The sequence below is a fragment of the Palaemon carinicauda genome, chromosome 30, assembly GCF_036898095.1.
Source record: "Palaemon carinicauda isolate YSFRI2023 chromosome 30, ASM3689809v2, whole genome shotgun sequence".
Classification (NCBI taxonomy): Eukaryota; Metazoa; Arthropoda; class Malacostraca; order Decapoda; family Palaemonidae; genus Palaemon; species Palaemon carinicauda.
This window is the reverse complement of record NC_090754.1, coordinates 91145957-91211338: the sequence shown is the minus strand read 5'-3', so window position 1 is coordinate 91211338 and position 65382 is coordinate 91145957. Positions and strand designations below refer to the sequence as shown.

General features: G+C 38.4%; 1 protein-coding gene, 1 long non-coding RNA gene and 1 pseudogene across 2 annotated transcripts; 1 reads left to right on the top strand and 2 right to left on the bottom strand.

Moving 5' to 3' along the window:
• Positions 1-12806: 12806 nt before the first annotated feature.
• LOC137623864 (uncharacterized) lies at positions 12807-39333 on the bottom strand. The gene is made up of 3 exons (XR_011040657.1): positions 39282-39333; positions 15594-16184; positions 12807-13309 (listed from the first exon to the last, which is right to left on the bottom strand). It is a non-coding gene; the product is annotated as an uncharacterized lncRNA (long non-coding RNA).
• Positions 34095-38127, bottom strand: LOC137623882 (piggyBac transposable element-derived protein 4-like; annotated as a pseudogene).
• A 13826-nt stretch (positions 39334-53159) lies between the features above and the next one.
• Positions 53160-56771, top strand: LOC137623642 (trichohyalin-like). Its single transcript, XM_068354473.1, has one exon. It carries the CDS (start codon positions 53160-53162, stop codon positions 56769-56771), a length of 3612 nt encoding a protein of 1203 aa, XP_068210574.1.
• The last annotated feature ends 8611 nt before the right edge of the window (positions 56772-65382 follow it).

Below are 65382 nucleotides of genomic sequence, written 5' to 3'. Positions count from 1 at the left end.
GTCCAGGCCTATGGTCAAGATCTGTAGGATACCTCTCCATCATTCAGGCAGGCTTAGGGGCCGTAGTCTGGCCCCTCTACAGATCCTACAGCTCCTGCCGAGTCGCCCCGTGCGCGTCGACTTCATGATTCTGACGTGTTCTAACCAGCAGGGGACGCATTTTCACACCTTCACATCTTGCAGTAGAGATACCGGGATGATTGAGATTCTCTCAATACCACCATCGACTCTCTCATTCCAGGCAGAGGAATGTTCTCTCCGACTATCCGAGCAGAGCCTCGTAGAGAGAGTGTACCTGGGGTCTTTGACCTTGAGTAACCAGCAAGTCCTGGTCTTGGGGACCTGATCGCGACAGCTTGGAACCTCAAGCTTCCTCTGTTCTTCCCCCCAGTCTCAGACCCCGAGACTCTGGCAAGATGCATTCCGGTGATGGTGGGACAACTTCGACGCCTGCGTCTTCCCTCCTTTTTGTCTGTGGACAATGGGTCTCAACAAGACCAGGTTGTCTGTCAACCTTTCAATGGGAGAGCTCCACTGGGACTATGCACAGAACGGTTTCTGGACCCTCTGCTTCCCCTGACGGAACTCCCGGGAGAGCTTCTCCCACGGCGCAGACTACTCAAACAACCACACTGCGACATCTCTCCCGAACCGGAGCGTCGCTTCGGCTTCATGCCTGGAGAAACTACGCCTCCTCCTCAAGAAGAGACAACCCGCTACAGTCGCGGTACGGAGGTCGTGTCATCTGCAATAGTCATCCGCAGGGGTCTCCCAGGCAAAGTGAAGAGTCTAAGGTGGTGGGTGCCGTGGGAGATATACCTCTTCCCTTGAAGTCTCTTCTCCAGCAATAACAGTCTTATTGCCTTTCGGCGGGAGGAAACTCCTTTCCGCTCTCGGCAATGAAGCCTGTCGCTCAGCCTTTCCCTGACCTTCAGGCTTAACGGAATAACTTTTTCCTGCCCGCTGGATCTTTCCTCGCTCATGCGAAGCTACGATCGTCCCTGCCCTAGTCGGACGAAGACCTCCAACTTGGAGCATGGCTAGGACTTTTAGTCCTTTAAGAGATCTTCTCAAGACCCTTTACGACAGGCCTCGGATTGTATTCCGCCTTGGGTCTCCTGCTCACTCTGGCCACGGCCAGTGTGTAAGCAATCTTCTTGGTCTCGTACGACTCCGCCCTTTCTAAGGTAGAGGGGAAGGCAACATTCAGGTTCGCTCCTGAGTTGTTGACAAGACTCAGAATCTGGGGGGTCCCGGCCCTTCGGTCCAATTCCTTCAAGATTTCGAGTCTCCATTCTGTATCTGATGTCCCAAGACCTTCTCTTTCTTGCAGTAAAGGAATCGAGAGGTTAGCTTTGGGAACAACTGTAGTTTGTCCTCAGTTGCAGCCGATTTGGGAGCACAAGGAGGACATGGGGGAGAGTCACCAGTATACCTCTTCAGCCCGGACTCAAGGACATTCATCTCGACCTGTCTCCAGATCCTCCCCCGTCACGTCGCCCTACAGCACGATGTTGGATACATCGCAACGTCCCTCGCCTTCGAGTAATACTACTCTGTGACGCAGGTGCTACAAGCTGGAGTCTGGAAGCGTCTAATGACCTTCGCAGCCCGCTTCCTGCAGGGCGTGACCCACAGGAGTCTCGATACGTTTTCTATCGCTCTGTGGTGGCTACACAACAGCTGGTCTAACCTCAGGCTCCTTTTTGGACAGGTAGCAGAAGGTTGAGGGCATTGTTATCAGGTTTTAGTCTGCATGAACGAAAGAAGTAGGTCTGGCCCTTATTTCTTTCTTCATCATCCCCTCTACGGGGAAGCAGCATCCTGGTCTGCATAGCTGACCTCGAACCTCTGCAGGTAAACCATGCTTCCTTGTGTTCCGAGTATTGAGTCAATACTGTCGCGTCCCCCATACCCTGACGAGGTGGTATTGGGAACGTCCTAACCCAGAGTTCCTTCTGGAACTCCAGGTCAACTGCCTAGGACGGGTCACACTTCTTCCCTTCACACACAAGCTTATGTAGGCCACACGGTTCCTTGCGGAGCAAGGAACTTGTGAGGTGCAGGGACTCCTTTTATCGAGTGCGACTCACTCGGATTCTGAGTCCCCGGATAAAGCCAAAGCCAGTATGGCTGGGAACTTTCCACCCTACCTAATGGGTAAGTCACCCAATGTAAATAGCGTGGTTTGTATTTCGGTTACGGAACAAATGACAAATTCGAAGATAATTTGTATTTTTCCTAACCATACAAACCTTAGCTATTTACACATATTTGCCCGCCAGCCCTGTCCCCCAAGACAAGTCCTAAATCTAAGTGAAAGTGAGCATTCATCTGTGTGTGAGGGGGGGAGGGGTAGCTAGCTACCACTCCCCTACCCCCCCCCCTCCCGCTAACTAGCGCGGGGGTAATACACCCTCGTTAAATTCTAATGGCTCGCCATTTCAGCTGTGCTAAAAGGTAAACCCAATGTAAATAGCTAAGGTTTGTATGGTTAGGAAAAATACAAATTATCTTCGAATTTGTCATTTTTAGAGATTTTAATGTCTTGATATTTCATGTACCCAGCATTTCAATTACATACAAATTAGCCACTAAATCTGTATTCGAAACTTGCAACTTTTCGAGTTATGTTAAGCGTTTCAATATTTTCATATCGATGCGAAGTACAGAAAACCTTTACTGATTTGGTTGGAAAGTTTTGAATTTCAGTTGATTGCTCTAAATTAATTAATACATTATTCTGTACAGTAATACAGTAAAGATTATTTAAGAGAAATTGTTGCTTTCTCATAATAGGGTACGATACACTTTTCAAATGTCCGCCTTTGCATCAATTTCAATGTAGATATTGCCGTAATCTTTAAGTAACTTGAGGGGACAAGAAAAAGGTCAGATTGTCATTATGTAACTACGCAAAAGTTTTATAAAGGTAATTTTGATCATTAGCTCACGACAGTAAGCTCAGAGAGTGCACTACTTAAGTTGCTGCTCTACCACTTAAAATTAGACCTTGGGATTAAATTTAAGAATTAATTAATGCAGGACAATAAATTCTTTTTACATCAGTAAATTTGTAACAAGCAATGAATGAGTGGTTGGATGATGTCTGGTTTAAGTGTTACGAGGAGGATCTAGTCTATAGAGAGGAATTATAGTTTCTTACTAGTGCTGTACTTTGGTGAAAAATTGGTTTGATTGCGTGCGGATTTTAATAGATCTGTGTAAAGGTTATCTTAGACATTTAAATTAGTTTTTAATCTGAATTTATTTTTATAGAAAGTTAGATACTGAGATTAGGGTATACTTTGCTCAGTAAGCAGCTCGAAAAATTTATTTTATTTCATGAAGGACAATATTAGCTGGTTTCCTTTGCATAATTTTCCAAAGGGGAGTTTCAAATCAAAGTGTTTTGAGAATAATTTAATTAATTTGGCTGCCTAAATTTATTTCATGCTTGAATCGTAATTTTAAAGATTTTCGTTATGAGCAATTGAATGCATATATGAAAGAAATTATTTTCACACACCAAGGCCCGCCCGAACAGACTTGAAAAAAGAGATTGAAGTAATTTCACTTTTTATATTTTATCTTAAGATTAAATCTGAAGATTTTTTTTTTCAATAGTAGTTTCATCAGTTGCTCACTTTTACCAGATTGGTATATCCTAATTGTTTTTATCTATAGATTCTAAAAATTATATTGTCATTTTATGTGTTTTTCAATATGAAAATAGCTTTTTACATGGCCATATTAAAATTAGGTGATAGGCAAGGTGTTGAGTGTTATATATGCAGATATAAAAATATATTTTATCAATATGGACAAGCTTAAGGTTTTTTCATTTGTTTTTCAGGGGACATGTTTCAGCCTTGTGCTTTTGCCATAAGCAATGAAATTTACAAATGATACCTATATATAAGATACCTTATAATTCCGATTTTTTCAAGTTTCTATTAAAAAATATAATTATATTTTATGAAGAAATAAAGCCTTTAGTTTATGCCATTGAAATATAGACACTTTGCAAGTCTTGATAGTTTTTTTTTTTTTTCAAATCAAATTTCAGTTATCTTTAGTACTCGTGATAGTCCAAATCAGATATTTTGGTTAGAAGCCAACCAGTTGGGCCACATCTAGAATAACTGGAGATTTTTCACTATCCTTAACATTACGAAGAATCTAAGAGTTAAAGGGGAATGTTATCATACCCATAGATGATTTTATATTGTTAATAACCTTTTCAAACCATATAATGGCATAATATAATTCATTTTCCTAAGCTTTAACTTTGATATTAATTTTATGATGAATTTCTAATAATAGAACTTAAACTGAAGTTATATTTATTTTGCATAATACATTTTAAGATAGATAATTTTCCCAATTAAATAAAAATCTACTGACTATTATGATCGTAAATACGAAGTTGATAATGCCAAAGATATTCTGTTAAGGGTAGACAAACTTACAAGTATTCATATAAGATAGAGGGATGCCGAATAATTCAAAATCTCCTTAAGCTTGTCAATATTGAATTATTTCATAAGAGATGTTCAGGACCAGGTAATATCAATAGAATTTATTCAGGGCTGGGCAGTGTGTGTGTGTGTGTGTGTGTGTGTGTGTGTGTGTGTGTGTGTGTGTGTGTGTGTTCATACTTTAGAATAATTCTCAAAAAGTAGGTAATGTGACACTTAAGTAAAATCTGTTTGGTCATCAGCAACAGCTTTGCAGGTAGGCCTATTGTTAGTTTAAGGGTTGTTCGGCTTTTTAGGTAGGTCTACTGTTAGTTGAAGGGTTGTTCAGCTTTTTAGGTAGGCCTACTGTTAGTTTAAGGGTTTTTCAGCTTTGTAGGTAGGCCTACTGTTAGTTTAATTGGTATTAGGCTTTTTAGGTAGGCCTACTGTTAGTTTAAGGGTTGTTCAGCTTTTTAGGTAGGCCTACTGTTAGTTTAAGGGTTTTTCAGCTTTGTAGGTAGGCCCACTGTTAGCTTCTCTCCATGTAGCATCCAAGGGGGGTCTTATTTGAGAATGTATTACACATGGAACCGAATTGTCTTTTGTGGTCCACGTGCAAGGTTAATGTGTACTTCGGTCCAATCTGCTAGGAGGAGTAGTAAGGATAGTCAGGGCAGTGGTTTGCACGTGTCTTCTCCTTTACCCGACTCAATCATGCACATGAAATGGGACGGATGAGAGATGCCTTTGGGCATTTGTGGTTCCTGTCTGCTTTTGGGAGAGCAAAAGGTTTCTGGAGTAATCGATCGTGGTGGAACCGATGATGGTGAGGCTTAATCTCACTAGTACGAAGAATGTAACCCTTCCATTATTAACTGAGCGTGCAAGAGATTTGGGCAGATCTTACTTTGACTCAAATTATCGAGATCACAGTTGCATAACGAGAGGACTTGCTTGCAAGCAAGTAGATCTAAATAGATTTAAACGAGCAATAGAGGAGGCAATACCTCCCAGTTTGGATGAAATTAATGTAAATTCAGTTTGTACTGGATTGGAATCAGCCACTATAATAATCAATAGGGTGGCTAAAGAATGTAAATTACCAAATGGGAGAGAACAGGATCAAAATGAATGGGATCAGAATCACCCAAGGTGGAAAAGGATATTTGAAAAGGATGATCCAAAAATTATTTGGAAGTCAATTAACTGGAAAGGGAATGTAATGAATAATGATGACAGTACTCAACCGGATGACGTTCATTTCAAATTACATTTCGAAAGGCTCTTTAATCCTGATCCTAATCTTGCAAACAATATCCAACCACTCGATATATCTTCGTCACCGAACATTCCTATATTAGACGACCCATTCACTTATCAAGAGATAGATATGACAGTGAAAAAAATGAATAAGGGGAAAAGCTATGTTGGTGTGTGCCCTGGTATATTGTCGCTTTTGCCAATGACTTGGCTGAGCTTTTTCCTTACCATTTGTAACTTTTTATTTTGTAATTTTATTTACCCTTTTGCTTGGTGTCATGACAGGTTAGTTACACTCTTCAAATCAGGTAATAGAATGGACTGTGGGAATTACAGGGGCATAAGTATAATGAACACTTTCGCAAAATTTTATGATGCACTGTTGGTGAGACGTTTAAATCTGTGGGCTGGTATAGATAAATGTCAGGCTGGAGCCCAAAAGGGTAGAGGGTGTATCGAACAAATATTATCTTTGAGGCTTATGATGGACTACGCAATTTTTAAGAAAAAGAAGCTGTATGTTGTATTTGTAGATTTTAGTAAAGCATACGACCGTGTTCCAAGAGATAAGTTAATTGAGTGCCTAAAAGAGAAAGGTTGTGGTAAGACTATGTCAATGGCCATTCATAAGATCTATGCTTGTACTAAAAGTGTCTTGAAATCAGCTGTGATTATATCTACTGTTGGAATACGTCAGGGTGCTCCAACAAGCTGTTTATTATTTACTATCTACCTAGACAAAATGGTTAAAATGATAAAAGAGGGAATTGGCAGAGATGGGTTTTTAGGGACAATGCATACGCTATTATTGATGGATGACACAGTTATTTTAAGTACATCAAGAGAAAAGTGTTTTGAGAAAATTGGGATTATGTTGGATTACTGTAACTTATATGGGATGATTGTTAACGAAAAAAAGACCAAGTTTTTTGTAGTAAATGGAAATGCAAGAGATAAAGAGTCTCTAGTCATAAATAATGTTAAGATAGACCATTGTGAAAAATATTTGTATCTTGGTGCATGGTTTACGGGTGATGGCAAAATGCAATCAGTGCTCAAACAACATGAAATTGAAAATGCAAAGACCATTAACAAGTTCTCAATATTTTGTTATAACAATACAACTATGCCATATGCATATAAAGTCAAAGTGTTCAAAGCAGCGTTAGGAGCCTCACTACTTTATAGTGCAGAGAGTTGGCTTACAAACAACGTAATATGTATGGAGAGGATATACAACCAGGCTGTTAAATGCTTATTGGGGGTCAGATATAATACGCCTATGACATTGTGCTTAGTGGAGAGTGGCCTTGAGTCTTTTAATCGTGAAGTTCAAGTAAGAAGGAAACGTTTTTTAGAAAAAAAAAATGGCGAACATTGATATGGAAGAACCGTTCCACTATATTTATGAAATTTGCAGAAGTGAAAATACACCCGGTTACAGATTTTTGAATTCTTGTCTAGTTGATAACATCATCAGGTCAAGCCTTGACCAAATGAAAAATGAAATCCGGAATAAACCTGAAACAGCAACAAAATATTATACGTACAGAGAAATTTTAAATAGATCCTTGCAAAGGCATAGAGTGTACAGTGAAAATGTTTATGTACCAGACTATATACGAATTGCCTTTACTAGATTACGTTTAATGTCCCACGACCTAAGAATAGAGACGGGAAGGTGGAGTAGAACTCCAAGGGAGTTGCGAGTGTGTAATTGTGATTCACAGACAGTACAGAATGAAGTGCATGTCCTAATTGAATGTACAATGTCACGATCGAAGAGGCAGAAATTTAGTAATCTTAATTATACGAACATAGACGCACTGTTTGGAGAAGAAAACCACGTAATTGACCTGTGCCAGTATATATTTGAAGTGTTAAAAATTTATAATTAAATATTTGTTTTGTTTTGGTGTTGATGTATGAGGGGTTTGTTGTGATGGTTGATTAATAGCCTTATATTTCTTTATGGAAGAAAATATGATTTTTCTGGACAAAATATTTTATAATGTAATGGGGAAAAGTGTAATTGTTACAGAATAAAACCCACTGTTTTGTGTAAACTAAATATAATTATTGTACTACAATGTATATAAAGTTTTGTCAATAAAGAATAAATAAATAATACGACTGATGAGGTCTCACGACTTGCTATTTTCATTAAAATCTAATGAAGTATTAACTAATTAGAATACTATAACATTGTCTAGAAAAATCCATACTATTCTTGGCATATTTAATTCACAATCAATGCATTAATGTTTGTAAGATTTTCAATAAATATTTCAAAAGAGAAGGAAATGGAATGCATTCAAGGGCCTGGTGACTTTGCTGGTTCAAAAACAAAATGCCTAATTAGTATATTGTTACCAGGTGGAAAGGGGCGGGCCTTGGTGGGCTTTCCATTTCCTTTTCTTTTTTTATTGAAAACTTAACTAATTTACACAATTATTTACTTGTAATCTCAAATTTTAACTTTAACCTTATTCCAATGTTCATAAAATCCAAGAAAATTAATTAATTCAGCATCCCATGTCATGAGATCTGAAATGTCCGTTTTCTATGACTTTCTGTCGTTGGTAGAGTTTGTTGTTAGAAAACGGGGTTAAAGAATTTGATAGAGTTTGTCATTGACTTTGTAGTGTATTTATATTTTTATACTTAATATTACTATTGAGTGTATTGAAACCTGTCCTGTGTATGGCAACCAATCTTCTACAATAAAAGACTTGATTGAAATCTGTTTTTCTTAATTCATTATTTATAAACTTAAAAACTATCAAAATGGTCGACTCTTAGTCGTCTATGCTTGAAGCCAGATTTAAAGTAACATTTTATTTTAAAGGTAAATAATATTGAGGCTAAAATTAATTATAATCACAAGACTAGAGTTGTCAGGAATGAACATACTTTGAGAATTGGACTGAACATGGATACCATAGTTCATAGTCCTCATTTTGATAATACTAACATACCAAGAGACAGTACATATGCCTCTCATATCACCAGTGAAAGAATGAACGAGCTCTGTACATGGGAAGTGAATAAACCAGTCTTATAATGAACACTTGTGGTTTATCATAGTTAAAAGCAAGATTTTATACTTCATGAGCTCTCTGGTCTTTCAGAGGAGAGAGAAAAACGGATTTTACTGGTACCAGAAGAAGGAGGGGGCCGACTGGGGGAGAACACTCAGTCATATGAACGTTAGATCAAGGAGAATACTCCATGTTATGTTCATTTTTTTTTATAAATTTTTTTCTCGTTTTTTTTTTTTAATATGGATATTATGGATGTAATGAAAATAAATGTTATATAAGTAATTATTTCTTTTATTCACAATTTTAGTTTTATAAATTATATACATTGTAACAAATTTTGCAAAATTAGTCAGTTTTACTGCTTTCCTACACATTATCACTATCTTCTATTTTATACATTATTACTGTATCTTCTATTCATTACATTATTACTGTATCTTCTATCCATACATTATTACTGTATTTTCTATCCATACATTACTACTGTATCTTCTATTCATACATTACTACTGTACCTTCTATCCATACATTATTACTGTATCTTCTATCCATACATTACTACTGTATCTTCTATTCATACATTACTACTGTATCTTCTATCCATACATCATTACTGTATCTTCTATTCATACATTACAACTATCTTTTATTTATAAATTGCTACTGTATCTTGTAATTTAGATATGGAAATACATCTGTTTTAACAATGAAATGTGCAAAAAAGTCCCTAGCCATGTAAAGTAAGACATCTTAAGGCATTCAAGGCTCAAGCCATGAAGGTTTTTTATGTCTTTTATAACGTCTTTTACTTTACAATTAAAAATCATCTTGCAATTTTCTTAATGTCTTTTCTGAGTTTTTCATTGTTAAATCAGATGTATTTTTCAGATCAAAATTACAAAATACAATAGAAATTTATAAACAGAAGATACAGTAGTAATGTATGGAGAGAAGATACAGTAATAATGTATGGATGGAAGATACAGTAATAATGTATGGATAGAGGATACAGTAATAATGTATGGATAGAAGATACAGTAATAATGCATGGATAGAAGATACAGTAATAATGTATGAATAGAAGATACAATAATAATTTATAGATAGAAGATACAGCAGCAGTGTATAAACAAAAGTCATTATCACTGTATAAGCAGACAATATAATTTGCAATATAAAAAATATCAGACAGCAATTTACACAACCTGAAATATTAATCAAAACTGATATGCAACTCAACTATATACAGTATAGAGTACAATTGCCATATAACGACCACTTGCCTGACTTTTTATTGAATCTAAACCATCTTAGCATGACAACTGAAAGTGCAAATCAAAACAATTTTCATGTTGATTCTAAGCAATGTCTGCATGATTTGGTTTCCCCCTCAAGGGAAATGGAAGAGCTTTAAATCACTAGTATTTTAAGCACCGATGTTTTTAAAAGTTACCTAAAAGTGACATACTTAAAATAAGCTAAATAAACAAAATTTTGCCTCTCCCTTCGTGTGCTTAAAGATCTTATTCAAATATTCTTTCATACTTAAAAATTTCGTGCCTTCATTAAAGTTTGATTATTGTCCCCCTAAGGAAATATTTAGAAAGATACTCTCCAATAAGATGAAATTTCAATTATTTCATAAAAACTTCAATATAAATCTAAACTATTTTATCACAATTTCTCAAACTTTCTCAAAGACTACCAAGAGGTATGCCTTCTCTAGACTGCTTTTCTAGAATGAATGTATAAAGTATCCCCTTTAGTCTCACTAAAAGCTATTCTTACATCAATTACTATTACTTTCGTTATAAAAGAACAAATTAATCAAAGTCCTTTATAGATACAGATTCCTTGAAACTTGTGCCTGAACTTTTCATCTTAAAATCATGTCCTGATAAACATCTGCATATGCTTTTTGATAATTCATATAGAGTCCCATTTAAATAATAAACTTTATTACACTCAAATGTTTTACCTAAATTCATCGTACTAACGTTCAATGAATCTGTATTTTAGTTTAAACTTATCAAATTCTGTACTTTACCTTTTTCATACTTCATTGACACCATGACATTTCCTTTATCCTTCAACACCACTGAACCCTTTTTTAATAAATTCTATTTTAAAGCTACACTTTCCTTAAACCCTTCAATCAATATGTCCTTTGAGATTTTAGAACTAGAGTTATTACGTACATATTCTTTCCTAGATCTTAAATCATACAACTTTTCTAAAAAAATCTAAAAACCCAATAATAGTTCTTAACATTTTTTTACCTACCTATCCTTTATCTTATTACTCTACTATTATATTATAAATCAGCCCTAGCTTCAAACATTTTGAAAACTAAAGTCGTTAACAATTTATTCCCAGATACCTGAACTGAATCTTGAATCTTCCTTATGTTTTGAAGTCTTTGAATCTTCCTTATGTTTTGAAGTCTTTCCATCAGGTCAATTGATCTATATTAGGCAACTAGTGATGTAAACCAGATCATATGAATAAGGTCATTACATGTAATATGGAAAACATTGCTTAAAATCACTTATTTTTGCACAAAACAGTTAAGTCATTCTAAGGCTTACTGTCCAAAACTAGCAACTCAAAGAACATCAAGTTTAGGCCCAATATCTCAGCTACTTTGAACAAGGACCCTACGTGTGACTGCAATAATGTTCCACAAAAGATTTTTTTTTTTTTAATCTAATTAAATTTGTTTTAACAGTAACTTCTGAGAAGAAAACAAGTGGAGAATGATGGACAAAAATGAAGTCTTAACTTTAAATTTTTTTCTTCAACTGAACGGGAACTTACTGAAAAACTAAATTTTTTATATATATATATATATATATATATATATATATATATATATATATATATATATATATATATATAAGAGAGAGAGAGAGAGAGAGAGAGAGAGAGAGAGAGAGAGAGAGAGAGAGAGAGAGAGAGAGAGAGAGAGAGAGAGAGAGAGAGAGATTTTAATATGCAGTTTCTAGCTGGTAATATCAGTAATTCAATAAATCTCTGTAAGATATTGTAATGTATACAGGATTTCAAAATTGTTTTGATAATCTAGAATCACTTTACTTTAGTTCTCAATGGCTTATGGCTTTGCATATCAAAACTTAACAAATTAAGAACTCGCTCAATCTTTGTTATAATACGGACTGACGAAGGTTTTAAACTATACAGAATTATAATGAAAAACACTAAAGACAAATATTCATACAGAAACGTGGTGCATTTCTTGGTGAATCAGATAGATGGATTGGACAAGATTCTCTTTGGCAATTATTCAAAAAGATAGCTACAGTACAGGGATAGATGGTATAAGTTGAAATTCAATAAGATTTTAGCCGGCAATCATTTAAATAAAGGTAGCTATGGGATAAATGCTTGAACTACAGTGCAGGAATAGATAGTATCAGTTAAAACTAAGTAAGATTTTAGCCTATTTTGAATATTACAATGTGGAAACCAACTTCGACATCACGAACTCTCCAGACATTTGTTAGGCCAACTAAAAGTTATGGAATAGAAGTGATAAAAGTAATATTACAGAAATAAGCTAATCTCAAAATGAAAGTAGATCCACTTAAATTTTAAAAACTAAAACAAGATAGGTTACGAAATCATAAGAATAATTAAAAAAGGGTTTAAAGTTGCAGATCCAAGAATTCTAGAAGTTAGAGAGTGAAACACAATGCTAATAACCCAGCAGTCACACATACTGATAACTTGTTTAAAATAGTTACATAAATTCACAGATATTACTCATTGACAACATTCTAGAGCAGGAATGTTAAACTCAAATCCTTTCGAGGGCCAATTATCTACATGACTATGGTCTCGAGGACCATCAAAGATTTGGTAATTATCTACTGGAAAGACTGAATTTTTTTTTTTTTTTTTTTTTTTTTTTTTAGGGGGGGGCCCTGGGATGGTCATCCTGGCTTACCAAAAAAAAAAAAAAAAAAAAAAAAAAAAAAAAAAAAAAAAAAACATTTGGATTAATCTTTACAGTCTAGTTATATTTTCCTCACTTTCAAGAATTATAGTGAGTTGAGAAATCGTCATCTCGAGGACCACGTTTGGCCCGCAGGTCATAAGTTTGACATTTCTGGTCTAGAGAAAACTCTAGACTTCAAATTAATGAGAAAGTTATGGGGGAATAATTTCAAAGTTATGGGGGAATAATTTCAATGATATTTATGGGATATTTCCTCTGATATGGAAGTTCCTAGGACACTTTCAAATAATACTTTTAGTGATCAAATTCATTTTCATAACTACTGAATTAATGTTTTAAATTATTTCATAATTTTTTGTTTAGTGAATTACTAACCTTATTATACAAACAATTACTGTTTAATTACTGAAGCCTATATCATTTTTTTCCCTTGTTTCAAGGTCAAACTAATATTTCATCCTTGTTAGTTCTCTCTCAGCTTGTTGACAGCAGCAGTTGTACAGGGTCCAGTAATATTGTTATCTTCCTTCAAGGTTTGCTTTCTTCTTGTCATTGTTTCCTTAATCCTGTGAAGAAAATCAAATATCAGTTTGACATATGGATGGATATTTTACTACCCATAAAGTTTTCTGGACACTAATATAGCTAGGGATCTATAGCATGAAGTGCCCACATATTCCAATAAAATAACCATAAGCATGAAGTACTTAAGATATACCCAAGAAAGTCTTAAATCCCATCTCAAAATTTCAATCTAACCACAGAATTACTCCAATCATCTTTACAAGTTTAGAAAAAAACAAATAAAATAACTAGCTTTCCCCGCATTCGTCTGGGCACTCATGCCTCGAATATTATCAACTATGCATTACTGCATTTAAGTGGTTTGGAAAGTCTTTACGATATAACAATACCCTTGGCAATAATGAAGAGTTGGCAGTTCCTTATATTCTTGAAACCTTTACGCTGATCCCCGACACATTTGCTGTCCAAATCCACTGAATTACATCTTAACACGTAAAGATGTTCATCTTCATTGTGTGTTATACGATGGATTAGAATTTCCCGTCTAACCTTAACATTAATACTTTTGCATAATTATCCTACATCCAGCCTACTGATGGTCACACGAGCACTTTGGGATCATGAAGCTGGAAGGAAGTTGTGTTTTACCCCATTTGTGTGTGTGTGTGTGAACAGCATCCTGGCCACAATTTTAATCGTAGACTAATGAAACTTCCAGGGATTAACTTTTATGTAAAGAGTTGGAAATTACTGAAATTTGGAAGGTCAAGGTCAAAGGTCAAGGTCGATAAATAAGGTTGAGGGGCGAAAGTCTGTGATTTACCGAGTGCCCCTCTGGTTTTATATTTTCAATTCTCAATGGCCATTAGCAAGTTACTACTGGCTTTGTTCTCATCTTAGATATTATGATTAAACTCTACATTGCTCCATCATCGTTTGAAGTGAAAAGTATCCTGTTACTCTCACCTGTTCCAATAAAACCAAGGAACAGTTATTATCTGAATCTATTGAACCTACAGCGACTCTGTTAACATTTATATTCATTCAATGAATAATCTACCATAGTTTAGAGAATGACTAAAGTGTTGCACCTTTAACGCATGATTTTAACACAGTCCACTGAATACAATTGTTGATTTATTGGCTAACCCATGCAGCCTCAAAAATATTCAACCTATCATGCCGTAACTCCTTGTTATTCTACTAACCACAAACCTTCCAAAATATATCAACAATAATCCTGTCACACAACTTGGTATGTCTCTACAGTAACGTAAAATTCTGGGTAATTTACACACATTCAAATGCTTAGTTATAATCAATGAATGTTCATGAAAATTCAAATCTGATGTATGACCAATGGTAGGACAACCATATTCAGTCTAAGAAATAAAAAATATAGAAAATATGAGCTCAGTGCACAGATTGACTAAATGACACTTAAATATTCGGCCCCGAGACTATATAACAAGCTCCCACGAAACATTCGAATGATTGAAGACAAAGGCTTTCAAGAGGAAACTGAAGACTACTTTCTTATTTCATGAGTCTTTTGACAGTGACGATTTAACAGTAAATGAAGAATACGAGACATGAAACGTTAAATACTCTGAATGAACAAGGTAAAACGACAGTGGAGGTCCTGTAGAGAGTGGGGTTCCCCTGCTGTATGGGACTGGAAAAGCAGCCATCAAAGTAAGCAAGTAACCTTTATGCAAATTAATATCAAAGAAAACTAAGTTTAATAAAGTCCACAATGTACACAGTAATTATAATAAAGGAATTTAATTTGGATCAAATATCAAAAAAACATTATATATAGATACACCAATCTCCTTCGAAATACACACCAGAACTAGAGTAGTCCGCTGGCAAGCCTAATAATACCTCGCACTGATGGTCACACGAACATTTTGGGATCATGAAGCTGGAAGGAAGTTGTGTTTTACCCCGTGTGTGTGTGTGTGTGTGTGTGTGTGTGTGTGTGTGTGTGTGTGTGTGTGTGTGTGTGTGTGAACAGCATCCTAGCCACAATTTTAATCGTAGACTAATGAAACTTGCAGGGATTAACTTTTATGTAAAGAGCTGGAAATTATTGAATTTTGGAAGGTCAAGGTCGAGAAACAAGGTGCAGGGGGCGAAGGTCTGTGATTTACCGAGTGCCCCTCTAGTTTTGTTTTTCCAATTCTCAATGGCAATTAGCAAATTACTACTGGCTTTGTTCTTGATCTTAGATATTAATCATGATACTGTAAACCCCTAAAAAGATTAAACTCTACATTGCCCCATCATCGTTTGAAGTGAAACGTATCCTGTTGCTCTCACCTTCAATAAAGTTACTGCCTCTAAATGGTTTCAGAGTTTGACCCCCAACGATGCAGTTAGAAGCTCGTCTGTCCTCCTCCTTTCTTCTTCTTTGACTGCATCTTTTCCCACTTTTATGTGGGGTCGATGTTTCTGACCAGCTTTCTCCATCTACCTCTGTCCCACACTTCATCACCGGTCAATCCCTTTGATTGAAGGTCATCCTTGATACAGTCCATCCACCTTCGCTTTGGTCTCCCTCTCCTTCTCGTTCCCTGTACCTCCATTTCCTTCACCCTCCTCCCAATATACTGTTCATCTCTTCTCATGACATGACCATACCAACTCAGTCTACTTTCTTGGATCTTATCAGATAGTTTTCTAACTCCTGTGGTACCACTAATTACTTCATAACGTATCTTATCTCTTCTTGTCACCCCACACATCCACCTCAACATTCTCATCTCTGCCACATCCAGCTTATTCTCTTCTGTCTTCTTTATTGCCCACGTCTCCGCTCCATACATCATTGCCGGTCTCAACCGTCCTGTGTACTTCACCTTTCCACTTAACCCCTATTTTCCGTCCGTGACATCCAAATAAGAACAGCACCTGTAAAATTCAAACTTAATCAGCTACATACAAAATTAACCAAAGATTGATTCATTTTCAGCGCATTCATACATCTTATATGCAATGAAATAGAAAATACAGCATTATTGTTTGAACTTAATTGGAAAATTTATTATAGAATTCCTCCTATCCTATATGCATCGTAGACTATGTACAGGACCCACTTACACTACAGCATGTGCATCGTAGAGAGTCTCCTGCTCATGTACGCCATAGACTACAGCATGTGCATCGTAGACCGTGTCTCCTGCTCATGTACGCCATAGACTACAGCATGTGCATCGCAGACCGAGTCTCCTGCTCATGTACGCCATAGACTACAGCACGTGCATCGCAGACCGAGTCTCCTGCTCATGTACGCCATAGACTACAGCACGTGCATCGCAGACCTTGTCTCCTGCTCATGTACGCCATAGACTACAGCACGTGCATCGCAGACCGAGTCTCCTGCTCATGTACGCCATAGACTACAGCACGTGCATCGCAGACCGAGTCTCCTGCTCATGTACGCCATAGACTACAGCACGTGCATCGCAGACCGAGTCTCCTGCTCATGTACACCATAGACTACAGTTTGTACATCGTAGACCAAGTTTAACTTTATAGTGTAATGCGTTTAACAAAAATGACAAATTCGGAGATAATTTGTATTTTTCCTAACCATACAAACCTTAGCTATTTACATAGGGTATTACTTTCGGCGTAGCTGAAATGACGAGCCATTAGATTTTTAACGAGGGTTAACTACCCTCTCGCTAGCTAGCAAGGGGGTAGAGAACTGCTTCACTTCGCTTAGAGGTACGACTTGCCTTGGGGGACAGGGATGGCGGGCAAATATGTGTAAATAGCTAAGGTTTGTATGGTTAGGAAAAATATACAAATTATCTCTGAATTTGTCATTTATTCCGTAACCAAAATACAAACCACGCTATTTACATAGGGTGACTTACCCCTTAGGAAGGGAGGAAAGTCCCTAGCCTACTGGCTTTGGCTTTACCCCGGGACTCAGAATCCGAGTGAGCAGCACTTCGAGAAAAAGTGTCCCTGCACCTCGCAAGTTCCTTGTTCCGCAAGGAACGTGCGGCCTACATAAGCTTGTGTGTGGAGGGAAGAAGTGTGACTTGTCCTATGAAATCGACCTGAAGTCCTTTAGCTGGAATTCTAAGCTAGGACGTTCCCAATACCACCTCGTCAGGGTATGGGGGACGCGACAGTATTAACTTAATACTAGGAACACAAGGAAGCATGGTTTACCTGCAGAGGTTTGAGGTCAGCTATGCAGAGAACCTAGGATGCTCCTTTCCCCCGAGAGAGGGGAGGATGAAAAAAGAAGTAAGGGCCAGACATACTTCTTTCATTCATGCAGTCTAAAACCGGGTAACGATGCCCTCAACATTCTGCTACCTGTCCATTAAGGAGCCTGAGGTTGGACCAGCTGTTGTGTAGCCACCACAGGGCCGATAGAAAACATATCGAGGCTCCTGTGGGTCAACGTCCTGCAGGTAGTGGGCTGTGAAGGTCGTTTGACGCTTCCAGACTCCAGCTTGTAGCACCTGCATCACAGTAGTTACTCTTGAAGGCCAAGGACGTTGCGATGCCTCTGACATCGTGTGCTCAAAGGCGACGTGACGGAGGAGGGTCTGGATTCAGAGCGTGATGGATGACCCTTTGAACCCAGGCTGAAAAGGCATTCTTGATGACCCTCCTCTCCGTCCTCCCTGTGCTCCCAAATAGGGCTTGCACGTGAGGACGAACTGCAGCTGTTCTTTAAGATAACCCCTCCGACTCCTTACTGGGCATAGTAGGAGGTCTGGGTCATCTGTTACAGAACGGAGACTCGAAATCCTGAAGGAGTCGAACCAAAGTTCCGGGACTCCAAGATTCTGAGTCTAGTAACCAACTCAGGGACGAACCTGAACGTTACCTCCACCTATCCTCTTGAATGGGCGACGTCGTACGAGAGACCATGAAGTTCGCTGACACGCTTGGCCGAGGCCAGAGCGAGCAGGAGCACCGTCTTCCAAGACAGGTGACAATCAGAAGCCTGGCGTAATGGTTCGCAAGGAGATCTCTTAAGAGCCCTAAGAGCCCGAACCATGTTCCATGGAGGAGATCTCACTTCCGACTGGGGGCAGGTAAGTTAGTAGTTTTGTATGAGCGAAGAAAGATCCAGTGAGGAGGAAAAGTCTATTCCTTTCAGCCTGAAGTCCAGGCTTAAGGCTGAGCGATAGGCTTCCACCGCCGTGAGCGAAAGGCGCATTTCCTCCCGCCGATATACAATAACTCCGCTATTGCGGGAATAGTGGCATCGAGGGGAGAGGTAACTCTCCCACGACACCAACCACAGAAGACTCTTCACTTCGCCTGGTAGACCCCTGCGGATGACTTTCACAGGTGTCGAGACATCCGCGCCGCAACTTGTTGCGGAATGCCTCTCTCTGTGAGGAGATGCTGGATGGTCTCCAGGCGTGAAGCCGAAGTGATGCTACGGCTTGTGGTAGATGTTGCAGTGTGGTTGTTTGAGTAGCTTGTGTCGTGGGGGAAGCTCTCTCAGGAGTTCCGTCAGGAGATGCAGAAGGTCTGGGAACCACTCTGCATGATGCCGCAGCGGAGCTATCAGAGTCATCTACAGGTTGACCGATAGTCTGGTCTTGTTGAGCCCCCTTCTCAACAGAACGGTGGGAAGACGTAGACGTCGATGTTGTCCCACCATTGTAGGAAGGCATCTTGCCAGAGTGCCTTGGGGTCTGGGACTGGGGAGTAGTACAGCGGCAGCTTGAAATTCAAGGCTGTCGCATACAGGTCCACAAGGTCAGGACTTGCTGGCTACCAGGGGGGGGGGGGGGCGAAGACCACTCGGTACTCTCTATATGTGAGGCTCTGCTCGGACTGTCTGAGAGCACATTCCTTTGCCCGGAATGAAGCGAGTCGATAGGGTATTGAGTGGACTTTGGTTCATCTCAGTATTTCTACTGCAAGATGAGGAAGCAGTTATGAAAAGGTACCTCCCTGCTTGTTGAAATAAGCCACTACCGTGGAGTTGTCGTTCACGGAGTGACCTGCCAGGGTCTGTTGGAAGTGTTGAAGGGCCAGAATACGGCCTTCATTGCTAGCAGATTGATGTGGAGGTACCCTTCTGGTTGGGACCATAGGCCTGATTCAGAACGTGCCCCCCCCCCCTTGACGAGTCCGAGAACAGCATCAAATGTGGGGGAAGGACAAGAAGATCCATTCCCTTGCAAAGGTTTCCACAAGTCAACTACCACTGCAGGTCCATTCGTTCCCAAAGGGACCAGAATGGCCGGGGAATCGTTATCTTGATTCCACCGGGACTTGGGCCACCAATGCAGGGATATCATCCTGAGGCTGCCGTTTGGAACTAGACTGGTCAAGGAGGAAAGGTGACCTAGGAGGCGCAACCAAGATTGGGCTGGAAGCTTTCCTCATCTGAGGAAAGGTTCTGCCACTCTCCTCAGCCTTGCTATCCTGTCATCTGATGGGAAGGCTTGGAGATTGGAGCCTAATATCGTGCCTAGATATCCCACTTGTTGACATGGAAGCAGAGAAGACTTCTCGAGAATTACCATGATCCCTAGATCTTGGCAAAGTCCCAGAAGCTTGTCTCGGTGTCGAAGAAGGGTCGATTCAGAGACAGCCTGGGTTAGCCAGTCATCCAGAAAGCTAAGGAGACGGATGCCGCTCCTGTGTGGCCATGAAGATATTAGGGTGAACATTCTGGTGAACACCTGCGGTGCTGTGGAGAGATCGAAACACAGCACCTTGAACTGGTATATCTTGTTGTCTAGGCTGAATTTCAAGTACTTCCTGGAAGACTGATGGATTGGCATCTGAAAGTACCCGTCCTTCAGATCCAGTGTGCACATGAAGTCTTGTGGTCTCACTACAAGCCTGATCGACTCTGCTGTTCCATGCTGATCGAAGTTTGTTCGACAAACTTGTTCAGGGCTGAGAGGTCGATGACAGGTCTCCAGCCTTCAGACGCTTTATTACAAGAGAGTCGACTGAAGAAGCCGGGGGGAGAGCCGTCGATGACCTCTTGGAGAGCATGGTCTTGACTTCTGCCCGAAGGGCTAGCCCCTTTGCCGATACCATGGCATAGGAGCTCAGCAACACTGGATTCGCTGTTAGTGGAGGTAGAGATGTTAAGAACGGGACGCGATATCCTTGACTGATCACGGAGATCGTCCAGGAATCGGCCCCGAGTTGCTGCCACCTGAACGCACAAACTTAAGCATTCCCCACTGGGGACCATGCAGGGGGGTTGCCAATCCTAGCGTTTGCGGCCTTGGCGCTCCCTCTAGGATTATTGCCTCCCCAGGAGGACTTTCCGCCCTTCTTGTCTCTGACAGGAGGGGACTGCTGTTTAGACACCTTGTCTTAGCTGCCGGGGCCGGTTCCGATGTCCTAGACTGACGAGGCTGTTGTTGTTGAGGCGCTGGAGGCTTGTAGGGTCTGGACGTAAGTGCCTTCGGAGGAGCGAATCGTGATTCGACTTTCTCCACCTCTCAGTTGTCCGTTCCCCGTCCTTGGGCTCAAAACAAGGTCTTTCCAAGGATGGAAAAGTGTCTGAGCTTGCCGACATCCATGGTTAGGACTTCCAAGAGGAACCTCTCGGTTACTGCATCTCAATGCTTCAACATCGAGTTTGCCCACAAGTTCGAAACTTGGTGAGCCAGAAAACGATGGTGCTCATGCCCGAGAGGAGGAAAGTTTCCATGACCTTCCTGGAGCTCTCCTTGGACAAATTCTCGGATCGCAACAGGATGCACAGAAATCCAAGCCAGACGACCAGCCACGAAGTGGCCTCCATGGCACACTTTGCGGCTTTCTCCTGGCTTAAGATCTCCGAAGTCGAGAACGTCACCTGCTGGGCGGAGAATTTCTTGAGAGAAAAATTCCGTTATTATTATTATTATTATTAAATGCTAAGCTACAACCCTAGTTGGAAAAGCAGGATGCTATAAGCCCAGGGGCCCCAACAGGGAAAATAGCCCAGTGAGGAAAGGAAATAAGGAAAAATAGAACATTTTAGGAATAGTAACAATATTAAAATAAATATTTCCCATTTAAACTATAAAAACTTTAACAGAACAAGAGGAAGAGAAACTAGACAGAAAAGCGTGCCCAAGTGCACCCTCAAGCAAGAGAACTCTAACCCAAGGCAGTGTAAGACCATGGTACAGAGGCTATGGCACTACCCAAGAATAGAGAACAATGGTTTGATTTTGGAGTGTCCTTCTCCTAGAAGAGCTGCTTACCATAGCTAAAGTCTCTCTTCTACCCTTACCAAGAGGAAAGTAGCCACTGAACAATTACAGTGCAGTAGTTAACCCCTTGGGTGAAGAAGAATTGTCTAGTAATCACAGTGTTGTCAGGTGTATGAGGACAGAGGAGAATCTGTAAAGGATAGGCCAGACTATTCGGTGTCTGTGTAGGCAAAGGGAAAGAACCGTAACCAGAGAGAAGGGTCCTATGTAGTACTGTCTGGCCAGTCAAAGGACCCCATAACTCTCTAGCGGTGGTAAGTCCCTTCCACGGAATGGTGGAGAGGAAGGGCTAAACCAGGTTCCCCCATGATCTCGAAGTACCTCCTCTGCTGACGGCTGACAGATGCAGTGTCAGCGACTCCCACTGGAGGGAAGGGGATCGGATGATCCTGAGGAGTAGAAATGATGAGGCCTGCCTGAAAAGAAGGAGAAGAATGTTGCCCAGACCTCTCTGAAGCTTCTTCCTACTCCTGCACGTGCGCTGCTTTGCGTCTACAGATGAGAGATCGTGCCGACAATGATCTGGAAGTACGCGCTCCAGAAGACTCGCCAGGCTGCCCTTGTTGCGAAACCCGATGGGAATTGTTGACGAAATCGCGCTGGCGCTCGCGCGATGGAAAACCATTGGTTCGCGCGCGGGCGAACATGGGTGCGCATGTGCGCGGGCGCGCGGTCCTAAGGGCGAGCGCAGGCGGCCAGGAGACTGATGGCACGTTGGCGGGCGATGGCGCGTTGGCAAACGATGGCTTGTTGGCGGGCGATGGCGCGTTGGCGGGCGATGGCGCGTTGGCGGGCGATGGCGCGTTGGCGGGCGATGGCGCGTTGGCGGGCGATGGCGCGTTGGCGGGCGATGGCGCGTTGGCAAACGATGGCGCGTTGGCAAGCAGTGGCGCGTTGGCAAGCAGTGGCGCGTAGCGACCGATCGCGTACAGGAGAGTTAACCCGTGGGCGTGTAGGAAACCTACGACGATTGAAGCGTTAGCTCGTTGAAAACGCTTGCGCGCAGGCGAAGAATCGCGTGGGCGCTTAGGAGATCGCTGGCGCACAAGGAGAGCCCAGGGGTGCCTGTTGAGCGCCCGCACGCTAGCTTACGTGTCTCCTGGGCGGCGCGGTGTGAAGTGGAAGCGTGCTGGCGCGTTGGCGCGCTGGAACTGGAACCGTGCGTGGGAGCGCTGGAACTGGAACCGTGCGTGGGCGCGCTTGGCGCAAAACTCCAGAAGGGCGCTGCCAGTCCAGAAGAACCTCTGAGCGCCTGTGCACTAGCGTAGGAACTTCTTGAACTACGAGCGACGAGGCAGGAACCGGGAGATCCAGGCGCGTAGTTGCGTGGCCAAAAGACATCAGCGAGGGTGCAGAACCAGAGATCGTTGGCGAGGCAGTGAAGAAATAAACTCCTTGCCTGCCCCCAGATCCGAAGATTGTGGGCGCGTGGGCAAACGTTGGCGCACATCAGGAAAGGGGGCGCAAATGTGCGCTGCCAAGTAGGTGAACGTGGAGTTCAGCGAAGAAATAATCTCCCTGCTTGCGCCCAGATCCGGAGATCGTGGGCGCGAGGGCGAACGTTGGCGCGCATTGCGCACATCCGAAAAAGTCGATCAGATGTGTGCCGGCGAGCAGGCGATCGTGGGCGTTCATGAGACCGTAGGTGCACAAGGCGCGTAGCCGCACAGAAGGTCCCAGAAGCGTTGGCGATCAGGAGATCTACGGCGAGACTCAGCAACAGGAGATCACTGGAGTGTTGATTCAGCAGAAGACTGGTCCACAGCAGGAGAGTATTTGTGAACTACTGCGCGCGAGCGCGCAGGAGAACAAGGTTGCACAGGTAAAAACCTGGCACTAAGGGACTTACTCACATTGTGAGATAAACCCTTTGCCCCGAAGGGACCGGTGCCCGTCGGAAAACGGGGTGAAGTGGCGCCCACTGCGCATCTGCGTCCAGGAACGGAGATGGAAGACAAGAAGGTCTGCCGAAAGGTCTAGCGAAGCAACTGTAACGGTCTGTTCTCTTCGAGGATGATCCTCTGCAGCTTTAGATGAAGACAACCACGAACAGGAGCACCATCATCAGTCCTCCAAAGAGGAGTCTCTGTTAGTGAACTCCCCCGAGGGAGAGAGACACTCGAAGGAGAGACCGTTGGACTCAGCTGCCCCCTCGAAGGATGTTCGGAGGGGGGAACTGAGCCTTCAGCGACAACAGCAGGGGAGTCCTCCGAAGAGGAGTCTCTATGAGTGTCCTTCTCGCGAACGAGAGAGGAGAACACTTCGTAGAAGTGACCAGAAGAACTGATGAAGGCGCCCCTTAGGGCCGTTGGATCAGCAAGCTGACCAAAAAGAGAAACCCTCCGAAGGAGTTCCTGCAGCTGCCCAGCCCCTTGAGCGTAGCTGCAAGTGCGACCGCTCAGCACCAAGAGCATAATCGCACGAATTCCATGGTCCGGCCTTGCAACCACTCAGCCCCTAGAGCATGGTTACAAAAGCGGTCACTCAGCACCAAGGCATAACCGCCTGAGGACCAGGAAAAAACCAATCCAGGAATTATTAAGGTAAGAGAAGTTCCACCCCCCCCCCCCCCGAAGGGGAAAAAAACTCTTACCTGGGAAGGGATCTAGGACAACCGGCCCTGAACAAACTGCCCCCAGGACAATTGCCCCTGTAGGACTACTGCCCCCCCCGAAAATTGCCGCTCATATTGCCATTTACGTAATTACTTTTTAGTAACAATTTATGAAGATATTCTTCCTAATTACATAATCGGTCATTGAAGAAATAATTGTATCTATTTCCTATATTTATTACCATTTATGTAGTTATTTCCTAATTAGGTAATCGGTCGTACGAGTTATAGTTTATTTTCAAAAGCTATCGCCAATTGGCTAATTCTGTATAGTCAAACAAATGTTTACAAGAAAAAAAAAAAAAAAAAAAAGTAAGAAGGATCCAGTGTCTAATTGGTCGTACGACTTATAGTTTATTTTTTGAAAGAAATACAAGTAGTAACATAACCCATCATGGAGTTTGTCAAAAGTGAATGTGAAAAAATGAAGCTTATTTATGAAGGATACATCTATGTGAAGCAGAAGGAATTGGCAAATAATGTTACATCTTATGAATGTGAAAAACGCCGCCCTAATAACTGTAGAGCTTAAGTAAAAGTTTGTGAAAATGAAGTAGTTGGCTATGCAAATGATCACACTCATGCTGTTGACCAACCTCGCTGTGAAGTCTTGTTAGTACAACAGGAAATAAAGGCTAAATCTATTGCTACCAAATAAACGACAAGCAGCATATGAAGATATCCTTCAAAATCTCCACACTATAAACCCTAGACTTAATCCAAAGACCTTCCTAATAGACTTTGAACAAGCTGCTAAGAGTGCTATTGAAGAGATCTTCCCCAACGTAACTGTTGAAGGATGTTTTTACCACTTATCTCAAAGCATATACCGTAAGGTGCAAAATGAAGGTCTCCAAACTAAATACCAAACCGACGCCTATTTTTCCTTGCAAATACGTATGATTACTGCATTAGCGTTTGTTCCCGCAGAATAAGTTATTGAAGCGTTTGAGAAACTAAAAGATGTTGCCACCTGAGGTTGATGCAATAATAGATTATCTTTAAGATACATACATCGGCAGAAGACGTCGAAATACAAGGAGACAGTCACGTTTCCCTATAAGCATGTGGAGTATGTATACTCGTGTTGTTGAAGATTTACCTCGAACAAACAACGCCGTAGAAGGCTGGCATAACCATATGCAAGCAAGCGTTACGTCATTTCATCCAAATATATGGAAATCTCTGGGGGTGTTGAAGAGAGAACAGGCACTATCCAGCGTCATAATTAATCAAATACTTGCTGGGCATCCAGTGCCTCCTAAGCGAAAACGCTATCAGAATTCTAGCATACGAATAGCAAACATTGTGCAAGAATTTGAGAACCGCGATGTATTGGAATTTTTGAGATACATAGCCCACAATTTAAAATTCTAATATTTAAATCCCTTTTCAATATTTTTGCAACCCATCTATGTACAAATTTTAGTATATAATGTTATCTTTTTAAAACGTATTTTCAAATCATGTATTTTTTATTAACAATAATAAAACATTGCTTTTATTAGTTATGTATTTTTACTTTTTTAAACCATTGTCCAGGGGTTTTACGAGGGCATTTGTCCCGGGGGCAGGTGTCCTGATACCCCTGGGAAGGGAACCTCCCTCGGAAGGTAAGTCACTCACCCACGGAGGCGAACCTCCTGAGCGTTCTAAATGAACTAAGGAGCTGACAGTTGTCACGGGAGAACTTCTAGAAGAAGGGAACACGCCCATGACGAAGTCGTAGAGGAGGCGGCAACAGCACTCCCCCCAGGCCCAAACAGGACAGCTCTGCTTCGTTGGCATATAAGGCAAACGAAAAAACTAGATAGTTAACTGAAAATAAAATAATTAGTTAACATTTATTCCCCCGGGGAACTCCGAACAAGAACCCCGAGGGAAAAGAACATAAGAATTACGCACCAGGAATGCGCCCTCCTCCCCCACTGACACTCACGGGAAGGGGGGGGGGGGAAGGCGGAGAACTGTAACAAAAACAGAGTTATAACAATTATAATTATGTAATTCATCTAAGAATGTTCACTAATAGAAGAACGAATGAACCCCAAAGGAAAGCGTTCTACACAGAAGCTGATAAGTTAAGAAATACAATTAGATTTGATTAAAAATAATTAAGACAATAAACGGAGAAGCAACTCAACCCGCAACGGGAAGGAAGCTACCATAATACGTAGTAGTAATAAAAGGGTGAACGACCTCGAGAGAGAGAGACTGTAGTCAAACTAAACTCCCATGTACCCTACGCTGATAGACCAAGTTCCCCGTAGGGAAGGAGGAACAGCGGAGAAACAGATAAATAAATAAAGTCCAGCGATGACGATTCCCCACGGCGCCCGCCGAAGGGAAGACCGAAGGGCCAAGGGAGAGATCGCGACCCATGAAATGTTACCGTGGGGGCCTGGAACCACATTGAGATGTTGTCGTACAATTGAGTGGACTTCCTACACACACACAGCACAAACACTGAAAAGGAAACTTACTGTATTTCTATACTCAAATATATACATAAACATAAGAATGTTTACATATATATTAAGTATAAGAAAAGTAAGTAATTAAGTAAAGACAAAACATTAATGGCTGCCATGCGAGGACGGGACAGAGACGTCTGGCCACTGTCCGAGCCAAAAGCGAAGTGAAGCAGTTCACCAGTGTGCGCGGGGGAGGCGTGGCAAGCTACCCCTCCCCTAACCCCTCGCTAGCTAGCGAGAGGGTAGTTAACCCTCGTTAAAAATCTAATGGCTCGTCATTTCAGCTACGCCGAAAGTAACATACTAAGGCGAGGCAAGGCAATTTTGGACACCTTTTTAGAAACCTTTGTACAAAATCTTTATTAATAATTAATGACCAAAAATCAAACATGCTTTCAAAAGAGGGAGGTCTCATCCATAAAAATAGTTTGTCTCATAATCATCAGAGAATTAGAAATTCCTATATCTTATCAATAAAAAAAAAAAAAAAAAAAAAAAAAAAAAAAAAAAAAAAAAAAAAAAAAAAAAAAAAAAAAAGAGGCGAGGCAATTTTGGACAGCGAGGCAATTATGAACACGTCTGTATCTCCGTTAAGCAGCAACGCTCAATTTCCAAATTATGACAATTTGTGGTCACTACCAATATAAATATACTATAAAAAAAATTATGGACTTACATAAATTTTTGTGTCCACAATCCAAGACTGTCCAATTTTGCCTCGCCAAGAAAAAAGTGAGAAAGTTGCCTGTCCAATTTTGCCTCACCATAGCTTTGAAAACTGTCCAATTTTGCCTTACTTTATGAATATATAAATTAAACTTTGTATTCGAGCACGCAAATATACTTTTATGTGTAAATCTACATATATGTTATCATAAGCATACAAAATAAGACATTTGGAGTGCAGTATGGGGGGGGGGGAGTGTCTGCTCAGGGTGACACCCTAAAAGGGGGGTGACACCCTAAGAGCTACATCTACAAAAAGTTTGTCTTTCTAGCTTGAGGGTTATGATATGATTTTCAAAGTTATTTAATACTGGGGACACACTCAAAGGTGTTAACACTCAGGGGTGAAACCTTCAAAAAGATCGACAAATCATGGTGACATCCTCGAGAGGGGTCACCCCAAATGCTACAAATAATAAAAAAAAATCTTTCATGTATATACATTGTTCCTAGAATAATTCACAAATCCAAATGAAAATTTCAGGTATTAGGGAAAATATGTTTTCCCTTATCTGCTAATTTCCATGTTGATAACTGCAATAGAAAAGATGCAGCTGGCGTCTTGCCTTTTTGATATGGTGTTCAATGCAGCAACATTAGAATAAACAGCATGATAGTGAGAGATATCAATGACAGACAATGCTGATCCCATAAACAATATTCGTCCTAAGTTGTACAAATCCAGTTTATTCTCATTATCTTTACCTCATATTTTGAACGAGCCATCAGAGACACTTTTATCTACAAAAGATAACCTTACAGAAAACGCAACCAAGAATGATAAAAAAAAAACAAGAATAAGAAAGTCATTTGCTCAAATAGTAACAGAAAGGGAGGCAATCGAAGATTTAAGAAAAAGATGAAATGAAGATCAATAAAGGGAAAACCCTAAAGAAAGGCATTACGAGAAATAAAAACAAAACAAATAATGGTAATACCAAGCAACCAAATATTTCTCGATTTCTAAGAAAAATGTGTGCAAACACTAAAGTGAATATAAAAAAATCTAAATTGACCAAGGTAATTAATAGTGATTATTCAATCTACTTGGATAGTCCTGATAGCAAATCAAAAGGAATTTAATTAATTTTAGGAGAGCATTTCACCTCCATATAGAGAAGTCTGAGTTGTAGGAAAATGGTATGTGGTAATTTATAAAGATAAGGAGCATCCATTATTTTGCATTGGTATATCCAAGCAGTAACACCGATCTCACTAAACTGATATATAGCCAGACTTTTATATGTAATTTCAGGCGATTTGATTTCCAGATATTACTTAACCTAGCCATTGTCTCATTTATTTTTTTCAATCTTTCATTGAACTAAAAATCTTAATCCCTGTAGTAGATATCATAGTTCCTGAATATTTAAATGGTTCCACCTCATTAAACCTTTTTCCTTCCAATGATATTTCCTCTTCCATTGCATGTTCTAATCTCCTCATCTCTGTCTTTCTTCTATTTATCTTGACCTGTGGTTTTCTGCTAATAAGGACAGCGTCTTCAGCATACTCTAGGTCAGCTAATATCCTGTTACCAGTCCAGTCCAGTCCAATCCTTTTCCAACATCAGGAACTCTTCCATGCATTACAAAATGCATGAGGAGGATAAACAACATAGTATTTTCATGACAAATGACGTAAGTGTGATACCTCTGTAAATATTGCAATCAGTCAGATCTATTTGCCGTTTTCACCAACACTCCTAGCTCCCATTCATCAGGCTTTGCCTCTTCACGCCACATTCTACAAAATAATCTGGGAGTCACATCATTTTCGGCCAATATTATCTCAGCAGTTATTCCATCATAACTAGAGGCATCCCATCTCTTCGAGTTTTTTTAAAAGATAGCTTCGACTTCAAAAACACTGAATTCATTGAAGGGCACATCAAGGTATTCCTCAGCTTCAGGTATTATTATTATTATTATTACTATCCAAGCTACAACCCTAGTTGGAAAAGCAAGATGCTATAAGCCCAGGGGCTCCAACAGGGAAAAATAGCCCAGTGAGGAAAGGAAATAAGGAAATAAATAAATGAAGAGAACAAATTAACAATAAATCATTCTAAAATAAGTAACAACGTCAAAACAGACATGTCATATATAAACTAATAACAACATCAAAAACAAATATGTCATAAATAAACTATAAAAAGACTCATGTCCGCCAGGTCAACAAAAAAGCATTTGCTCTAACTTTGAACTTTTGAAGTTCTACTGATTCAACCACCCGATTAGGAAGATCATTCCACAACTTGGTAACAGCTGGAATAAAACTTCTAGAGTACTGGGTTATCAAAACCTCAAAGGCCGAAGGCAAAAAGCTAAAGTTCAAGTATAAAATTATCCATTTATAAAACTTAGCTATTAGAATGCAATACATAAAACCAGCTATGTATTAAAATTTTTCCCAGATCTACTCACCGAAACACATAGGAGACCTTGACAAATATGTAAGTCAGATTGTTTTCGACTACCCTTAATAATAAAAAACCTTTGTTATTGTCAAATAATAAACATGAATTTACATAACATTTTGAAATATCCTATTAGAAATGCCATGCTTGTAATTCCTTTCAAACCTGAACTTTAATAGCAATACCACCGATTAATAAAGTTATTGCCAATGGTAAAAAAAAAAATATATATTTATTGTATTTGTAACGGATGTGTTTACAACTAATAGCTGGGCTGAATTTACAATCCCAGGCAAAAACTCTACTTTCCTTTTTCTGGCCAAAAACTGGGCTTTAAAAATTTTAGCAATATAAATGTTGGGCAAGATTCATTAAAATAAGATTTATTAATGTAGATAATTACAAAAATAATAATTTATAACAATTATACAGAGAAAATTTCAATTTTAAAATTAAGGAACCTCAACCACTGAACTTCTAAAAAAAAAAAAAAAAATTTGTTCTCTGAAGTGATCACTCACAACAAACCAGCCTAGTGTGGGTGGCCCTGACTAGTACAGCCTTGTTGATCATGGTGATGGATAGATAGATAGGTATATAATGATCTATCTTAAAGCTGAGCAGTATCAGACTATGATATGAAGATCTGTTGTCCTGGGGTGCGGAGCGAGATCCAAGACTGCGTACATCCACTTACGAAAATCTGTTCCAGGATGTAGAGTCAGATCGACGCTTAAGGATGCGTAGTTCCAGACGACGACGTGAAGACATCACACAGTGTACCCTAGGCTTTACCCATAGGGCATAAAAATTCCACAGGTACAAATTGAGGATGCAGGACTATGACGCTAAACAGTATAAGATCAGAAATGACAACAATTCTTGAGCTTTATCTAAAAGCAGTATTATTTCCGGTCCTCATTGCTCACCCCACAGATGTAATTGTGTAGGGTGCAGGGCACTGCAATCTAAACCAGTATTGTGGAAAATATTTAACCAACATCACAGGTTTCGAAAAGGATGATTTCCACTTGTCATTGTTAAATCCACAGTACAGTACTGATTGTGTGCACTATAGATGTGTAGGTGCAGGTCACTGCAATCTGGAACCAGTATTGTAGAAAATGTTTACCCACACCAAGTTTCTAAATGATTTTCGGTCCTCGTTGCTCACTCCTCAGACGTGATGGTGTTCATTATTGATGTGTAGGTGCAAGTCACTGCAATTTATAGAGATATGGTCGGTAAATAGTAGTGGTGTGCTGAATCGGGAAGTCGTCAACAAGGCAAGCTACAGTGTATATCAATCAAAATTAATCTCTCTATCTCCTATTCATGACCCCACTAAAGTGTTCCATCCAACGTTGCCTTTCTTCATCTTCTGTTGTTATAACAGCTCCATCTCTCTTTTTGATGGGTATATGCTTCTTCTGCTTTGCTCCCGTAGAGATTTCTATAATAATTCTACGTAAAATTCTTATACCATAGCCACTCCCTGAATCCATAGCTTTGTCAGACTCATCTGCTTTACAGTCTAAATATTCTCGCCAGTCATTTCTGGCTTTTCTTTTGACCTCACTATCAATACTGGAATGCTTAGCATGCTCTACCTTGCAATTTTAATTACTTCCTCAAAAACTTCCAACAATCAACTTCTAGCTTTGTCTCCTTTTTATAGTATCCCAAGTATCATTCGTTAATTGTTTGCTATTTGTCTCCTAAAGTCTCTAAGACTGTAAATCGATTCTTACATTCAATTACAAAGATTTCTCTGCTCATCCTCTGGAAGCCAGTTGTATCAGACCTAGATGTTTTATCTACATTTCTGTTGGGTGCATTCGGTTTTAATTTCAGTGTAAGAAGAGGAGCCAGTGGTCACTACCAATATTTGCACCTCTATAGCTTCTTATACTTCTCAGTCCTCCTTCTCTCTTTATCAAAGGCTATGTGATCTATTTGATTTTTGTAATTGCCACATGATGAAGCCCATGTATATTTGTGGATGTCCTTGTGCTGGAAAAGAACAAAAACTTATAAAATCTGCCCCATTTTCATTTGCAACTTCGCCAAGACCCTCAACACCCATCACATTCTCTATACCTCGATTATTCCTTGCAACTTCAGCATTGAAGTCACCAATCACAATTTTCATATCTATCTCTGGGATCTCATCTGTTACACACTGCAATTCCTTATAGTATTCATCTTTCCTGTCTTCAGGGGAATCATTTGTTGGTGCATAGTTAACTATAGTACTCATATTGCACTGCTTTGATTTAAACTTTGTAAGTGACCATCTGCTATATACAGCTCTTCATTCCATTAATAACTTTTCTGCTCTTGGTGTCGTCATTCCTACCCCTTCTCTTCCAACTCCATCTGTTCTTCCTGAGTAGATACTGTAGATATGTATTGCCTTGGTGCGAGTTCTTTAACGATCCTTTTACAAAGTGTTTCACTTAGGGCTAAGATATCCAAACTGTAATTCATAAATTCATTCTCTACTTGCTGTAACTTCCAAATCTGATTCATGTTTCTAACATTCCAATTACCAATTTTCAATATTTCTTTTGTATTTACTAACCGGGAGATTCTTAGCACCCTACAACTCCCGGGACGGGGGGGCCATTCTTTCATTTTTGCTTTTCAAAGAAAGATTAAATCCATAGAGGATTCGTTGGTTAGAGTCATCAAAGGACAGCCAGTTCCTTGTGATGCGCAGTGCCTAGCTAAGGCAAGTGACCCCTGCCGGTCCATACTAACTCCACTAAGCTCATCCGCCGGGCATCAGGGGTAGAGGAGTATCCAGAGCACCAAACGGATACATACCTTTTTCAAATCACAGATGTAATTAAAGGTCCTTTATTTATGAAACCCAGGCCTTAACGAAAATGGTTAGTGCCATCTATAAAAGAACAGAAGCAGTTTTTTGAGCATTCAGCTGAAGTAAATAGACAAGACTTATATTCAGGCATTTATTTTGTTACGTATATGGCTATAATATATATTGAATTGTTCACTTTTATTTCAGGTTTTGTATTGTACACATTTTCTCATTAGTAATAGGTTTTATCAATTATCTTCTTTGAAAAGAAAACCTTTTTCTTTTTCCGTTTTTTGCAATTCAATATTTTTTCTCTTGAAGTATATGGTAAAAAATATTTTCAAATAACTATCATTTTTGGTTAAAATTATTAAGAATATATTTAGATACATATAAGAATAATATAAAAGATAAGAAAATTACAAAATGTATTACTTAATAACTTAATATTATGAACTAGTTGTTTTTTCATTTAAGTGTCCAAAATTGCCTCACCATTTTTCGAGGTGAGGCAAAATTGGACACTAGATATTCCAGATTTTTTCATCAATTTTTCATTTTAAACCTTCCTTTAGTATCAACTATTTTTTTTTTTTTTTAGAAAAAATAATTTCTAGTATCATTTTTGAGAAGCCCTAAAATGAAGGCGAGGCAATTATTGGACACCCATATTCAACAATTTTTCTAGTGGTATTTAATACTTTTTCAAAACCAAACGTACTAATATTTATAAAGTAGAAGGTTGGGGAATTTCTAACAGCATTTCAGTTTTTGAAAATTATAAATAGTTTTAGAGATATTGTATCTGTCCAATTTTTGCCTCGCTTGTCCAAAATTGCCTCTGTCCAAAATTGCCTTACCCTACTATACCCTATGTAAATAGCGTAGTTTATATTTCGGTTACGGAACAATTATATTTTACCTTTCTACTTCCTTCCCACGTTCATGATGTCAACATTTAAACTTAACATGTTTAACTTATTACTTCTCTTAAGTCAATTATGATAAACATGCCAATTCTGTTTATGAAATCAATAAATTGAACTGTGTTCAACCTAAAAAAAAAAAAAAAAAAAAAAAAAAAAAAAAAAAAAAAAAAAAAAAAAAAAAAAAAAAAAATTTAGTGTCTACATATTTGTTCATCCACAATCAGGGTTCATGAGCTGTCGAACTTCTAAGATCTATTAGCCCTTATACTCCGGACTTACAAATTTCAGCCTAATGTAAATGCGTACATGAAATATTCCTGCCATCACCAATTCTCGATATTTGGGTTTGATCTTAATTCCAGAAAAGTAGAACTGCTCTAAAGTATATGAAGTTATATATCAAGAGAAAGCTATTGCTTTGAATTTTCAGATACATTATCAGAAACTATGCTAAATCCAAACAATATGATGACATGAAAGGCTGAAACTGAAATAGATTTAGGATTTTTTGTTTAAAAGTAACTTTGAATGACTATGAAATGGCTTTATAGTTATTTTTTTAGTAGTGTTACAGGTATCAAATGATGAGGTAAATAAAACCCTTCCAGTTGATGCCTAGTGATTCAATTTATTGTGGAAAACTGTGAAGCACTCAGGACAAATTCCCCCCATCACATTTTGGACAAAATAGCCTGAGCGAACCCTTTTAGGATGACCTTTTTTTTCCCCCCACTGTAAGATTTACAATTTTATGACCATCATCTGAAGATAATGCTATATGGGAGAGACTCCTTATTGGATTTGGTGAGAATGAAGCTGCATGTATCTGTTCACGAGTGCGTCATTTCTTGACGATTTTTACCGGCTCATAGTTCTGAACAAGTGACTCGACTAAGGAGACCATGAACTTATATCTATCTAAGGGAGGGCTTCTTGATGCATTGGATGCATACAGTATATAGCTGTTGAGGACAGCAGTCCCAATAAGTGAAAAGCATCCCTTATTTGTCCATTTTAGTGTCTTGCGTTCAGATAGGTACGAGTACAACTTGGTGTCTTTCATGTCTACACCACCCATGACATGATTTTAGTCATCAACAATATGTGGAACAATTTTGTCAGGTTTGCCTGTTCTGTTTACAATTTTATAGCCTGCTTTTGAGGAAGTCCATAAAAGAACAGGTGTTTTCTTGCCATCCTTGTAAGTCACACACAACAAAGGACCCTTTCTACGCTCTGAAACCTCTTTGTTTTTCAATTATTTCTTTACAGCAGCCATAGGCAATCCTTTACGGTTAGTGCGAACTGTTCCAGTTGCTGTTGTGCCATTTTGCCTATGATCTTGAAATAGCTTAGGTGAAGAAAAGTAATTATCAAGACCTAAGTGATGACCACGATGAAATAACCCTGCTTTCTCAAGAAGCCTCATAACAAGGTCATATGTGGCCCCATTATCACTACTTGCATACCAGCTGTTCCCTTATATATATTTCAAAACCTTTATCCCAAACTTAGCATGATCCTTGTTTGGCATATACTGTCGCAAATGAGGGGTCTTACCTCTAAAGCCAATACTACTTTCATCAATGGATATTTTGCATTCAGGGTATTAATGACTTTTGAGGAAGTGCTCAATAATTGGTTGTATTTTATACAATTTATATGCTGGGTGATCTGGTGGTGGCATTTTAGAATTGTCTGCAAAATGCAGAAACTTGAGTAAAACTTCAAACCTGTCTCTGTTGAAGTTGTTAGAGAACCACGGTGTTGCCTGGCTTGGATTTGTACAATCCCAGTAAGACCTCAGGGTTGGTTTCTTGATAAGCCCCATATTCAAAATAACTCCTAAAAAAGCAAATGTTTCCTTCACAAATGTTTGACCTTGTTTGATCCATAAGTTGACCATAGACCTTTTCTTAAGTTGAAGATACTCAGTATGAAACTGGATCCACTGACTTGCATATAGATTAGTTTCATCAACAATTTTCTGAACAAAACTATCGGTAATTTTGTACATTATTCCATGGTGTGATTTCGCACAAGAAATATATGATTTCCTATAGCAAATAACGTGATTTAACCGATTTTGATGATCATTTCAATCGCAAACAAACAGATCAACCAATTCGGTTAGTTATAAGTTGACGAATTGGTTGATGTTATTACGGAGAAAACCAGTTAAATCACGATAACTACTATAGGAAATCATATATTTCCTGAGCAAAATCACACAATGAAATACAATACAAATGAACCATATAAATATTAACACTGTTGACATATATACTGAGTTAAAATATATAAACAACAGATGTAGGGGACGATAACATTAGCAACGTTACCAATGGTTGACAGAACTACCAACGATGACAAATGGTACACAGTGTTACCAACGACACGATGTCATTTCTAGAGATAGAAATGCTAAACATTTCCATACGTAAACTAAATAATTTTTCCATATAACTATCAAACAATAAATAAAAAGTACCAAAAGGCCACAGAACCTAACAAACCCACCTAACCTTGCCTAGAAGTACCCCGGTCACAAAACTCATATAATAAGCTTTGGGGAATGACTTACTTTGATTCACAGTACTACCAACGGTGACGAAAGGAACACAGAACTACCAACAACACGATGTCATTACTAGTGGCAGAAATGATAAATATTGCCATTCGAATATTAAATAATTTTTCCATATAACTGTTACACAATATATAAATAGTACAGAAAGACCACAGAACCTAACAAACCCACCTAACCTTGCCTTAAAGTACCCCAGTCACAAAACACGTATAATGGCTATTGAGGAATGACTTACTTTTATGAAGAAAACGTCGAAGTATTCGGTAACCTCGGAACAGAAACTTCTCCAATCAACACTAGTTTTCGAAGATATGTCGATACCATCCATGAGGGTCTCATGGTCCAAATGTTTATGCAAAAAGCGGATGGCACATAATATTATCTTCCATGGGGGTAGACGACTTTTGTCCAAAAAAGTACCTTTATAGGCAGTAACGGTATAATAACAACGGCGTTTCTTCTTAGTTTTACGAAAGATGGATTCAGAATTGAAATAAAACACGTGAATGTCTTGCCTATAAGATAAAATAGAACGGCATTAGGGGTACTTTAAACCCTGAGGAATAACGATGTGAGATTTAAGAAAATGCTCAACATTACCTGAAGTATCCAAAAAATCATCATGGAATTGAGCCACTGATTTTAGGTACGGAATACTGCAGCCGCTACAAGTTTCTATAACTTGCTCCATCGCAAAATACGAAAAAAGAAACCGCACTTGTAATGCAGAACGAGTCACCAGGTCAAAGGTTACAACGGGAAAGGCATCGGAACAAAGGGTATGAAAAACCGCTAATAGGGATAAAGGAAGTGGGGGGGGGGGGGGTAGGGAGATATCTGCAAAGGCCTAGGGTGGTGATTGGTTAAGGGAAAAACAAAGAACTCTAGCGGGTAAACATGAATGAACTAAATACGGAAACTAGACCAGAGAAAGGATTTATAAGACACAGAGGAGAGAAAAAGAAATAACCAACAAAAATAAATAAAAACAATATAGGAAGGTAATATGGAATGAACGGTAAATAATATTGAATGGGAATATAAAATGAGATGATCATACCGAGAATTAACTGGATAAAAAAACTAGTCCAGAGTAAGTATTTATGTGCAACCAGGAAGAGATAAAGAAATAACCAAACAAATAAACCAAATATAGGAAGGTAAAATGGAATGAATGATAAATAATATTGAATGGGAATATAAAATGAGAAAATAATACGGTAATAAAAAGAGTAATTGGGGAGAGGAAACTCCTGCGCAGGGGGGTTATATATGCGCAGGTCGGAAACTGGTGCGAACGAACGAACGTACAAATGGGTGCTAATGTTAGCAAGGAATGCTAACATTTGATCTACATCAGGCATGGAATGCTAACATTTAAACTACATCAGGTGTTGGCAGCACTGGTTACTGTATTGCTACAAGAAATAACCTTTGAAACGGCTCCTCCCAAATATATCTAGTTATACTGTTTTGTATTTTCCTACGGTTATAATAAATACAAGAAGGAAATGTATAGAGAAGAAAAGGACTGATTTGCGGTTATATATCGGTTCCCCAGTATGTTTTCCCCACCCAAAACCCCGAGTTCCCACTGGGGGTCCACCATTATCGGAGGATATAGATGTATATATATTTCTGAAACTATTCATTTGCGACGGGAACGAGTGTTATTTTCGAAGGGAGCGTAATTTTTCCTATAAGAAAAAGTAGTTGGAATCCTAGGTTACATTGCCATGTAATAAACTACAATGAACTATCTGTAATAAAGAGCTTCAGGTATTCTATTGGTTGGGCATCGTGTTTTGGGGCTTGGAGTGGTCCACAATGGCCTGTGAATCTTACTGGAGGTGGTCCAACTTCATTGTCTAATACCCTCATCCAGTCTCCTTCATCACTTCTATCACTATAGGGATTATCATCACTTTCATCAACTGATACATCATCATTGTCACTTTCATCATCAGTGGAAATATCTTCCTCACTAGTATCATCAGCCATCATAATTGCTATCATCATCATCAGTCTCTGACAGGGTAAAACTCCTATCATTCTCATCGTCAATAACAATCAGTTGTGTCTCTGGAAAGGTGTATATATATATATATATATATCGTCAATAATATATATATATATATATATATATATATATATATATATATATATATATATATATATATATATATATATATATATATATATGGGGTGTATGTATGATAGTGGCCACCTGTGTGTATTATGATGTCTAACTTAGATTACGGCAGTGTAAGGGGGGTCGCAGAGGGGCGTTAGCCCCCCTGTTAGGTTAAGTAGGTAAGGACACAGCTTGTATGTTAGGTTAGGAGGGAAATTTAAATTAGTTGATGACCATTTTTAATGAACGCGTGAGGAACTGGCCCCTGATATGCAAAGGCTCCTAAAATTCAAAGACCAAAGACCAGCGGAGAAAACTGTTAAGTTACATTCATAAAGACATACACAAGTACAAGAGACAAACAAAATCATAATTACAACAAAGTGTTACTCACATATATTAGTGTGTGTTTTATCATTACTCTGTTTGTTCAATTATTACACTGAAAAGGTCCTCATAAGTGATGTGTTTCCCATGTATGAAAAGTGTTACCAAATTTTTCAGGTGAAACTATTCGGCTTATCTTTTATTATATTTTATTCCCTAAAAGAGTGTGGGATTATAGATAATATTCCGTAAAATAGAAAATTAAAACACTATCATTCAACTAAATAGCACAGAATAAAATATGCTTCTAAAACTAAATAAAAAAAAAAGGTATGCAGTAATTAATGTTTACATTGGAGACCTGTACTCACCTGCGTATATTTACATACAGTCTACGACGCTCAAAGAAAAAAATAACAAGGATAACATTTTGGCATGGTTTTGCTTTTGTAGTAGTTATCCTGCATTACACTTTGGCATGTAATATATATATATATATATATATATATAAACTGATACTGAGTCACAATAAACGCTCACAATACAAATTTCACATGGACAACACAAACAGCACAGCAACACAAATGTTTTGGCAAAGATGTCGTCTTTGTAAACAAACTCTTATGAATGAAATCCCGTTGTTCACTGCTTTGCCAAACATTTTTCCTTCATTACAAAACGCACTAAACATTCAAGAATCAGAAGAAACTATTATATCAATAAATATTGGCATATAAATACGAAATATTACGTAAAAGATGTAGCCAATAAGTTCGTGTCACACAACAGGAAACTTGCCGCCGAAAGCAACCACATTCAAGACCAAAACAAAAGCTGATAATGTTATTGGTTGCTACATTATGACGTGGAATCAATGACCCAATGGGAAGGAAGCACTGCTGTGATGTATCCAGGCCACCAAAATTGTCTAGTGGGGACGTGAGAGCGGGGAAATTGAACATAGGATTAGCGAGCCACAATCATGGCCTTGGCTTTAGCGGTAAAGTATAAAGGTCCAGTCACACATGCATGTTCTCACCCGGTATGTCCTCCCGTATGCCCATACGCGGCCAAACGTGCGTTTTAACCACGCCCACACAGGTATTGAATTGTGCCGCACAACGTTGCACCTACGTTGCACCTACGCACGTCAGTATGACGTTAGTGTGACGTAGTGCGTGAGTGGCAGCCGTTGTGCGTTGTACTTACGTTGTGCATACGTTATGTGGACCTACTGTATGGACATACTTCCAGGTAGTACGTGAAGGGTCACGCAAGCATAACGTCTTTAATAGGTATGGTGACGTAGGTGGTACGTCAGAGCTACGTCAGAGCTACATAAGAGCTACGTCAGAGCAACGTCAGAGCTACGTCAGACTTTCGTCAGAGGTATATCAGCGCGAGGTTGGTGCCAGGCATGCCTCCTCTATACTCCCAGGTATAAAAAGGGTGCTGGGCGATACCTGACAGTCATTCACCATCCAACTACTATTTTTAAAATATTTTATTTTTCCTTATTTCCTTTCCGCACTGGGCTATTTTCCCTGTTGGGGCCCCTGGGCTTATAGCATCCTGCTTTTCCAACTAGGGTTGTAGCTTAGCATTTAATAATAATAATAATAATAATAATAATAATAATAATAATAATAACCGAAATCGAATGGTTATTATCGGGATGAAGTTTCACACTTGCTCTGGTTTTACTATATTTGGTAGCTCCTTTGTTTCTTCGTGTTTTAGGGTTTTTTTTTTATGCATGTTTAGGCCAGCCGTACGGCTCTCTCTGTCACACTGAAGCCACGTTGCCGCGCCGCTGCCTTAACGCTACCTGGCGGTGGCGTGGGTTGGCGTGTTTGGCGGGGAAACAGCCACAATACGTGAAGATGGCGTTGGGCTTCCTTAGCACTGACGTTATACATTACTTATGTTCCGGTTGCCCCTAGGTTGGCCTCCCGTGCGCCCAACGTATAGTCAAGTACAATCACGGATACGTGACGACCCACGTATATTGTGAGCTGCCCACAATATACGTGGCCCTCGCCGTACCGCCAGGTATCCACGAGGTACCGTTCATACGGCAAGGTACGTCCTAGGTTGCTGGGACGTTTCCACAATTACTGCGTTGCACGAACCAGCGAACTGCGTTGTACTGATGTTATACGTGCACTTTTTGATACGTGATAATACGGCTGGCCTAAACATGCATGTGTGACTGGACCTTAAGGGCTAGGTTGTGAGAGAGGGGGACGGATACATGGGAGGGGTTATATATACCTATTCTTTTAACCCTGATATATACCAGGCATATGCCAAATAACTACCTATTCGTAATTAGAACTTATCAAATAATTCTACCAAATCCTTTCATCTTCAATCACAATATAGTAAAAGGATAGGCATTTTATATATTCTATATCCAACGAAGGGGTTATAGATTCTTTCAAATACAAATTATCTTTCATAATTAGGATTAAGGTTTTTGTGGAATGTTAGTTTGGCCATTTAAACTATTGATTGGGAAATTGGGTTGTCAGGAACTATTTCCTCCCGTTGAAGACTACAAAACAAGATGGCAGGTAGAAATTCCTTCCTTAAACTTAAAATATTCACCTTATTTTCATCCTTATGCTTATTTAAATCTGATTACCTTATTGGTTTACTTTAAATCCGCCTTTACTTGAAACACTAGGGGAAAAGCTATCTTATAAAGTTATTCAGTTTAACTATCAGCACTTGGGATCGCTCTCAAAGTAATAATGTCCAAGTTAAACTTTTAATTTCTCAACAAAGGGTTCCTTTGTAACAATTATTCCCTGTCATGAAAATCAGAAGGCCACTTAGTGGTTGGAGACGAAACGTCCTGGCACTAGAACGTCCTCATTCGTCAAATCAAGGGAAATATCAGTTGACAGAAAGCCTATACACTTCTCCAATAGAATACTGAAAGATGACTGCTCATTTCCACACAAAATGCTCGCCTATATGTTTTGCCATTTAGATGAATAGTAAGTTATCAACACAATATAATGTATATAGTTCAAGGATAATCAATGCATTATTACTGGCTACATATTAGGTCATTCAAATAAAACCTATTGATCATTACACCATGTTATCGACTGTGCTACAATATTGCATGCTTTCTTACCAATCATACTATTATCATCATCATTAATATTACTTGCTAGGCTACAACCCTAGTTGGAAAAACAAGATGCCCTTGGACTTGTAAGCCCAAGGGCTCCAACAGGAAAAATAGCCCAGCGAGGAAAAGGTAATAAGAAATTAGATAAATGACTGGAAGCGTTTTTACGCTTACATTGAGCTAACAACCGAAGTCTCCATTATTATCGGTCTACTTTACTTGAGAAAAGCCAAGGGAATCTTACCTGCACTAATACAACTCAACTTTTACTTTTGGGGGTTTATTTCTCTCCCTCCGTCAGACACTAAGAGTCTGTTCAGGCGGGCCTTGGTGTGTGAAAAATAATTTCTTTCCAGTTAATATTTTGCTCTGTATCTTTTCAGTTATTCGCTAGCATTTGCATTCAGGCTTAATAGTTTTCTGATCACTACCATAACACTTTCCAAAGAGATAAGTCTTCAGGTTTTTGTGTGTATCATTTATCAATTTATAATTAGTTTTAATTACATTGATTTGTATTAAAATGATATAAGAAAAAACATCTAATGTGCTTCGTTTGAATATTCGGCCATTCTGATTACAGTTCCTTACGCATATTACATAAAAAAAAAACAATGCCAGGTTGTTAAATACTCCAAAATAAGATGGCAAGTAGAGGTCCCCTTTTTGTTTTGTTCTTGTTGATGTCGGCTACCCCCCAAAATTGGGGGAAGTGCCTTTGGTATATGTATGTAAGATGGCAAGTTTAACGGGTGTAATTGCTGAATTAAAACAATTATGATGTGAACAATGATCCATAAAGCTATCAATGTGCAAAGTAAGAGATTTGCTGAAAATCCCATCAAAAGTAAAATAGTGACGAGTGGTTTTGTTATGGGGCCAAAGTTACCCCGAGTTCTATGGCTTTCTAAATGCCGTCCCAAAGATTGTATAATCTCCGTATCAATAAAAGGACTTTTTCAAGATTAAGCTCTTGACAAAAAAAAAAAAAAAAAAAAAAAAAGGTCTATGCTAGAGTAAACTTTATTGCAGTATTAGATTTGACTGAGCCTCTTGCCTGAGGGCCCACTCGGACACACTACTTTTATCATTTCTCCTGTTTCTGTTTTTTGAAGTTTGTAGTGTATATACCAAAGATCTAAATGATAATATTCTTAAGATATTTCATTTTAGTTGTTTACTACTTCTCTTGCAGTTTATTCCCTTCCCTCACTGGACTATTTTCCCTTGTTGGATCCCTTGGGCTTATATCTTGCTTTTCCAACTGGAGATGTAACTTAGCTAGTAATAACACAAATATTGTTCTGTAGAGACTAACGAGCCAAATTATTTAGCATTGAGGCATAGGCTGTCGGCGCCATGTATCCGGTCATTCCTAAGCTAATATTATGTGCAATGTATATAGAGTGATTATATGGTAACGCCCTTGTCTGGTGATCGCCAGACTGAAGTTCGAGTCCCACTACACGTTAGTTTCTTTTGTCGCTGGAACCTCACCATCCTTGTGAGCTAAAGATGGGGTGTTTGAGGGAGCCTATAGGTCTACCTGCTGAGTCATCAGCAGCCATTGACTGGCCCCCCTCTCGGTCTTGGATTGAGAGGGGGCTTGGGTGCTGATCATATGTATACATGGTCAGTCTCTAGGGCATTGTCCTGCTTCATAGGGAAATGTCAATATCCCTTACCTTTAAACCTTTAAATGCCCAAATATCTAAACAGCTGCTAGAGACAGACTACAATACTGATCATGAATACAACCGTGTTTCAAACTATTAAATATTAATTAACTTCTAAATGCACACTTATGTCAACCGCTGCTGGTGCTTATAGTCTTATGATTATACAACTTCAATTAGTAACACTCCAAAATCAAACCCTTGTTCTCTAGTCTTGGGAGCTGCCATAGCCTCTGTACCATGGCCTTCCACTGTTTTGGGTTAGAGTTCTCTTGCTTGAGGGTACATTCAGGCACACTATTCTATCTTACTTCTCTTCCTTTTGTTTTGTTAAAGTTTTCATAGTTTATATGAGAAATATAAAACTGTTCTTAAAATATTTCATCTTAAATCTTAATTACTTTTCTTGTTGTTTCCTTATTTCCTTTTCTCACTGGGCTATTTTCCCTGTTGGAGCCCTCGGTCTCTTATATATTGTAGCATTCTGCTTTTCCAACTAGGGTTGTAGCTTAGCAAGTAATAATAATAATAATAATAATAATAATAATAATAATGACGAAGATATTATAGAAAATGGCATTTATAATCTTAAAATCAGGATTTTCTGGCCATTCACATAGTTATAACAGCCTCCTCCTATACATATTCTAGATGACATAAGAGTTGAAGACTGTAATAGCAGTTTAAAAGTTTAAATTCCACTCGTGAATAGCACAGATAAGGGACAGTGACACTGCCTTATCAAGCAGGACAATGCCCTAGAGACTGACCTTATATGCATATGATCAGCGCCCAAGCCAGCCAATGGCTGCTAATTACTTCAGCAGATAAACCTTTAGGCTCCCCTAAACCCCCCAATCCTTCGCTCACAAGGATGGTGGGGTTGCAGCAACTACAGAAACTAAGGTTGAGTATGATTCAAACCCCAGTCTAGCGTTCACCAGTCAAGGACGTTACCACATCGGCCACCATAAGCCTAAAATATTTTTCTATTCTAATAAAGGAGATTTAACCACGAATTCTAAGGGGATTTAACCATGAATCCTAGGGGAATTAATCACAAATTCTAAGAGGATTTAACCCGGAATCTTGCGGGGATTCAACGGTGAATCCTAGGGAGATTTAACCATGAATTCTAAGGGGATTTAACCCAGAATCTTGAGGAGATTTAACAATGAATTCTAAGGGGATTTAACCCAGAATCTTGAGGAGATTTAACAAGAATTCTAAGTGTATTTAATCACGAATTCTCAGGGACTTTAACCCAGAATCCTGCGGAGATTTAACCACGAATTCTAATGAGATTTAACCACGAATTCTAAGGGGATTCAACACGGAATCTTGCGGGGATTCAGCCATTAATCCTAGGGGGATTTAACCACGAAGTCAGGGGGATTTAACCACGAAGTCTAGGGGATTTAACCACGAAGTCTAGGGGATTTAACCACGAAGTCTAGGGGATTTAACCACGAAGTCTAGGGGATTTAACCACGAAGTCTAGGTGATTTAACCCGGAATCCTGCGGGGATTTAACAATGCGTCCTAGGACTTATAATCCTTTTGGTATTCAAGTCCAAATCCTCCGGATTTAACCACAAATCCTTTGGGATTTTAACGAAGAGTCCTTTTGGATTTAACCACGAATCCTAGGGGGATTTAACCCAGAATTTTGCAGTGATTTAACCATGAATTCTGGAGGGATTTAATCCCGCCTCCAGGGGTAAACCTATTAACAAGTTAACAAGTTAAAAAAAAAATATTGCTGCAAAACCCCTTCTTCAGCACCACAAAATTTAACAGGTTAATAACGCTTTTTTTCGAATGAAGACAAGACGTTTTAGGAGACCAACCGAGATTGTTGTTAATGTGGTGAAAGGGTTTGCGTATCGCCATGATCAGCAAAGCTATGATAGTTAAGGCCACCCATGCTAACGTTGGTTTGCTGAAAACGATCAGACAAAAATCTACCAATACCAATCTACAGTAGCCAGCGTGTTGATCAAAAGTGGCCAGACCCAAGGCATAAATAAAAACATGTCTGAGGACTTTGTCCTGCAATGAACTAGAAACAGCTGTAGCATATATATATATATATATATATACAGTATATATATATATATATATAAATACTGTATATATATATACTGTATATATATATACTGTGTATATATATATATATATACAGTATATATATATATATATATACAGTATATATATATATATACTGTATATATATATATATATATATACAGTATATATATATATATATATATACAGTATATATATATATATATATATATTATATATATATATATATTATATATATATATACAGTATATATATATATATATATAAACAAATGGAGCCGTTTCTAGTTCACTGTCGGATAAAGGCTTCAGACATGTCTTTATTCATGTCTGGGGTTAGGCCAATTAATCTCATAATTTTTCCATTTTAATAAAACAAATATTCTTAATAAAAATATTAGCTACTTTTCTATAATATGATAAGTGCGATGTATAATCGTACCAATTAATGTACACCTACATTTAAATTAAATTCCAGGAACTAACACTCAACTGACCTTCACACCTTCAGGGCTCGTAGAGAAATGGTCTGAAAACCCTAGAATTTCCCAGAGCCAATCAGAGGCCACCAACATAACGCCTCTGTAAGCCCGCTTTTCATTGGTTTAAACTTCCACTATTTGGCTAAGATACTTAGAAGCTGTCTTCCTATTGGCTGGACTCATCCAATCAATTTTGACTTCAGGGGGTATTTTCAATAATATATTTGGCATCAATGAATTTTAAACTTGTGCAAAGGAATATGCCAAATTGGAATTTGGTTAAAAAGCATTATTTGAATTTATGATAAAAACGTGGAATTTAAGAGGCTGAAACGCCTTCTTGGCAAACTAGCAAACAAGGTGGTTGGTTCTTCCAAAGACAGGTGCTGTAACTTGCATACAGAAAGTCACGGGCTGTAATTAACCTTAAGCACTTGTGAGCCCACAAATTTTAAGAAAATATTTTAATCAATATATTGTAAGCAATATACAAAACTTGAAATATTTCCCATTCGTAATTATTCATGGTAGGAATAAGGGTCTTTTTGGTCTCCAAATCTCACTGAAATTAATTATAATTATCATAATTATAATAATGAATTCAACCTCCTTGATATGAAATGGCCACAGACTCGACTTGTAAGTTATTAAATGATACATTATTATTATTATTATTATTATTATTATTATTATTATTATTATTATTATTATTAGCTGAGCTACAACTCCATCTGGAAAAGCAGGATGCTTATAAGCCCAAAAGGGTGCAACAGGGAAAATAGCCCAATGAGGAGAGAAAATAAGGAAACAAATATGAATGAAATAGGAAGAGACAAAGCTAACCCTGATATTGAATTACGATGAAAGACTAAATATTGATAATTTTAATAATAATGTTAAAAAGGGGATCATGAAATTAATATGTCAGATATGGATGTCACCATTCAAATATTTTGATCAATATTAGTACTCGTACATAGATACACTTAGACAATGTACCACTATTTTTCCTCAATTTTATGCTGAAAAACAAACAAACAAAAGCATATATATATATATATATATATATATATATATATATATATATATATAGAGAGAGAGAGAGAGAGAGAGAGAGAGAGAGAGAGAGAGAGAGAGAGAGAGAGTTCTCTTGCTTGAGGGTACACCCGGGCACGATATTCTAAGTTTTTTTTATAGTTTATATAGGAAATACTTATTTTAAGGTTGTTGCTATTCTTAGAAGATTTTATTTTTCCACTTTTCCTTTCCTCACTGAGCTATTTTCCCTGTTGGGGCCCCTGGGCTTATAGCATACTGCTTTTCCAACTACTATGAGATTCAGGGCCTCTGTAACACGGTTTTTTCGCAATAACTTTTTTTCTATGAATTTCATAAATATAACGCTTATTCAGAATGCACATTATATCTACACATAAATTTTGACTACATTCTGCATTACGTAGGTTGAATAAATTTGGTACTTTATTAAGTAAAAGTGACGATTTTTGAAGACGGGCCAACTTACTCAGAGAAAAGGTTTCGAACACACTCGTTACGTACTTATGACGGCATTTTTTCCCTCTTTCTCGATCGATGATTGGCTATACGTAACGAAGGCTATACCTCTGCCAACAATGACACAAAAGTTTAAATAAAAGCAAAGCAGTACACCTTTATGAACTCTGAAACCTCTCCACTGATAATTGTCATAATGAACAAACCAACAAAATATGTTAATAAATACAAAAACACTTAGATTATTAGTCTAACTCCCAAAATAAGTTTCCTAAAAAAATTACAGTCTACTTTATAAGTCACAGTCAGATTGACAAGGTGTAGGGAATAGTTGGTAATTTTCAAAAACGTAGTAGACAAGCTTGATTTGATGACTGCTATATCCAATGTCAAGCAATTTTTATTTATTGTCTATCTACCTACATATTTACTGAAAAAAAAAGCCGGTACCGTATTTTGGCTTTAAATAATTATCGTCAGAATGATGACTTCATGAGGCTCCACCCACTTTGGCATCGTTATAATTCAGGATAACACTGAAGGCTATCATGGGCATTGTTGGATTATAAAATTTAAATTCTGGCTATAAAAACTCAATTCTCGAGTAGTTGTAAGAAGTGCTAAATGATCCTCAAGGATCCCAGCAGATGGCCTAAACGTTTAACTCATGGATACTACTGTTGCGGCATTACTGCTACAGTTGTATTACTACGCTAGCACAGATACCCCACCCACATTTATGTATTGTTCCGCCATTCATAAAGTCTTTGTCATGTTTTTTTCACTGTGCAATAACCCATGGCTTCCTCAGAAATTAAGTTTAACATTAGATGATAGGTTATTTCATTAAGCTGACAAATTATGGCTACGGGGTAAGTTATTGCCGATGTTGAAGCTGAAGATAAAGTATGGTATCATTCCTTCATTGAATTATCATCTTTATTACTATTTGTTTGGCAACATGTAGTAAATACTTTAAAAGATAAATGAATTATGTTCACTTTACTTCTATAAATTCCCATGAGATATACAAATAAAACTCCTAAAAACTATTCATGATTTATTTAGAAAATGCAGTCATGCCCAAAACATAGCCAACACGGTCGTACAGCCTAAGAAGAAGGAAAAAAAAATGATATCGGATGATCCATTGGTCTGATGGAGATTTTAGCACAAAAATCTTATTTTAACAAAAATAGTTATATAAAGACTGTTTACATACAATTTCTCTCTTTCTCTCTCTCTCTTGGTGGCATAGTGAATAGTTAATGGAAATGTTCAAAAGCCTGATTGACATTACAAGTATTATAATCATGTTACGCTAAATACAAAGCAGACCATAAACATTGGATTTAAACTAGAAACTGAATAATTACTTATTCAGGCTATAGTAAATATGGCCGCGGGCTTTCTCTTGACTGTATAAAGTTGCAAGTCGTAAGACAAATGCAGTTTTGCAACCACGGGGGCAATTCCAAATCCTGTTAGCTATTCTTGACTGTTATGGGTTTCAGAGCCGATGGAAGAAGGTGAATGGGTGTCTGATGGATGGGCGGGGCAAAATTTTGTCAAAAGGTGTTTACATTGCTTACGTAATGAATGTTTTCGACTCTTGGCTCGTTATCACTGGCCATGGCGTCGGCTAGATCATTTTTACTCTATAAAAATTAAAACTATCGGGTTTAGGTTCTTGATAATGCTGACAAAATTTGTGTGTGGTTGTAAAATATACATATGTCAACTTTCAGCTACATCCGATGCTTTGATAAGGAGCAAAGTCCAAAAAACCGTGTTACAGAGGCCCTGAATCTCATAGTAGGGTTGTAGCTTAGCAAGTAATAATAATAATAATAATAATAAATATATATACATATATATATATATATATATATATATATATATATATATATATATATATATATATATATATATATATATATATATATATATATATATATATATACACAGTACACATACATACAAACACACAAATACAAATAGATTTATATAGCCTATATATAGCAACAACAACAACAACAACAGCAAACGCACCCACTACAAGACAAAGGCCTCAGACATGTCCTTATTCATGTCTGGGGTTTGGCCAGTTTTCATCACCTCTCAGATTGGTGATGGTTAGAAATTTTTACTGATAGCTCGCAGCAAACCAACATAGTATGGGTGGTCCTGAGAGTTATAGTTTTGCTGGTCATGGCAATACACAAACTATTTCACCACATTAGGGTATCGCCACTTAGAAATGGATATATAAATATATATATATATATAAATATATATAAATATATATATATATATATATATATATATATATATATATATATATATATATATATACCAAAGCACTTCCCCCAATTTTGGAGGATAGCCGACATCAACACATGAAACAAAACAAAAAGGGGACCTCTCCTCTCTACGTTCCCCCCAGTCTGACAAAGGACTCAACCGAGTTCAGCTGGTACCGCTAGGGTGCCACAGCCCACCCTCCCCCGTTATCCACCACAGATGAAGCTTCATAATGCTGAATCCCCTACTGCTGCTACCTCTGCGGTCATCTAAGGCACCGGAGGAAGCACCAGGGCCTACCAGAACTGCGTCACAATTGCTCGCCATTCATTCCTATTTCTAGCACGCTCTCTTGCCTCTCTCACATCTATCCTTCTATCACCCAGAGCTTTCTTCACTCCATCCATCCACCCACTCAAACCTTGGCCTTCCTCTTGTACTTCTCCCATCAACTCTAGCATTCATCACCTTCTTTAGCAGACAGCCATTCTCCATTCTCTCAACATGACCAAACCACCTCAACACATTCATATCCACTCTAGCTGCTAACTCATTTCTTACACCCGTTCTCACTCTCACCACTTCGTTCCTAACCCTATCTACTCGAGATACACCAGCCATACTCCTTGGACACTTCATCTCAAACACATTCAATTTCTGTCTCTCCATCACTTTCATTCCCCACAACTCCGATCCATACATCACAGTTGGTACAACCACTTTCTCATATAGAACTCTCTTTACATTCATGCCCAACCCTCTATTTTTCACTACTCCCTTAACTGCCCCCAACACTTTGCAACCTTCATTCACTCTCTGACATACATCTGCTTCCACTCCACCATTTGCTGCAACAACAGACCCCAAGTACTTAAACTGATCCACCTCCTCAAGTAACTCTCCATTCAACATGACATTCAACCTTGCACCACCTTCCCTTCTCATACATCTCATAACCTTACTCTTACCCACATTAACTCTCAACTTCCATCTCTCACACACCCTTCCAAATTCTGTCACTAGTCGGGCAAGCTTCTCTTCTGTGCCTGGAACCTGTACAGTATCATCCGCAAACAACAACTGATTTACCTCCCATATATATATATATATATATATATATATATATATATATATATATATATATATATATATATATATATATATATATATATATATTCATATATGCCATATATTAAACTTATTGTGTGTATATATATATATATATATATATATATATATATATATATATATATATAAATTCATTATGCATATATATGTATAGATATATTTATATATACATTTATATATATATATATATATATATATATATATATATATATATATATATATATATATATATATCTTGAAAAGGTTCCACAATGATGTAAGACGTGTTTGAAAAACTGGTGTATATTTGTAGATATTACAAAATACGTTTAGAGCTTTCGTCCATCATCTGTGGACTTGGTCACTAAAATGTTTATAAAATTACAAGTCAGGTACTGATATAAGGAAAAACAGAAATTCATAAACAATTCAAATACATAGCCATATAGTTAAAACAGATTAAAATCAATTACAAAATGATTTCAGGTTGTTGGGCCCTTGTCCTTTCCAAAATTCTTTGAGATCTTCTGGGTGGTATGTTACGATGGTCACTGGCCAATTCGATGTTTTGGTAGTTCCGGTCGTTTGTCACTTGCAATGTCTGTGGAGGATGCACCTGTGACGGAGGGACTGAAGAGGAAGCATCTCTTATCTTGGCACATATATCCCTACAGTTACGAATTTTGCTCCTCCTACATATTTCTTCACTGATGTTTTCATCTTCCACTATTCCCCTGTTACCCTCAAAAGTCTTGTTCAGAGAGATCACAGCACCTTCAATCGTTCTCCTGATTGCTCTGTCACGACACTTGTAAACAATTTCTGCCTTGTTGAAGGCTATTGCATGACTTTTCTCCCAAGTATGTCGGGCTATGGCACTATAGTAGTTCCCCGATCTGCAAGCTGCAATGTGTTCCCTTTTCCTCTCTTCCCAGAGCGGCCGCTCTCCCCGATGTAGCATTCCTCACAATCCTTACATGGAATCACATATACTCCCATCTCACCATCATCTTTACCTGGGTTGTTATTAATGAGTTTCTTCCTGAGGGTATTCTCATACTGAAAAACGATATTATATCTCGGTGCGGTGTCTCTCTGCACAAACCAAGAGAGGAATTGGCGAGTTCTTTGTTGTAGGGAAGCAGCAGAGATGTTCTAAAATCAGGCTTATCAGTTTTATCAAGGGGATTAAAATATATCTTTCTAGCTTTTTTGTGACAATGTTCGATAAAATATTTAGGGTAACATAAGTTCCTGAAACTGTGTATTAAAAACTCAATTTCTCTATCAATATAAATAGGGTCACATAGACGATATGCTCGGATAAACAGATTTGTTAAAACATTTGATTTGACTTTAGCATCATGATATGAAAAGAAATGAATGTATGAATTGGTGTGTGTGCTCTTTCTAAAAACAGAAAATTTAAAAGACCTATTCACGTTATCTCGGTGAACTATCAAATCGAGAAAGGGTAATTGATTATCAGTTTCTCTTTCCACAGTAAATTTTATGGAGGGTACATAGCCATCCAGTAAATTTAAAAACCTTCTAAAAGCCTCCTCATTATGTTTGTATACAATAAAAATATCATCCACATACCGTACCCAAATTTCAGGTTTTATTTCTCTTGGTAATTTGTTAACATACAACTTCTCAAAAAACTCCATACAAAGGTTGGCCAGAACCGGGGATAGGGAAGAACCCATTGAGACTCACATCTTTTGTTGATAAAATGAACTTTCAAATTCAAAAATAGTAGATTCTACTGATATCTTAATTAGCTCACAAAACTTACCTATAGGCAATGGTGGTTTAAAAATGCCATCTTCGGCGAGTTTAGTGAGATTTTCCAGCACAAAGTCAAGGGGTACATTTGTAAACAAAGAGACTATATCAAAGCTGTACATTCGACCCACATACTCCCTTTTCTTGATCTTTTCTAAGAAATCAGCGCTATGCTTTAAGTGAGAATCAGAGATGGTACCTATCAATTCGCCAAGAGTCTTAGCCAACCATGTAGATAAATCAGTCTGTGGGGTGTTACAGCTAGCTACTATAGGTCTTAGCGGGATACCTACTTTATGTATTTTCGGTGTACCATAGAAATAACTAAATGAAGGTAACCTTCTGGTTAGTTTACTATAAACAATATCTTTAGTCTCCTTACTCACCCCGTTGTTAACAACCGATTTTATTCTCCTATTAAACTCAGATTGAATGTATTTAATTGATGGTGTTTTCGTTAGCTTAGCGTATGTATTTTGGTCATTTAAGAGTCTGTAAGCCTTGATAAGGTAGTCAGTTTTGTTCATGATTACTACACATCCTCCCTTATCAGCCTTTGAACGTAACCTAGAAAAGAAAGAGGAAAGGTTCAGGTTTACTGAACAGGACATGAGAGATATGCAAGAATTAGAGTTTATAGAAAAACATGGGGTAGAAGATAAAGTCTGGAAACAATTTGAACGTAACCTAGAAAAGAAAGAGGAAAGGTTCAGGTTTACTGAACAGGACATGAGAGATATGCAAGAATTAGAGTTTATAGAAAAACATGGGGTAGAAGATAAAGTCTGGAAACAATTTGAACGTAACCTAGAAAAGAAAGAGGAAAAGTTCAGGTTTACTGAACAGGACATGAGAGATATACAAGAATTAGAGTTTATAGAAAAACATGGGGTAGAAGATAAAGTCTGGAAACAATTTGAACGTAACCTAGAAAAGAAAGAGGAAAAGTTCAGGTTTACTGAACAGGACATGAGAGATATGCAAGAATTAGAGTTTATAGAAAAACATGGGGTAGAAGATAAAGTCTGGAAACAATTTGAACGTAACCTAGAAAAGAAAGAGGAAAAGTTCAGGTTTACTGAACAGGACATGAGAGATATGCAAGAATTAGAGTTTATAGAAAAACATGGGGTAGAAGATAAAGTCTGGAAACAATTTGAACGTAACCTAGAAAAGAAAGAGGAAAGGTTCAGGTTTACTGAACAGGACATGAGAGATATGCAAGAATTAGAGTTTATAGAAAAACATGGGGTAGAAGATAAAGTCTGGAAACAATTTGAACGTAACCTAGAAAAGAAAGAGGAAAAGTTCAGGTTTACTGAACAGGACATGAGAGATATGCAAGAATTAGAGTTTATAGAAAAACAGGGGGTAGAAGATAAAGTCTGGGAACAATTTGAACGTAACCTAGAAAAGAAAGAGGAAAGGTTCAGGTTTACTGAACAGGACATGAGAGATATGCAAGAATTAGAGTTTATAGAAAAACAGGGGGTAGAAGATAAAGTCTGGGAACAATTTGAACGTAACCTAGAAAAGAAAGAGGAAAGGTTCAGGTTTACTGAACAGGACATGAGAGATATACAAGAATTAGAGTTTATAGAAAAACAGGGGGTAGAAGATAAAGTCTGGGAACAATTTGAACGTAACCTAGAAAAGAAAGAGGAAAGGTTCAGGTTTACTGAACAGGACATGAGAGATATGCAAGAATTAGAGTTTATAGAAAAACAGGGGGTAGAAGATAAAGTCTGGGAACAATTTGAACGTAACCTAGAAAAGAAAGAGGAAAGGTTCAGGTTTACTGAACAGGACATGAGAGATATGCAAGAATTAGAGTTTATAGAAAAACAGGGGGTAGAAGATAAAGTCTGGGAACAATTTGAACGTAACCTAGAAAAGAAAGAGGAAAGGTTCAGGTTTACTGAACAGGACATGAGAGATATGCAAGAATTAGAGTTTATAGAAAAACAGGGGGTAGAAGATAAAGTCTGGGAACAATTTGAAAGTAACCTAGAAAAGAAAGAGGAAAGGTTCAGGTTTACTGAACAGGACATGAGAGATATGCAAGAATTAGAGTTTATAGAAAAACATGGGGTAGAAGATAAAGTCTGGGAACAATTTGAAAGTAACCTAGAAAAGAAAGAGGAAAGGTTCAGGTTTACTGAACAGGACATGAGAGATATGCAAGAATTAGAGTTTATAGAAAAACAGGGGGTAGAAGATAAAGTCTGGGAACAATTTGAACGTAACCTAGAAAAGAAAGAGGAAAGGTTCAGGTTTACTGAACAGGACATGAGAGATATGCAAGAATTAGAGTTTATAGAAAAACATGGGGTAGAAGATAAAGTCTGGGAACAATTTGAAAGTAACCTAGAAAAGAAAGAGGAAAGGTTCAGGTTTACTGAACAGGACATGAGAGATATGCAAGAATTAGAGTTTATAGAAAAACAGGGGGTAGAAGATAAAGTCTGGGAACAATTTGAACGTAACCTAGAAAAGAAAGAGGAAAGGTTCAGGTTTACTGAACAGGACATGAGAGATATGCAAGAATTAGAGTTTATAGAAAAACATGGGGTAGAAGATAAAGTCTGGGAACAATTTGAAAGTAACCTAGAAAAGAAAGAGGAAAGGTTCAGGTTTACTGAACAGGACATGAGAGATATGCAAGAATTAGAGTTTATAGAAAAACAGGGGGTAGAAGATAAAGTCTGGGAACAATTTGAACGTAACCTAGAAAAGAAAGAGGAAAGGTTCAGGTTTACTGAACAGGACATGAGAGATATGCAAGAATTAGAGTTTATAGAAAAACATGGGGTAGAAGATAAAGTCTGGGAACAATTTGAAAGTAACCTAGAAAAGAAAGAAGAAAGGTTCAGGTTTACTGAACAGAACATAACAGATATGCAAGAATTAGAGTTTATTGACCAATATGGGGAGGATAGAGTTTGTGAAAGTGTCTTAAAAACGATAGTAAAGGACATCGGCAATTTAACTGAGCACTACGGGGAGAACACACCTCAAGTTGAAAGCATGAAAAAAGACAAAGTGAGAAGGGAGAGAACCCCATATTTAGAAACAAAATGGGAAAACTTCTGCAAAGAAAGGGAACAGATATACTACAGATTGGATTCTCTGTTATCAAAGGATCTTCTCAAATCAACTGACCAAAACTTGGAGGATAGTGCAGTGTGTGTTACTGAACATACCAGCAAAAGCTTGGATGATATCAAATTCGTGAAACTCAATAATCTTGCCCATAAGACTGAATCACTTCAATTATTAGATGAAATCCAAAAGTATTTAAAAACTATCCTAATCAACGGCAAAAATATGGCGATAAGAGCGCATTTAGAAACTCACAAGGATCAGCTCAAAAAGGCCAGAGGATCTCCAGCCCAGAAGATAGTGCACCAACTCCAACAGTGCTGGTGTTGGAATAATCGGCCCAGTAGTAAACAAGACCAGCCTATTGGTCCCAATGAAGCAAAGGAAATTGGAGTCTTGGAAGATATAATCATGGAAAGGCAAGAATCAGAAAAAAATGAGGAAAGAAAATGCGACTACCCCAAAAAGAAAGAAAAAGACATGATGAAACAACGGAATGCATTAGTGAATGCATTTTATAATAAAATGAATACCAGATTTACTAATGAGATGAAGAATCTGGAGAGCAGGATACAGGATATGCTTAATGCCAAAATAGGAACATTTCAGCTGACAAAACAAGAGCTACAAGAACACCTAACAAGCCTCAAGCAAGAAAATGGGAACCTCCGGCAAATCCTTCAAAATCATGAGAGGATCTTCACTTGCGGTAAGGAGAATGTTCAAAGATGGCAGAGCGAGAAGGAATGCAAAGGATATCAGAGGCCAGAGGACAAACAGATCAAGCGTTTAAAGAAAAAAAATAAGCTTCATCTAGAAGAAAACAAGAAAATCCTTCGTGAACTGGAAGTAGAAAGAGAGAGAAAGGAAAATCTAGAATTTCAAATGGCTGCAGATGTAGCCGAAATTTTTAATTTAAAGAAAGAAAATGAGGAAGAAAGAGAGGGAAGGATAATCTTAGAAGGCATAGTACAAGAACAGAAGGAGAAGATACAAAAACTAGAAGGAAAAATAATAGACCATATAAATTTATAAAATTTATACAAGCACGTTATTGAGGAAATGCAGAACGATAAACAGGATAATCTGATACATGAAAATTTAAAAAAAAATCAAAATAAAAAAAAAATAAAAAAAAATAAAAAAAAATAATTTATTAAATAGAAAATTAGAATATCATGAACTAAAAAATCTAAAAATATATATATACATATTATATATATAAACAAGAAAATCAGCTAAAGGAAGAAATTATCAATCTGAAGATGGATTGGTCAGAAGAATTATTCCATAGAAGGAAAGATGAAAAAAGAAGAGAAAGGTAAGTGTGACCTTACGAGGCAGTTGGAGACTACAAAACCGGTCAGAGGAGAGCTGAATGATACAATAGAAAAGCTTAGCCAAGGTCTTTATCAGAAGGACCAGAAACTGATCAAGGAAATTCATTTAGTGTAAGAATCACTGGATGGAAAATGAATTAAAAACAGTCCAAAAATTAAAACAAAAATCCAAAATAATGTACAAAACAAATAATCCAAAAAAATTAAAAAAAAAATCAAAAAATATATAAAACTAGAAAATCTAGACTGAGAGCCACTAAGAAAGACTGGCAAAGCCAGGAGGATTCCGGCCTTCCAAATCTAAATGGAATAATTACAAGATGGACAGTTAATGCCAAGTGGATTCCGACATTCCAGGTCTAAAGATAATAGTCTACAAGATGGACTCGACAGAGGGAAGAGGTCCCACTTGTTCTAGTATGTATTCTTCCTTGACAAAGATTCACCTGTACTGTTTCTTGGTCAGGTGACGAATGCAGAAGAAACAAGTCTGACCTTTTCTAGTATGCTGTGTCCCTTGGATAAGATTCCTTTGCAATGGAATAGTGGAGCATAAGTGCCTCAGTAGAGTATGGCAGTTATCAGGATTAAGAGTCATTGAAATAAAGGCAGTTAATGCCAAGTGGATTCCGACATTCCAGGTCTAAACATAATAGTCTACAAGATGGACTCGACAGAGGGAAGAGGTCCCACTTGTTCTAGTATGTATTCTTCCTTGACAAAGATTCACCTGTACTGTTTCTTGGTCAGGTGACGAATGCAGAAGAAACAAGTCTGACCTTTTCTAGTATGCTGTGTCCCTTGGATAAGATTCCTTTGCAATGGAATAGTGGAGCATAAGTGCCTCAGTAGAGTATGGCAGTTATCAGGATTAAGAGTCATTGAAATAAAGGCAGTTAATGCCAAGTGGATTCCGACATTCCAGGTCTAAACATAATAGTCTACAAGATGGACTCGACAGAGGGAAGAGGTCCCACTTGTTCTAGTATGTATTCTTCCTTGACAAAGATTCACCTGTACTGTTTCTTGGTCAGGTGACGAATGCAGAAGAAACAAGTCTGACCTTTTCTAGTATGCTGTGTCCCTTGGATAAGATTCCTTTGCAATGGAATAGTGGAGCATAAGTGCCTCAGTAGAGTATGGCAGTTATCAGGATTAAGAGTCATTGAAATAAAGGCAGTTAATGCCAAGTGGATTCCGACATTTCGGGTCTAAAGATAATAGTCTACAAGATGGACTCGACAGAGGGAAGAGGTCCCACTTGTTCTAGTATGTATTCTTCCTTGACAAATATTCACCTGTACTGTTTCTTTGTCAGGTGACGAATGCAGAAGAAACAAGTCTGACCTTTTCTAGTATGCTGTGTCCCTTGGATAAGATTCCTTTGCAATGGAATAGTGGAGCATAAGTGCCTCAGTAGAGTATGGCAGTTATCAGGATTAAGAGTCATTGAAATAAAGGCAGTTAATGCCAAGTGGATTCCGACATTTCGGGTCTAAAGATAATAGTCTACAAGATGGACTCGACAGAGGGAAGAGGTCCCACTTGTTCTAGTATGTATTCTTCCTTGACAAAGATTCACCTGTACTGTTTCTTTGTCAGGTGACGAATGCAGAAGAAACAAGTCTGACTTTTTCTAGTATGCTGTATCCCTTGGATAAGATTCCTTTGCAATGGAATAGTGGAGCATAAGTGCCTCAGTAGAGTATGGCAGTTATCAGGATTAAGAGTCATTGAAATAAAGGCAGTTAATGCCAAGTGGATTCCGACATTCCGGGTCTAAAGATAATAGTCTACAAGATGGACTCGACAGAGGGAAGAGGTCAGAATTCTTCTAGTATGTATTCTTCCTTGACAAAGATTCACTTGTACTGTTTCTTTGTCAGGTGACGAATGCAGAAAAAACAAGTCTGACTTTTTCTAGTATGCTGTGTCCCTTGGATAAGATTCCTTTGCAATGGAATAGTGGAGCATAAGTGCCTCAGTAGAGTATGGCAGTTATCAGGATTAAGAGTCATTGAAATAAAGGCAGTTAATGCCAAGTGGATTCCGACATTCCAGGTCTAAACATAATAGTCTACAAGATGGACTCGACAGAGGGAAGAGGTCCCACTTGTTCTAGTATGTATTCTTCCTTGACAAAGATTCACCTGTACTGTTTCTTTGTCAGGTGACGAATGCAGAAGAAACAAGTCTGACTTTTTCTAGTATGCTGTGTCCCTTGGATAAGATTCCTTTGCAATGGAATAGTGGAGCATAAGTGCCTCAGTAGAGTATGGCAGTTATCAGAATTAAGAGTCATTGAAATAAAGGCAGTTAATGCCAAGTGGATTCCGACATTCCAGGTCTAAACCTAATAGTCTACAAGATGGACTCGACAGAGGGAAGAGGTCACACTTCTTCTGATATGTATTCTTCCTTGACAAAGATTCACCTGTACTGTTTCTTGGTCAGGTGACGAATGCAGAAGAAACAAGTCTGACTTTTTCTAGTATGCTGTGTCCCTTAAATAAGATTACTTTGCAATGGAATAGTGGAGCATAAGTGCCTCAGTAGAGTATGGCAGTTATCAGGATTAAGAGTCATTGAAATAAAGGCAGTTAATGCCAAGTGGATTCCAACATTCCAGGTCTAAAGATAATAGTCTACAAGATGGACTCGACAGAGGGAAGAGGTCACACTTGTTCTAGTATGTATTCTTCCTTGACAAAGATTCACTTGTACTGTTTCTTTGTCAGGTGACGAATGCAGAAGAAACAAGTCTGACTTTTTCTAGTATGCTGTATCCCTTGGATAAGATTCCTTTGCAATGGAATAGTGGAGTATAAGTGCCTCAGTAGAGTATGGCAGTTATCAGGATTAAGAGTCATTGAAATAAAGGCAGTTAATGCCAAGTGGATTCCGACATTCCGGGTCTAAAGATAATAGTCTACAAGATGGACTCGACAGAGGGAAGAGGTCAGAATTCTTCTAGTATGTATTCTTCCTTGACAAAGATTCACTTGTACTGTTTCTTTGTCAGGTGACGAATGCAGAAGAAACAAGTCTGACTTTTTCTAGTATGCTGTGTCCCTTGGATAAAATTCCTTTGCAATGGAATAGTGGAGCATAAGTGCCTCAGTAGAGTATGGCAGTTATCAGGATTAAGAGTCATTGAAATAAAGGCAGTTAATGCCAAGTGGATTCCGACATTCCAGGTCTAAACATAATAGTCTACAAGATGGACTCGACAGAGGGAAGAGGTCCCACTTGTTCTAGTATGTATTCTTCCTTGACAAAGATTCACCTGTACTGTTTCTTTGTCAGGTGACGAATGCAGAAGAAACAAGTCTGACTTTTTCTAGTATGCTGTGTCCCTTAGATAAGATTACTTTACAATGGAATAGTGGAGCATAAGTGCCTCAGTAGAGTATGGCAGTTATCAGGATTAAGAGTCATTGAAATAAAGGCAGTTAATGCCAAGTGGATTCCGACATTCCAGGTCTAAACATAATAGTCTACAAGATGGACTCGACAGAGGGAAGAGGTCCCACTTGTTCTAGTATGTATTCTTCCTTGACAAAGATTCACTTGTACTGTTTCTTTGTCAGGTGACGAATGCAGAAGAAACAAGTCTGACTTTTTCTAGTATGCTGTGTCCCTTGGATAAGATTACTTTGCAATGGAATAGTGGAGCATAAGTGCCTCAGTAGAGTATGGCAGTTATCAGGATTAAGAGTCATTGAAATAAAGGTAGTTAATGCCAAGTGGATTCCGACATTCCGGGTCTAAAGATAATAGTCTACAAGATGGACTCGACAGAGGGAAGAGGTCACACTTGTTCTTGTATGCATTTTTCCTTGACAAAGATTCACTTGTACTGTTTCTTTGTCAGGTGACGAATGCAGAAGAAACAAGTCTGACTGTTTCTAGTATGCTGTGTCCCTTGGATAAGATTCCTTTGCTATGGAATAGTGGAGCATAAGTGCCTCAGTAGAGTATGGCAGTTATCAGGATTAAGAGTCATTGAAATAAAGGCAGTTAGTGCCAAGTGGATTCCGACATTCCAGGTCTAAAGATAATAGTCTACAAGATGGACTCGACAGAGGGAAGAGGTCACACTAGTTCTAGTATGTATTCTTCCTTGACAAAGATTCACTTGTACGGTTTCTTTGTCAGGTGACGAATGCAGAAGAAACAAGTCTGACTTTTTCTAGTATGCTGTGTCCCTTGGATAAGATTCCTTTGCAATGGAATAGTGGAGTATAAGTGCCTCAGTAGAGTATGGCAGTTATCAGGATTAAGAGTCATTGAAATAAAGGCAGTTAATGCCAAGTGAATTCCGACATTCTGGGTCTAAAGATAATAGTCTACAAGATGGACTCGACAGAGGGAAGAGGTCACACTTCTTCTAGTATGTATTCTTCCTTGACAAAGATTCACTTGTACTGTTTCTTTGTCAGGTGACGAATGCAGAAGAAACACGTCTGACTTTTTCTAGTATGCTGTGTCCCTTGGATAAGATTCCTTTGCAATGGAATAGTGGAGTTTAAGTGCCTCAGTAGAGTATGGCAGTTATCAGGATTAAGAGTCATTGAAATAAAGGCAGTTAGTGCCAAGTGGATTCCGACATTCCAGGTCTAAAGATAATAGTCTACAAGATGGACTTGACAGAGGGAAGAGGTCACACTTGTTCTAGTATGTATTCTTCCTTGACAATGATTCACCTGTACTGTTTCTTTGTCAGGTGACGAATGCAGAAGAAACAAGTCTGACTTTTTCTAGTATGCTGTGTCCCTTGGATAAGATTCCTTTGCAATGGGATAGTGGAGCATAAGTGCCTCAGTAGAGTATGGCAGTTATCAGGATTAAGAGTCATTGAAATAAAGGCAGTTAATGCCAAGTGGATTCCGACATTCCAGGTCTAAACATAATAGTCTACAAGATGGACTCGACAGAGGGAAGAGGTCCCACTTGTTTTAGTATGTATTCTTCCTTGACAAAGATTCACCTGTACTGTTTCTTGGTCAGGTGACGAATGCAGAAGAAACAAGTCTGACTTTTTCTAGTATGCTGTGTCCCTTGGATAAGATTCCTTTGCAATGGAATAGTGGAGCATAAGTGCCTCAGTAGAGTATGGCAGTTATCAGGATTAAGAGTCATTGAAATAAAGGCAGTTAATGCCAAGTGAATTCCGACATTCTGGGTCTAAAGATAATAGTCTACAAGATGGACTCGACAGAGGGAAGAGGTCACACTTCTTCTAGTATGTATTCTTCCTTGACAAAGATTCACTTGTACTGTTTCTTTGTCAGGTGATGAATGCAGAAGAAACACGTCTGACTTTTTCTAGTATGCTGTGTCCCTTGGATAAGATTCCTTTGCAATGGAATAGTGGAGTTTAAGTGCCTCAGTAGAGTATGGCAGTTATCAGGATTAAGAGTCATTGAAATAAAGGCAGTTAGTGCCAAGTGGATTCCGACATTCCAGGTCTAAAGATAATAGTCTACAAGATGGACTCGACAGAGGGAAGAGGTCACACTTGTTCTAGTATGTATTCTTCCTTGACAAAGATTCACCTGTACTGTTTCTTTGTCAGGTGACGAATGCAGAAGAAACAAGTCTGACTTTTTCTAGTATGCTGTGTCCCTTGGATAAGATTCCTTTGCAATGGGATAGTGGAGCATAAGTGCCTCAGTAGAGTATGGCAGTTATCAGGATTAAGAGTCATTGAAATAAAGGCAGTTAATGCCAAGTGGATTCCGACATTCCAGGTCTAAAGATAATAGTCTACAAGATGGACTCGACAGAGGGAAGAGGTCCCACTTGTTCTAGTATGTATTCTTCCTTGACAAAGATTCACCTGTACTGTTTCTTGGTCAGGTGACGAATGCAGAAGAAACAAGTCTGACTTTTTCTAGTATGCTGTGTCCCTTGGATAAGATTCCTTTGCAATGGAATAGTGGAGCATAAGTGCCTCAGTAGAGTATGGCAGTTATCAGGATTAAGAGTCATTGAAATAAAGGCAGTTAATGCCAAGTGAATTCCGACATTCTGGGTCTAAAGATAATAGTCTACAAGATGGACTCGACAGAGGGAAGAGGTCACACTTCTTCTAGTATGTATTCTTCCTTGACAAAGATTCACTTGTACTGTTTCTTTGTCAGGTGACGAATGCAGAAGAAACAAGTCTGACTTTTTCTAGTATGCTGTGTCCCTTGGATAAGATTCCTTTGCAATGGGATAGTGGAGCATAAGTGCCTCAGTAGAGTATGGCAGTTATCAGGATTAAGAGTCATTGAAATAAAGGCAGTTAATGCCAAGTGGATTCCGACATTCCAGGTCTAAAGATAATAGTCTACAAGATGGACTCGACAGAGGGAAGAGGTCCCACTTGTTCTAGTATGTATTCTTCCTTGACAAAGATTCACCTGTACTGTTTCTTGGTCAGGTGACGAATGCAGAAGAAACAAGTCTGACTTTTTCTAGTATGCTGTGTCCCTTGGATAAGATTCCTTTGCAATGGAATAGTGGAGCATAAGTGCCTCAGTAGAGTATGGCAGTTATCAGCATTAAGAGTCATTGACATAAAGGCAGTTAATGCCAAGTGGATTCCGACATTCCGGGTCTAAAGATAATAGTCTACAAGCTGGACCCGACAGAGGGAAGAGGTCACACTTCTTCTAGTATGTATTCTTCCTTGACAAAGATTCACCTGTACTGTTTCTTTGTCAGGTGACAAATGCAGAAGAAACAAGTCTGACTTTTTCTAGTATGCTGTGTCCCTTGGATAAGATTCCTTTGCAATGGGATAGTGGAGCATAAGTGCCTCAGTAGAGTATGGCAGTTATCAGGATTAAGAGTCATTGAAATGAAGACAGTTAGTGCCAAGTGGATTCCGACATTCCAGGTCTACAGATAATAGTCTACAAGATGGACTCGACAGAGGGAAGAGGTCACACTTGTTCTTGTGTGCATTTTTCCTTGACAAAGATTCCCCTGTACTGTTTCTTTGTCAGGTGACGAATGCAGAAGAAACAAGTCTGACTTTTTCTAGTATGCTGTGTCACTTGGATAAGATTCCTTTGCAATGGAATAGTGGAGTATAAGTGCCTCAGTAGAGTATGGCAGTTATCAGGATTAAGAGTCATTGAAATAAAGGCAGTTAATGCCAAGTGGATTCCGACATTCCAGGTCTAAACATAATAGTCTACAAGATGGACTCGAAAGAGGGAAGAGGTCACACTTGTTCTAGTATGTATTCTTCCTTGACAAAGATTCAACTGTACTGTTTCTTGATCAGGTGACGAATGCAGAAGAAACAAGTCTGACTTTTTCTAGTATGCTGTGTCCCTTGGATAAGATTCCTTTGCAATGGAATAGTGGAGTATAAGTGCCTCAGTAGAGTATGGCAGTTATCAGGATTAAGAGTCATTGAAATAAAGGCAGTTAATGCCAAGTGGATTCCGATATTCCAGGTCTAAAGATAATAGTCTACAAGATGGACTCGACAGAGGGAAGAAGTCACACTTGTTCTAGTATGTATTCTTCCTTGACAAAGATTCACCTGTACTGTTTCTTGGTCAGGTGACGAATGCAGAAGAAACAAGTCTGACTTTTTCTAGTATGCTGTGTCCCTTGGATAAGATTCCTTTGCAATGGAATAGTGGAGCATAAGTACCTCAGTAGAGTATGGCAGTTATCAGGATTAAGAGTCATTGAAATAAAGGCAGTTAATGCCAAGTGGATTCCGACATTCCAGGTCTTAAAGATAATAGTCTACAAGATGGACTCGACAGAGAAAAGAGGTCCCACTTGTTCTAGTATGTATTCTTCCTTGACAAAGATTCACTTGTACTGTTTCTTTGTCAGGTGACGAATGCAGAAGAACCAAGTCTGACCTTTTCTAGTATGCTGTGTCCCTTGGATAAGATTCCTTTGCAATGGGATAGTGGAGCATAAGTGCCTCAGTAGAGTATGGCAGTTATCAGGATTAAGAGTCATTGAAATAAAGGCAGTTAATGCCAAGTGTATTCCGACATTCTAGGTCTAAAGATAATAGTCTACAAGATGGACTCGACAGAGGGAAGAGGTCCCACTTGTTCTAGTGTGTATTCTTCCTTGACAAAGATTCACCTGTACTGTTTCTTTGTCAGGTGACGAATGCAGAAGAAACAAGTCTGACTTTTTCTAGTATGCTGTGTCCCTTGGATAAGATTCCTTTGCAATGGAATAGTGGAGCATAAGTGCCTCAGTAGAGTATGGCAGTTATCAGGATTAAGAGTCATTGAAATAAAGGCAGTTATTGCCAAGTGGATTCCGACATT

What these genes read in the sequence shown, in the direction of transcription:
- LOC137623642 (XM_068354473.1), top strand. Translation starts at nt 53,160, where the DNA reads ATGATTACTACACATCCTCCCTTATCAGCCTTTGAACGTAACCTAGAA.